The 72,089-nt window shown below is 42.3% G+C and overlaps 1 protein-coding gene across 1 annotated transcript; it reads left to right on the top strand.

Moving 5' to 3' along the window:
* Nucleotides 1-22,537: 22,537 nt before the first annotated feature.
* OLFM4 (olfactomedin 4) lies at nt 22,538-44,401 on the top strand (the record flags this gene model as incomplete). The annotated part of the gene is given in 8 exon segments (XM_082494946.1): nt 22,538-22,562; nt 23,078-23,132; nt 23,134-23,317; nt 25,532-25,603; nt 28,452-28,609; nt 34,591-34,798; nt 35,615-35,768; nt 43,608-44,401. Coding segments are annotated over 8 exon segments (1,650 nt in total).
* Between the last annotated feature and the right edge of the window lie 27,688 nt (nt 44,402-72,089).

Raw genomic sequence — 72,089 nt, 5'->3', positions numbered from 1 at the left:
TTGGATCTGTGACCTCACGTTTCATCCCTGCGCTCGCGTAGTGGCTGAACTGACCCCTGCAGCCAGGGATCAGATGGAAAGCCATTAGGGGTGATTCCTCACCAGCACAATGTCCAGACTCATGTCACTGCTGCTTCGAGTCATCCTGGGAGCAATCATCCATGAATTGATTTTATGGCAGTGCTGACACTTGCCTTCATTCTTTTGGAGCCGGAGAGAATTGCTCTTAACCATGCCCCCTGCTGCCTTGGGATATAATCTCAGGAGCATAGTTTAGGGGCACAGCCAGCTTCAAGGAGCATTACTTTGCTTCAGTGCATTTTTATGTGTTTTCTTTTCCCTGCAGGCCATTTTCTGCTAAGGGGGATATTCGGACCAGTGAATGCACTTTGGTTTTCTTTTTTTCCTTCTTCTTAGCGAAGCAATAGTCAAAACCTCTGTATCTGTGTGCTGTTGTCAAACATACAAACGTTTGCCCAGTTTGCTGCTGTTGTAGCACCCTGAGCTTATGTCTTAGCTTCCAGCTTGGTGATAAAATCCTCCCTTAACAAAGGATTTTACAAACAAATGCACATACCAAAATCAGTTCATCAATACAACTGCAGTCTGAAGCCTGTATTTGCCAAATCCACAATCCTGGGAATACGTTTTAAGGATAAAGCTTCAGTGAGATTATTTATGCAAAGAAAAAGGGTTTTTTTAGCATCAGGACCAAAATAAGATTTTTTTTCGTAGGTCAGAAATCCTTTGAAGTGTTTTCTTTTTTTTTTCCCTGTGATTCTCATTAGCTTAATTAATTGTTGCTCTCTTTTGAAATTAAGGAGAACAAATTGTTCTCCTGGTACTGAAGGGCACAAGAAAATAATTGCAAACAGTCTGTTTGTACCTGTGTTTTTATTATATTTCTCTTGAATGGAATCTCAGGAAAAAGGGAGGCAATTTGTTCACAGAAAAAACCTCCCAGTATATTAAAGCAAGAAATATATTTGTGTGGTGTTTTCTTGTGGATGCATATAGCATTGCAATATTCTGATAATGGAAACAATTTGTTTTAGAAACAATATAAAGGTTGCTAATTCCCAAATAATGAGAAATGGTCTGCTTGACAGGTTTTTCTTTTGGGTATTTATACTGCATATATAGTAGCAAAATAGCAGGAGCGGAGGTGAAGCCGGGCAGACAAGGCAGCCTCTCCGGCAGCTGCTGCGACCCCTGCTGTACTGCTGCCAAGGCCTGTGTCATGGGACAGCGATGGGACACAGGCTTTTGGGAGTCCCGTTATGTGATTAGCCCTTGCCCTTTGGGGTGGAAAGGGCAAGGAAAAATATTTTTTTTTTTTAAGAGGAAAATGAAGGCAACACCTACATGGGCTGAAGTGGGTGCGTTTTCCATATTTTTCTATTCCATGAACAAATATCTCTGAAAAACAAGCACGATTTGGAAAGGTAATCTGGCTGGGGAGCTTGCAGAGCTACATTTCTGCCAAACTGTTTTTCATTTTTCTATTACATTTCATGCATCTGAAACATGGGTAGGGAGCTTGTGCTTACTTTTTGCTGTTGTATAAGGCAAATGGGGATGGAGCTTTGTGGATTAATAGGATGGGAGGTGGCTTCCTGCCTTCTGTTGGTTGGAGATAAAGGTGCCTTCTCACCTCACAGGTCTTTTTGAAACAGTCCATCAAGTTCGGTATTAGAAAACAGAGTTGGTGAAGTGGGTGGAGAGAAGAGAGTTTCTGGAGCAGAGTGCACACATTATACTTACTGACTATTGATCTTATGAGTGTATTGGTCATATTGCTCTGGCAATATTTGGGGTGAAGAGCAATGGTGGACTATTTAGGCAGCAGGAGTTGATTTTTGGGAAGAGTGGTTAGCCTGGATCCTATTTAGCTGAAGAATGACCTAAAATTGGGAAGAGAAATCATGAAGACAACCACCCATGCGTAGCCTCTTTACAAGATACGAAGGCTGAATAAAGGCTGTTATATCTGCTGCCTTTGCCAGCTCATTTCTTCCCCTGTCTACATGGGAAAGCAGTTAGGAGGCAAAGAAGGACTGTTTCCCCATCGATACACAGAATATGTGATGCTTGGTACGTAGTAAGAATATGTGATGGCAGTGTAAGTTGCAGAAAAGCTTCACAGATTTTAATAGAAGATGAACCATCCTGTGACAGTCTGTAGAGATAAGGTCATGTTTTCAGTCTTTTGAGTTTTCTACTGAATTCCTTAGCAGTGACATGTTTTTCTAAAAACTTTTAGAAAGGTTATCGCAGTCCCTTAAGAATCCCATAGGCTTCTAGACTGATAACAACAGAAGAACTTCAAACAATGTCTTTTGGGATTTTGTACCCGCTAAATCCTAGAAGGCTTTACATGTGGCCAAAACTGCAACTATACAGAAAGTAAAGGGTGGGATTCTCAAGCCCAAAGAATGTGGATAGCAGAAACATGCAAAGCTTCCCTCAGTGGGGTAGTTGAATACCATCTACTCAAGGAAGGCTAGAAAGTTATATGGTCAAGGAAGTCTTAAAAGGATTGACAACAAAAAAAAAAAGTTAAAGGTGAGTTACAAAATGCCCATGAGAAAAGGAAGAGAACTGAGACTCCTATGAAGTGCTGCACAGCTTCCTTTCTCATTTGGTTTTTGCATCATGTCAAATGTGGGGTTTTAAGCTCTGTGGAGCAAGGGCCAGCCATCTTACATACTGTTCACAAGGAACGATATACTGCCTTGTACATGCAAATATTCATAATGAATCTTATTATCATTCCCAATCTGATTATTTTGATTATTGTGGGTGAGAATGAGTAATTAAAATAATATTTAAATGTAGATTTTATTTGCACAGATACTGAAAAACATCTCTTTTAGCAAAGCTTTTTGCTATTGCTCTTTGCACCCTGGGGAGACTTCAGATGCCTGATCATTTCCCTTGGCCCCCCAGCTCTGGGGAAATAATTTCTTTTTGTTGGCTCCCTTGGCTTCCCAGGCAATGCAAAGAGCTGGCTCAATGTGGGACCTAAATGACAATTCATTGCCAGGAGGGATGTAATTTTCAAGCCTCCTCCCCTTCTTCTTGCCATGAATATAATAATACACTTTGGAAACATTACTGGAGTAATCTGAAAACAGCAAGGCTGTCAGAAATCAGAAAATGCCTGATAAAACCGGTTGTTCACATCGCTTAGCTATGATGTTTAGAATCACTGTGCACCATATTTCACTCTTCACTGACATCCTGATGGATTTTTCCCCAGTGAGAAGTTGTCTTTCCACTAAACCACCATAAGAGCACTATAGGTTGGACATTGTTGTTATTTTCCTTCTCCTTCCTCCCTGTCTCCTCCCTGTCCTGTCCTGTCCTCCCACCCTCCTTTTTTTTTTTCCCCCCCAGAAAGCTACTTCATGTTGCAAAGATCATCAGATGAAATGAATGCAGCCCAGCTGGGATTTGCTGGAAATGTGTTCAGCTTGGCAACACCTCTCACAGAGTGGCTGGGTCCCTAAAAGCTTTGTTTAAAACGATGAAATGAAAACAAAGGAGACATAATTAGCTGATGTATAATAATAGACAAGGCTTGTATCCAGCTACTGTAAAAGTCATTTAATGAAGGGTAATCTGGACATAAGCCCGCACACTATAGCTGTAAAATATTTAAGCTTTTTAATGAGAGGGAAAATGGAGAGAAGGGTTTGCTAACATGATTAGGAAAAATGCCTTTCATAACCATTTTTACAGGGGCTTGCAATTCCTAAACTGAGGTTTGTAGCTTTCTTGAAGCCAAAGCAGCAATAAAACTTTTATACTGCACCAACACTTAAAAGCTACATACATCACACTGGTTTTATATGTCTGAGTGGGAACATCAGCGTACTGCTTTTTATGTCTGCAAAGGGCTACACTGACTATTGAGTAGTATCTCCAGTTTTTTCCACTTACCTTAGATTGTAGAGTGCTTGTGGATGAGCAATCATTAATCTTAAGATGCAGTAAAAGTTGCTTTCGTTGATGGTCTTTCTCATCTCTCCCTCATTGTTCTGTTTCTGTTCTCTGTGTTCCCCTTCCTCACTTTCTTTCTTCTTCCTAGAAAACTCCCTTTCCTCATACTCCTTTTATCCACCACTATTGGAACTGAAACAGGTGCTGCTTGGTCTGAGGTGGACCAGCTGCTCCAATGTGATGAATACATACCGTTATTTTTAGTCCTTTCACAGGTTACTGGGCAAAATGCAGGAATCAGCTGGGGAGTTTCCATGATGGGACAATCATAAATGATGTAATAAAACATTATTGTACCCCTATGAAACATTTAGAGGTGGGCTCCAGTATAATTATTGTGTTTACCTAACCTGAGTGCAGATATGTCTAAGTTTTTGTTACCTGTTCCTGGGTGAGAGGGGTAATCCTGTCCTCCTCCTTGCAGGAGACACCTTGCTTCTCTCTAATCAATGAAGAAAGATGGACACATGAGAAAGGTGGGCACTTCTGAAAACCTGCTGAGTTAGATACGTTCCTCTCTTCATTCAAGAACAGCGATATACCAGATTTCCCAGGTTTTTTCTAAGACACAGGAGCAGCTGAGAAGGGCCACGTGATGCTGAGACAACGTGTATGGTTATGCATGGCTGTCTGAGACCTAGAGAGAGGAATAATGGAGACAGACTGGTTTCCACCCTAAACCTCTCTGTGCAAAGTCCGATGCCTGTGGATAGCAGAATACCCACTGGTAGAGCCTTCCCTGCAATTCCCTGGGCTAATGACTGTGGGGAAGGAGGGCTTGTGATGGGGAAGAGCTGCTGGGCAGCGGTTGGGAGTTTTGCCACTCTGAAAGTTTTCAGGGTGATATGAAGAAGGTCCTGGGAGTTCATGTGTCCCCGTAGTGCCAAAACATGCTTGCCTGGCTTGGTCATGTGCTCTGCCCCTAGCTGCCTGTTTTCAAGGGCTCCATGGATTGCATGCATTGGCAGTACAGCCAATTAGAGTAATTGTTGCCATTATTTCAGTGATACCTCACAGAAATAACATGCTCGTATAGACGGCTTTCTCACTCCTTCAAAGTCATCACTGCACTATCAGAATTTTAGCTTAAAGGTTTTGCTTAAGCATATAAATAATGTTTGTAGGTATGCCCCTCACATTCTTGAAAATTCTTTGTTTAAACTTCTGTGTAAGGATGGAGATAATAAATAGTGACGTATTTCTTCCTACCTTGATATGCTAATTCTGGTGTAAATGGTAATCAAGACGCAGCTGAAAAAGATGACTTGATTCTGGTATTATTTATGAATCCTGCACTGAAGTATTGGATTGGGGGTGTGTGACAATGCCAGTTAAGAGTGATTTAACATGACTTGCTCTCTGGAGATATCTTCTTTGCTTTATTCATTGTATAAAATAATTTAAGATTACTGGATTCCCTATTTATTACCTCAGTGAGTTGTCTCAAATTAGGTGAAATTGGTTCTTTCTTTCCCACTTCTTTCCCAGCCTTTTAAATAAGGTGCTGAACTAAAGTGCTTCAAGTTGTGCACCTAATAGTCCGATTGACTTCAGTGAGTTAGTTAAACAAAGCCTAAATGTTTGTAAGAGTGGTGGATCTTTTATAGTTACCAGCTTTATAGCATAGACTGAAGAGTTCATTTCCAAGCAAGCTGTTCAAGTTGACTCATTTAGTGTTTGAAACAGAGTCACAAAAAGACTTTCATAATATCGGAGAATTAAAGATATGCCTAAAATGAATGTCAGACACTAAGAACCCCAGACTGTGTTTCAGAAAGGTTCATATTTGAAAAAGCTGGGACAGAAACCTGGATTTTGTCACTCATCTTGAGCAGAGATCCAAGCAGATGCACTGTACGTGATATCAGTGAAATTGGTGGAAGTTTGGATTTAAAATTTGCATTGGGATTCTGAGAGGTAGATCCGTCTCTACGCAGAATATTAGTGTGAAAATATAGTCACAACTGCTTCTCATCCAATTACTGGTACAGGCTGAAGATCTCAAGACTCTGCTATTGATTTCAGTGGCAACAGGGACCTGCTTTCATCAGCACCAGCACCTAATTGAGTTAGCAAAGTAGCAGTGGCTCAAACCAAACCAGTCACACCAACCTAACCTCCATGATAAATGCTTGAAGGAAAGACAAAAGACAGCTTGATCTACTCCCATCAGTGTGTGTAAACTCTGTCATGCACCATACCGCTTGTTTGCTAGAGGAGGTGTCATACAAATGGTCAAAATTAATTTATTGACCAAGAAGGCCAATAGCATTCTGGGGTGCATCAAGAAGAGTGTGGCCAGCAGGTTGAGGGAGGTTGTCCTCCCCCTCTACTCTGCCCTGGTGAGGCTGTATCTGGAGTATTGTGTCCAGTTCTGGGCTCCCCAGTTCAAGAAGGACAGGGATCTGCTGGAGAGGGTCCAGCAAAGGACTACAAAGATGATTAGGGGACTGGATCATCTTTCTTATGAGGAAAGGCTGAGGGACTTCAGTCTTCTTAGTCTAGAGAAAAGACGACCAAGGGGGGGATCTTATCAGTACTTATAAATACTTAAAGGGAGGGTGCCAGGAGGATGGGAACAGTCTTTTTTCAGTGGTGCCCAGTGATAGGACAAGAGGTAACAGGCAAAAACTTGAATATAGGAAGTTCTGTCTAAACATGAGGAGGGACTTCTTTACTTTGAGGGTGGCAGAACACTGGAACAGGCTGCCCAGGGAGGTTGTGGAATCTCCTTCTCTGGAGACATTCAAAACCTGCCCGGATGCTGTCCTGTGCAACCTGCTGTAGGTGACCCTGCTCTGGCAGGGGGATTGGACTAGATGACCTCCAGAGGTCCCTTCCAACCCTGACCATTCTGTGATTCTGTGTTTTTTTTTTTTATTTTATTTTTTATTTTTCGCATTTCAATTAAATTGTAAGTAACAGGAAGGATTGGAAAAACATACAACCCCACTATAGCCAATTTAACAACCTGGTCTCCATTCTTAATAAGTATGAAAAGATGTTTGTCATCTTGACAAATCTTGACTGCTGAAAGATCAAATGACCTTTGAATGTAAGGGGTTAAAAAGACCAGATGCTCAGAATTGAGTTAATTGTAGATTCAAAGTGCTTAAAGCTTAAAATCTGAAAGACTGAGCATTGTCTTTTCTCATTTGATGTTGCAGGTCACCGAGGTCACATGCTCTAACTATGTGAAGTCCCTATGAATATGAAGACTTCTTCCTTTTCATCTAGCTGCTTGGCAGCAGAGTAACCCATTATGGTTATAAATTACAATTTTCTTTTCAAATGGCTGGAAAGACAAGAAGGGCTAAATTTAAAACCCTGATTCAAATATGCCCAGTTTCAAGCTCTTTAACATGGGAACTGTGGGGATTGTGTTTAACCGGTGGTAGATGGCACTCAATTAAATAATATAAATTTGGCTCATGAGCTGCAGCATCACCAGATGTACCCATAAACTGCAAACACCCTCTTTATTCTGTTTCCTCATCAACACTGAGTGGGTTAAGGAAGAATATTTGCCTTCATAAGCGGTCAAAAATTGTTCAGTCCATAAAATGAGAAAAGTTAGTAAAAATGGGGTAAAACATATAATATAATTAAATACAAGTTCTCTATGCTCTCCCTAATAGGCTTACTGTAAACATGTCATTACAGTTTTCCAATAGTGTTTACTGTTTGTGAGATCAGTTGTTCACCTGATTGATTTTATCATGGGGAGGGGGTGGTTTGCCAAATTTGACACGATATTTGTTCTAGGCCTAGATTAGCTGGACCCAAATCATGAGTATGGTGGAGGCTGAAGGATACAAACCTATTTTTGTGCTTGCTCTTGAGCAGTCCTAAGGAAAGTGATATTCACTACATCAGAGATTTATTCAGTCTCATTATTGCTATTTCACCCTTCTACAAGAAGGGCCTGAGTGGGGAGGACTCTGAGAATGTGAGAGTTTAATATTTCTCGTTAAAGATGTGCAGAGACAATAGATGGAAGAGTGGGACCTCTGCCAGAGTTGTCAGGGGGAGAAAGCGGATCATTGATGCCTTCTATCAAAATGACAACTCCCAGTAGGAGTCCCTCATCAGGGACTGCTTGGGAGCAGTGGAAAGGTAGTCAATTTTGTTGGTGACAGGGGTGATCAGGAGCTGGCATTGTATGCATTGCACTCCCCCAACTGTACTGCGGTATGACCTGCTGGTGGGAAATGCACTGTACAAAGACAGAGGCACTGCTGGCATGGTAGGAGTCCTGCAGAAGTTGAGAGGTGTCAGGAAAGCGCTGACAGCCTGTGCTTTTCAGATTTGGTAACCAGCTGATGCATGGCTTGTTTAGCTGTGCTATGAGGGTAGCAGGGCTTTACATGCTATTTTGTGGTGGTGAAGCTAGTTAAACGTATACTTCTTATATATTGGTTTGCCTCGCTGCTGCCGAAGTTCGCATGTGTTTTTATTACTCTCGTTGTTTCAGGAAGCAGATTGCAGCAAAATCAGCAAAACTCACCTCTCTTAAACTTAAAGATGCTATTTTTACTCTGGCTGGCCCTCAGATCCGGGTGAAAATCACCTAAGTTCCTGGCTGACTGCCGCTTGGTGAACCTGCTCTGTTCTTGTGGACTATGGGTGAAGGGCTTAACACAGCAGGACCAAAAGAGGAACTCAGCAGATGAGGTAGCAAGGAGCTAAGTTACCTCCACATAGTCAACTTCATTTAACTTTTCAGTATACCTTTTAGGCCTCCATGCTTTAGGGCTATTCCCTGCTGTAGATAATTCCCTGCATTGGTCTTACCTAAATGTAACTGTCTAAAAGTTAGGTGTCTAGCCTAAACTAGTTAGACAACTTGCCTCTAGACTTTACTGCCCGTAGGGAGAGAGAGAAAGGTATTTTATATAGACAGACTTGATCCTCTCTGAACCATCTCATGGTCCTGTTCTTTATGAAAGGATTTGGTGGCTGCATCATTTGTAGTTACCAGAACCTAAGCTTCAGCTTTGCCATCTGTGTTGACCAGACTAAAAAGATGTACTGTCCAACATTGAAGCACTCCGCAAAGATTCAAATGTCACTGCTGAAGGTGGACTCAGAGGTGGTTTGCTGCCATTCTCATGTCAGGGAGTGGTAGCACATATGGAATTTAATCTGTAAACATTTTTTCTTAAATGTAATCCAAGCGTGCACATTTAAAGTGATTTCCAGATTCTGGCCTCATTGCTGTCTTCATGGGAAAATTTTACACTGCAACTGTTTGGTCTCTAGACAGGAAAGGAATGGGTTCTCTGTAACATATGATGACACATTTCGCTAGAGGGACAGAAATGAGTGTTTTACTGAAAAAAGACCCTGTTAAACAACATCCATCTTCCCCTTTGCAAAATGGGCGGTTATTATTAAGTTATTTCTATGAATGTCCCTGCTATAATGTATTTTCTTTTGCGTTTAAACTTGATCAGTAGCTCTTCATTAGTGCAGTTAGATCCTTAGGAAGAGCAATCCATTGTACTAACTGTCTGGGATGCCAGATACAGAAGCTGGCACAGAATGAAACTCAGATGGTCACTATCTGCTTACTACACAGCCTGCCAGGAGTTGGATTCACCAGGAATATATGAGTTGTTTAACACCTCTTTAAAAAGGAGCACATCTTTTCTCAGTGCTCATACCTGTTCCCCTCTGTTAAACGAGCACTTGTTTTTCATTTTGTCAAGAGTGTGACTGCTCCCTTCGCAAAAGTTTGTTGGCCCTTTTAAAGTCTCTGCTAAAATACCTTATCCTTGGTCATGAGCGGTCATGCATTTTTATACAAAGCCATGAATATTCCTAGATTTCAACATCTACCAATGCTGGAATTTTTGTGTGCTTCAATCCAAAGAAATATGGAAACACAACTTTGATGTAGGCACCAAGAAAAGGATTTATTTCACCTCTAAATGTCAGATGTCCAGTTGAAACTAGTTGTCTTTCTTCCTCTTTAATTAAGAGAAAGAGAGTCATATCACAAATCTTTGAAGACACTTACCTTAGTGTCATGTAAATCACTCTGGAATTACCTTTTTCTCAGCTGATTTTAGAGATGAATCCCACCCCTGCTTCCCATTGTTTTCCTCTTGATGTACGTGGGAATTTGGATATTGACATAGTAATTAGGCATCTAAATATCTTTATGGGTCTAGGCCTATGCTGGAAAATTTTGTTTGATGATGTTTCTGTCTGTATCTAAGTTCACAAGTATCATCTTACCTTTTATTTTCACAGAGCAGAAGGGAAAAATCTCTGCATAAATCCTTTCCTCAGAAAAATACTACAATCTGCTGAACACCAGTAATTGTGTTCTAAATCTTTATAGCCTCAGTTCTAGTCTTTAAAGTATATTTAGAATAGCATATTTAGCCGTATTTCTTCTCTTGCCTTTAGAATGCCAGGCACACCAATAGAACTATATGAATAATAAATTATAATACTGTTTATCATCTAAATTGTTATCGTTTAGAATTTCTCTCTCAAGTGTTTCTTCTAGAAATCTATTCAACCCTCCCTGATGACACATTTGGATGAACATTTTTCAACTGTGAATGCCTAAAGTTAGTCATCTAGATCTATTTTTAGGCACAAAAATGAATGACCTGATTTTCAGAGTTGCTGATTACTAATTTTGATGCATTAATATGAATTTAATAGCTTGGCTGTAGGTGCCAAAGTCTTAAGAATGTTATTTTTTTTCCTATGCACAACTTGTCTATCAAACTGCAGAATACATGCAGAATTAAATTACTAATGAGTGACGACATATGCCATATAAAAACAATGTTACATTGATTCATTTATTTGTTTACATGGTTGGGCAGGCTAATTTTATGCACAAAGTCCACGATGAAAGCTGATTTATAGCGATTTGAACAGAAAAGCTTATATTTCTCCCATTTCCTATCAAGACAATGGTGAATTCTCTGTGAAGAAAGCACATTCTCTGGTTGTTCTTTGTCATATGCCAAAGAGAAATACAATCTGAAGACATTTTGCTCATTCTATCAGAAAAGCAAACTTAGTTTTTCCTGATGACTTTCATTATGTTAAAAAATGAGAAAAACTGGATACTGCACAATGAATTGACGCACATTGTAAAACAAAAGCCTTTCAGGAAACGTTAAGAGCCATATGTTAATTTTAGAGATATATGGTGCCACTTTGAAATATGGCTTCCGTTGTTTGAAGACCCAATTCATCAAAGCACTTGGCTACTTACATTAACGGGTCAGAAGCATTTGCTTAAGGGCATTGCTGAATACGGGCCTAATAACCTGATTTGCTATACCTTATCTAGCTGAGTTTGCGACTCAGGACTACTTAGAGAATAAGGACTGTTGAACTGTAGTGTGAATGGTGGGATCTAGACTTTAAAGATAAGGGTAATAAATACCCTTTGTTTAGTGTGTTGTCCTTTTTTCTGTTTTTACATTGAATTATTCTTGATACACACAAGGGCTTTTTGCAAAGAAAGAGATGAAATGAGGATCAGCTGCTAGGTTTCCTCATCTTTAAGAGTTGGTCTCTGGGCCCTGATCCAACAGTGGGGAGATTCCTAGGAGCCACGGAGGCAGTGGGTGCAGGGTCCCACCTACTGCACTTAATTTGCTTGCAAAACCCTCAAGGAGAACAGCTTGAATAAAAGTAAGCTGAGTGAGAACTGCACAGGCTCCACCTGACATTATGTTGACAGCAGGTGGTAAATGTGGATGGAAGCGCCTGACTATCGCTGAATAAAGCACGCAGTCCCTTCAGCATCAGCAGCTGTGTGATCACTGGGGAGTTGTTTGGTTACATGTGTTTTTTTCACATCTGTCATTTTAACTAAATTGGTGGTCTAAATGAATAGTGTCATGCACAGGAACATTACGTGGATTTATGACAGCTGAAGTGTATAGCACCTAGAGGATTTGGGGTCTGTGAAGCAGTGAATGGATTTCAGAAAGCCATGATTTTCATCTGTGGTAGATATAAGCTTGATCCATTATTCATCATGCTATGCAAAAGAGAATCGCACATTGGGTTCACAGGGCAGTCTTCTGGCATTTCAGAAAGAAGAAAAAGGAATTTGAGAGAAAGATTTATATGTTTATGTTGCCTCTGTTTATGATGTGAGCAGAAGAAGTCCAATTTCCTCCTAATTAGATTATAACAGGTGCAGGCAAATCCGACAGAAGGGAAGCTGTTTGTATAATATCTATACAGCATTTGGTGTGAGTGTAGCAGGGAAATGGGAAGCATATCTCAGCCGTGCTTTTCCCCTCCTGTGGTCTGACACCTGCCATGTGCTCTGCAGTCGGACAGCAGCATTACTGGGCTGGGTGAGGTGGCTTCACCCCTGGGTAAGGTAGCGCAGCTGAGTTCAGCTGAACCAGCCGGGGAAGCAAGTGTGAGTCACCTTTTGAGACCCATTTCACTCTGTGCCTTATTCTTCTGAGAACTGTGTTGCCTTGGGTGTTCCTGTTCCTTCTCAAGCACACCCTGTTTCATGCAGGCTTGGGTTCATTGCTGTCACCTGTGTGGCTGGCATTGCAGTCCTCGCCACTTCTCCTACCTCACGTTCTACTTCACTGACCCCCTCAGCCAAAGGGGCAGCAAGCAAAGGGTAGCACATCCTACAGGCAGACATGACGTCCTCCAGCTGTTTAAGCTGAGATGCTGAGATGTGAGCAGAGAAGGCTTGGGAAGTGCCACACTTTCTGCTGTGTTACTGTGTGGTACTACCAGCAGAGTGATATGGTGGACAGTTGGAAGCAGAAATCTCTGAAAGTGTCATTCCAAGAACCGCCAGAACTTGCCTATCAGAAATTTCAGGTTGTCTTGGTATCTACAGATGGTGAGGGTTATTCTCCTTTCTCCTCATATTTGCATTGGTGAAGCTCTGTTGACATCCCTCTGATATACTTTTGATAATGAAAAGAGAGTCCAGGTGGGCAGATACTGAACAAGGGGTATAAGAAGATAGATGTTTCACTCCTGTTTTTAAGCAGCCCAGGGAGCAATGTTACTTCAATCAAAATAAAAACTAATGAGTTGAGAAACTTTCATTGCATTTTAAAGGAGGGGCATACTTTCTACTTTTGTTTTGAGTTTATAACCTAATATGTCATTTTAAGTTTATAAGTTAACCTGAAAGGAGATGGTAGAGAGGTGGAGGTCGATCTCTTCTCCCAAGTAACAAGTGATAGGACAAGAGAAAATGGCCTCAAGTTACGCCAGGGGAGGTTTAGATCGGATATTAGGAAAAATTTCTTCACATAAAGGGTTATCAAGCACTGGCACAGGCTGCCCAGGGAAGTGGTGGAATCACCATCCCTGGAGGTATTTAAAAGATAGGTATACATGGTGCTTAGGGACGTGGTTTAGTGGTGGTTTTGGCAGTGTTAGGCTGGTGGTTGGACTTGATCTTAAAGGTGCCTTCCAACCTAGACAATTCTATGATTCTATGCAAGAAAGGTGAAGATCTACTTTTTAATTAAACAACTGAAGAGATCAGAGCTGAGATCGGGTTTGACTAGGATGTTAATGCTGTTCTTTAAAAACTGCTACTGAAACAGAAAATCTAGAGGGTTAATTTATTACTATAAAGAAATGCACAGAATCATTCACGATGGTGGACAATAATTTTCTTGTGGGAAAATGAACTATTCTGATGTTATGTGGTATATTTGTGAGGAAACAAGGTCTATTTCTGTGTAAATACATTTTACCATTGTTTCAGACTCCTAGTGAGATCATAATGATAAAGCAGCACAAATTCTGTCACAAACTGGCAGAAACCAGCCTGACAGGAAATTCCAAACCCAATGGCACACTTCCACAGGCTATTGGAAATTAGCTGCTGTTCCTCTAAAACAGTGATTGGGGGTATGTCTTACGGGAAGAGGACTGAGTTTTTAATATGTAGACATGCAGATGGGTCCTTGTCAAGTTTATAGTGTGACACTTATTTACCTTCAGGGAGAAGCTGAAATACAAACTGTAAAGAAAAAACAGGTTCCACAGGCATAAAAAAGCATTTTTTTTTTCCAGATATTGCTCTTGACTATTCAGAAAGGCATGTGAAGAAGTACATTTACAGCAATTAATGGCTAGATAAGTGAACATTATAATTCTGGGGTTTTTTACAACTTGGATTTTTTCTCTGCTCCTCTTTCCTTTTTACCATCGTTTCCTCTGGTGCTACATTCTTACCTGGTTTTGATATGTGTTTTGAGAAATTGGTCCAGACTTGTCTACATACAGATCTATTAATAGCTATTCATTCTCTAGGCAGGTGCTCTAATTCCATAGACAGAGTGTCTTCTTTTGAATTAACTTAGCTCAAGTCAGAGTGGACTTAAACTAATTCAGACTAAGTCACACCTACTTTGAAATAAGAGAGCCTATCCAAAATTTGATTCAGGAAAGATTTATTTTTCTTTAAAGTCGACACTGTCTCAGTCTAAATACACTTTGTCGTGTAAACAAGCCCTCAGTAGCATGCCATGTGTTCTGAATTATATCTGCAAGCTTTTGTGAGTACTCCAACTCATGTTCATGTGCAATTCAACCTACAGCAATTCAAGATGTTATCACTTTCCCACCTTCTCTGCTATTTATCACAGCCATTCTGTCAGAAGTTCCTGCCAGGGTGGCAGATAGCAGACTGGAGCACGGGCTCATTCAAGTCTTACTGCTCCAGTTCAAAGGGTACCGTCTTAGCAGAAACCCAGTTTCACTCATGAGTTACACTGGACTGTGAACTGGAATGTAGTTGAGGATGCACGTTCTCTTCCTTTGACTCTGTTTTGTGAGTGCTAAAGCATTGCAGGGGGGCAGCTGGATGCAATACTATCTTCCAGTGCTGCAGCAGGATTAACCAGGCACACAAATTTGTCAGAAGATGCCTGAGAGGTAGTGTGGCTCAGTAGCTCACCCTGGGGTCTGGGCATTATAGACTCGTGTTCTTTCCCCTGTCTTTGTATGAGGGACTTTGATATTTTTCTATAAAAGGTGAATTTATAACTTGGCCAAATTAGATCAGATTTTTTTGAGATCAACAGGGAATATATTTCAGCCCCTGCACTAGGTTCATTTGAATGTCGGGTTCCTCTGAAAGCTGGTGAGGCTGTTCAGAATTCTGCCAAAAAATAGCATTCAGGAGAACTGTCTGTTCTCCTTTAACCTTGCTCTCAAAGCAACAGCAACAACAACAACAACAAAAAATTGTTCTGGTCCTCCTGAGTCTTAAAAAACATTAAGGCAAGCAATGAGCTCAGACACTTGAAATTTGGCTGTATTACAAAAGACTGAAAATGAGGCATTTGCCCTGGTAAATGCCTTAATAGAGGGGTCATTACCTGTGCTCTCTCTACAACTGGATTAAGCCCACTGCTGCTGAGGATGGATTGGACTAATAAACTCCGGAGCCCATAGAAAGCCTGCAGTAGCTAACAGCAGGGAAAGCAATCAGTGGGCATGTTATAGTGTAAGCATTATTGTAGGAAAGCTTTCCTTGCTCAAGGATCCCCAGGGCAGGGAGAGGGTGGGCTGCCTGGGTCACTCTATTTTCTTCAGACTCTCTTGCTTCAGTTGTCTCAAAAGTTGAAAGGGGGTATGTTAATTTGTTCTGAGAAGCAGGCTGAGCTGCATAATAGCAACTGCAGGTGACACAGAGCCTATCCCACCCCTAGATTTGCAAAAATCTGGCTTGCCACTATAGTTAGAGTTCAGGTCAATCAGCTGCAGAGAACATCTCTGAGCACGACTCTCCTTTTTCTGCCCAATATGCACATTCTCCTGTGGTCCATCTATTTATTTCTAGGAGAGCAGGACTGCTTTGGCATTGCTTGCAGTTACCTTTATGCAAAGTGTGTGTCTGGTCAGAATGGATTATTGTGTTCATTGCAAAGCCCAAAGCATACATGTCCATGTCTACAGGTACAGCAGAACAGAACATTTGAATAGTTTATAAAACCAAATGAGGACTTTCTTTTCTAGGGTCAAGTGTTATCGGGGTGTGAGCTTTCTTTTCACTGATTCCTGAGTGATGAATGTGGCTGAAGAGAAAGGACTACTCATGCAAATAGCTGCACATAGTCTGTTCGATCATAGTCAAGTTCCCATTCAGATGTGGGTTTATTGTGGGGGAGAAGATTTTTTCTTTCCTGTCCTGTAACTCTGCACAGCATGGTGTGTGTGCGTTTAGTCAAGTGGTCACTAAGTGCTTGCCACCTCCTGGCTGGGCTAGCCACATTTCTTGTTCATGGAGCAGCTGGGGCCGTCGGTGCAGGAGACTGGTGCTGTTGACAGAGGCAACAGTTTGCCTGGAACTTGCAGAGTCATAAAAGCAGCTGGGAGCCTTTTCCCTCTGGCCAAGTGGCTATATTTGTATTCACCAACCAGAGGCATATGCCATCATTAGAGAAATGGCTTTTGTTTTTTTAATAAAGGTCTTATTGTTGTTGGGACTTGTGATATGGTGGTATGTGGAGCAGATGTTTCAAGGACCTTTCTGTATTAAGTCTTTATTATATAAATGTCTGTAAGCGTTGGGATTAGTATTAATGACTCAGACTATGTCAAGACCATGTTCCTCTGTTCCCTGGGACAGGGGACATATGTATGAAGGACAAGTCTTTCTGAAGGAGTAGGTATTCTCACCATTGGATGCGCTTTAGGGGAAGGGACAGGAACTAAATGCAAGACTGAGAGTTACAACTGCAGTGTACTGAAGTGTTAAACAAATAGCTGCTTAGATGAAAAGACAACCCTTATTAGGTTGGGGTCTTTCCTAATCGTGTGTCAACTTCTACTTTTGAAAATTGATTTATCTGCAACATAATACCAAAGTAAATCATTCCTTTCAATGTCCTTCAGGCTCTGTTTCTGAGATGCCTTTTGAAGGAGCAACCTGTCTGTTGTCAGCAATAACATGCCCACTGCTTTGTCATTGCCTCAGGTTATTGTTGAGCAATTATTCTTCCTTCTTTAAAAATATATGCATGCAGGTTTCTTCTGCCTTTATACATGTGGCTAGCCATCCATGAAAATCTATCATAATCCCAATGCAATGGTACACCTCTTCCTAGCCTGACTGCCCTCTGACCCTCCTTCTCCCAGATGTTTTCTTCTGCCTTTCTTTGCCATGCTGTATGAATATACCCTCCTCTCTGGTATTGTTCCTGTTTCTTTTAATGAAGTAATTATTGCTTTTCCTTAAGAGTCCTTGCAATGGGATTTCATTCTTACTCACCAACAGAACATATTTTGATACTGCTGTCTGTGTTTCATATATACACACTTAAGCCTCTTCTACATTTTGCTTTTCATGCATTTTGATATTCTCTAACAAAATGTGCCAGCTTTCATCTATGGTCTCTCCTTTTTGCCATCCTTTCTCCTGTCTTCCTGTTGTCTTCCCCTTCTTACAGACCAGGACTATATTTCCTTGACTTCTTTTCGCTTTAAACTCACAGGAAGATTATGGCCAGACACAATTAATTTATCCGAGTTTCTAGGTTGCTTCGTTTCAGGGTAACAAGCTCTTCTGCCAAGCCACAGAATCTATGGCCAATCATTTCTAATCCTTCTGTCTGGCGTGTACCTCACCTGCTGTCTTCTTCCTCTTCGTCTTTCTTACTGAAGGTCTGTCTTTTTAGACATTACGGATAATTTTTTTTTTTCTTTCCATTTTGGCAGCTCAGTCAGCTCAGTTTGTGTCAGTGGCATTTTTAAAACTGTAAAGGAAATTTTGTCCTGTCTGCAAACAGTCATCAGCTTCTCATTCTGCTGCAGAAAGACACCCCTTTCCTATGGTCTCAGAAAACTGAGGCTCACACTTAACTAACACCATTTTTAAACTAGGTGTTAACATTTCTCGTGCGCTTTCTTATTTCAGACATAGCCCAGAGGGATGGTTTTTAAAACACTAACCTGACATTCTACTGATAAAGGGATTAAAGGAAAGTATTTGCATAATGTCTTCCAAAAAGATAGGCTTTATGATAGACGACACCAAAATATATTGCATAAGAATGTGAATCATTTGTAAGGGGAAAAAGTGCAAGTAATTTGTAAAGAGATTAACAGAGTAGAACAGGGCTACGCTGGACATTGATATTGTGAAATAGTAGGATTTCATGATGTCAGTTGTTACACAGCATCTTACTGAAGAGACCTGGTGTCCAGTTTTGGGCTCCCCAGTTCAAGAGGGACAGGGAACTGCTGGAGCGAGTCCAGCGAAGAGCAACTAAGATGATTAAGGGCTTGGAGCATCTGCCTTATGAGGAAAGGCTGAGAGAGTTGGGACTCTTTAGCCTGGAGAAGAGAAGGCTGAGGGGAGACCTTATTATGGCGTACAAGTATCTAAAGGGTGGGTTGAAGGAGGATGGAGCCAGGCTCGTTTCAATGGTTCCCAGTGACAGGACGAGGGGCAATGGGCACAAGTTAGAACATAGGAAGTTCTGTTCGAATACACGGAAACACTTCTTTACAGTGAGGGTGACAGAGCACTGGAACAGGCTGCCCAGGGAGGTTGTGGAGTCCCCTTCCCTGGAGATTTTCAAGACCCGCCTGGATGCAGTCCTGAGTAATGTGCTGTAGGCAATCCTGCTTTAGCAGGGGAGTTGGACTAGATGATCTCTAGAGGTCCCTTCCAACTCTGATAATTCTGTGATTCTGTGACCTGCCCACCCTAACTTCCTTGTTTCACTACAGGATGATCCTATAACCAAAGAAGCCCAGACTGTTTAGCTTCAGAAAGAACCATTTTGCAGCCACCTTCAGAAAAAAAAGGAATATAAGCTGTTATGTTCTTGTATCACGGGACGAATTTGAATTAATATTTTCTCCATCTTTTTGGCTTTATTTCAGAAATACATAGATTGGTGGGAGGGGGGATTTAACAAGCTTTAGGCAAGCTTTGCTAAATCCACAGTATACAGGGTACTGGACGACATGCACTGGAATGCTGATTCCATGAGGCTCAGAGTCTTATCATGTCTGCAGGCAAAAAGTAGAAATGCTTTTACATTAGACTTGCAAAATGTAATGTGCAGTGCAGTACTTTCTGTCTGAACTGTTTCGTCAAGTTAGCATGATTAGGTGCTACACCCCATTTTGAATTGTCTTCTTTTTATTTTTTGGTTTTGTTTTAAGAAAGTGTAAGTCATACACCTGTTCTAGGAATGCTCTGGAGAGTTCAGAGAGAATTTGAAGGTGTGACATCAGCTAGAATAAATATATCAGTTGATGATCTTTAAGGTCCATCCAACCCAAACCATTCTATGATTCCATGATTCTGTGATTATTTGATAGATAGAACCAAGATACATAACCTACATTCAATTCTTCATCCTGTCATCGGCCTACTAAGCTGAGAGAAGTTAAATCCTTTCTTTTGCCTTTATTTTTGCATGTTTAATGTGGTCCCTGTTCCTGTAATTGTTGACTGCCTCTTATTCTTGTTAATGCATATAATCTCAAAACATGCCTCTGAGGCAGGGAAATACTATCTTTCCAAATGTAGATGGAAAACTGAGACATGGAGGGTTATGTTCATACCACCAAACACAATCAAATAATATTTGACTCCAATGACTTTGGATAGAGCCAGCAGCTTTAGAGAGCAGATGATCTGAATCACCTATCTCTCTGTTGAGTAATAATCACAATAATCTCTGCTGTAATAAACACAACGGTTAAATTAGGCTGAATTTGAGAAGGGCTCTGCTGAACAGACCTCTGAGAGACAAAGGGGTCTTTTTGCAAAGACATTTTGATGTATAACTCTCACTGAAATCAAAGAGAAGGTCTGTGGCCCAGGGACTTTGCCCTGGATTGCCCACTAGGTCTATTGCACAACAAGGAAGTACTGGTGGGTGCAGCTCTACAAGGAGAAAATCTTTGTAGTTTTCTGTTTTCCTAAGCGGAAATTCCTAAATAAGTGCAACCTTCCTGTATGGCATATACATAAAGTTTCGCTCCTCTAAAATGCAGACAACGAGTCTAACTTATTTTTCAGATGAAGGGCTCTACATCAACCTGAAGAAGATTTTTTTTATTTAGTATTAATTATGCTTTGACTAGGAATAAAAATGTAGGTTCCCATTGTCTCTGTGAGGTCATGTGCAAACAGAAATACAGGAGAAATTGCCAAAGCAACTGATTAACTATCATTACTTAGCTAATATTTGCTTCCTATCTCGGAACTGGCTTTTAAGTATAAAAGAAAAACAGGTGAGAAAATACTGTGCTTTGTGGATGAATTGCAGTACCAGCCTCTGGAAGGAACAGAGACTCACTGTTATGCTCAGAAAACAGGTTTTTCCCCTGATTAGAGGTTCAGGCTCCAAGCTCACAGGCCGTCTATGCTGACTGCACAACGCTGCTTTCAAAACTGCGCTTGCTTGCTACTCACTTGCTACTGCACGTGTGGCCACATCTGCTGCAAAGTTGCCCTCTCTGTAGCTGGCAAGACTCCAGGTGCCCTAGCAAGGCCAGTGGGCTTGTACGTGCCATAGCCAGCTGCCTTCAGGCAGTTTGCAGGCTGCCAAGGCATTGCTACGTGGATGGGGCATGGAGCACGCAGTCTGCATACATACAGAGGTATCTGTACTGCCCGGTTGGTTTCCCTATTTCTCTGTGCTAGGCTTTCCCTTGAGTCCTTATCTAACTTGCTAAATGCATCTGCCCCTGGTCCACAAGAAACGTGGCTTGTTAGCACCCTGCTAAGAGCTGGTTCCTTCCCAGCAGCCTGGTGATTTCCCTTGTATCCACATTATGAAGCACTTGTCCTTTTGGGTCTCCTCTGGGCCCTTTGGCTCTAAGATGTGATCATTGCTTTTCTGTTTTTTTTTTTTTTCTTGTTGTTGCTTTTTTCTTTTTGTTTGGAGCATCATGAATAACCTGAGGTGTGGGTTGCAGCCCACCAGAGTGATATTTCCATAACAAGGGATGTGCCAGGGGGGCTTATGGCAGGTGTTTGTCCGTATGAGACCTGGTGAGATATTGTTGGAGGGCTGGTTAGGACCAGGCAGGGTTGATAAGGAACAAAACCTCATCCAGGCCACCTTTTGGGAGTGATCTGTTTCCAGGGCTTCCCTTGATTTTGTATGGAGAAGATCAGTTGGTTCACTCCAAGAAAGAGGCTGGAAAGGAAGTGACAATTCTGCAATATCAGGATATCACAGCCTGAGAGTAAACTGGGAGTTAACGTGGCGGGCAGTGTAGGCTTACCAGTTATCTTCAATATGCATGTGCTGGTTTGCACCTGAACTCTGGTCTGGAGTGGCCAAAGTGTTTTTCTTCCAGTGCAGAGGATAGTTCATAGCCTATGGCTGCTCTGATGTGGACCAGTCTGCTCTTCTTGGACTGGAGCTCAGGGCTTGAGCTCTTACAAAGACACTGTAATTACAACTTTAGTCTCTCCATTCCCTTGAAAGTCCTGTGATTTACCCCAGGAAAGCAGACCACTATAACCTGGGAGGAAGAAGCCTGGATTCATTTTCTTGCTTTACCACCACAGCTCTGGTTCTTTTTGCTTAAACATTAACACATGCCTTCCAGGTCTTGTCTATCTTACTTTGAATTATTAGCCATGAAATCCTCTAGTGGACATGCAGCTTCTGCTGTGAAAAAGTGTTTTTGCAAGAACATATTATATCCATTCCCTGCAAAATGAGCTACTCCTCAAAAAAGACGCTGCTGCCAGCCTTGTGAATCTGTCAGGAGGCTTATGCTTATGCTTATGCGAAACTGTGGTAAAAACGTGTTACCCCAACCAATGGACTTGAGTCGTCTGAAGAGTTTTCTAGCATGGATCTGCCCTAAGCCTCAGCTTTTCCGTTTGCCACCTGGAGCTGACAGTACTGTCGTAACACAAGAAAGCCTCCTGAGTTCCTGACCCAGGAGATGGGTTTCATTTGAGGCAGTACTGCTGCTCAGAAGTGCTGCTGCTCCTGCCCTTACCTCTGCCCTCTAACACTGGAAGGCAATAAGGGTCTCCTAATCATTTACTCCATTTACACACAACTGTAGCCATTTGTTGCTGATCCAGTATAAGAACTAAGTCTGACAAAATGAAGAAGGAAAGACCAAATGCCTCACTGACGATACAGGCGCAGGAATGGACAAGAGATGACATGTTTTGGTTTAGAGAATTCTTGACTTCTTGTACAAGTGCACAACATGGCCATCCCTTTAGTCCTGACCGGAACCTTCCTCCCAAACACCAAGCTCATTTTCCCAGTGATCCACAGAACTCTGGAGAGAAGTTTTAATTTCTCTTGCACCATGGGGAGGCTTGCAACTGACTCCACCAAGGTGGTAGCTTGTTGGAAGTGGGGAGTTCTAATGGTGGGCTGGATGCCTTGGGAACTGCAGGCAGTTCACTGCCTGTCATACGGTAGTGTGGTACAGCGGGGGAGTGTGGGGACCACAACAGACATTGCCTGTGGCCTTTTTTTATCTCTCTGGATCAGTGCTGTAGAGACAGGACAGTGAATCATCGTAGTAGGGTGGCATGCAGCTCTGTGAAAAGAGGGCAAGTGAGTAAGCATTGATGGATACACAGTGTTAATGCATGAGCAAGCATTAATGGGTACACAGTGTTAATGTACAAGACATACTGGGAAGGAAATCGGAGGAGATAATCTTTTTGTGCCGCACCTGTGCTATGTGAGAATTGAGGGAACTGAAAAGCTGCAGAGACCCCGATGCATTTTACTTATTGTCGAAGGTCTGTTGACCTTTGAAAAAAGGAGAGGATATTTCTGGTGTGTGAACAGTCTAACCTAACCTGCTCTTCTCTGTACCTATAAGAAGTAAAAAATACCACCCAGACCTGTGTTGTCTGCATAACTTAGGAATCTATAAGAATTTTTGTGACTGAGTCACAGTAAGAGGAAATGTCTAGCTACCTGTTCTAGAAAATAAGCACCCGATGTTCTGCATAACCAAGGTTAAGATTAGATACTGCACCATATGGGAAAGCTTTCCTGTTAGGAAATTGGATGCAGTTAATTTCTGATGGTGAGTAACTCATATGTTCTTTGTACGTTAGTAATTTGGCACCTATTATTATATGACTTCGTGACATCACTTCTCCAAAAACTTAGAAAAATATCATGCAAGTTCCTTAAGGTTTGGTTGGGGAAATCCCCGGACTCTGCTATATAAGACCTCCTTTGTCCCTTTGCTGTCACATCTGCTGGCTGAGAAGATGAAGCACACACAGGTCGCTGTGCTGCTCCTCATGCAAAGCGTGATTGCTCTGGCTGCAACAATGGCAACAACAGACCTGGTAAGATGGGGGTCTCATAACCTGAGCTTTAGTGCCTCCTTGTTTTCCCATGTAATTTAGACTGCTGAAAATTCTTTTAAGGTTACTGGAAAATTATTAGGCAAATGTTGAGATCTCTGCATGGAGAAAGTTTAAAGTATTCCTTCATCCTTCCCCCAACTCATGTATAGGGACTGGGGAATAAATGTAAAAGTGAGGCACAGGTTTAAAATCAGAGTCAAATTCTGCCTTTGGTTAGATGAGTGCAACTCCCAGAGAGGATTTGAGTGGATATTAAATGCTCTGTGTAGCTTCTAATTAATTAGCAAGGGCTTATAGCAGGAAAGGATCTACATCTTTGATGTAGAAGTAGTTGGGAAGTGGGGGCTTTCCCACTTGCATGATTGCTGTCATACTCTGCGGCCACATACTCTGTGACATGAAAGCCATGGTGTGTGGTTTTTGTGGGGTGCTCTCTTTCTTCCCCATAAAACTGTATCTGGTTGGGCAAGAAAGAAGTTCAAGTCAAAGCCATCAATCAGACAAAAAAATCCACAAAACCAACAACAAATCTGGCAAGGAAGGGAGAAGAGAAAACTTTGAAGAAAAATTTTAAATGTAAAAAATTACATTAGTGAAAGATTTGCTTTGGTTTTGTACTGCCTCTTTTTATTTTTTTTTTTTTTATGTTTTAATTTAAAACTGGGCTTAAATTGTGAGAAGAAAAAGTTTGCAAATAGTTTAAAAGCTCTTCCAAATAAAACAAAATATTTTGGGTTTGTTTTTTTTTTTTTTTTGACCCAAAGTGACTGCTTTTCGGTATTTTTTCATGAAAATTTGGAAAAAAACCCCATTTTGGTTCCAAATGACTCTTTCTGATTTTTTCTGGTCTAGTTACCAATCAAAAAAATCCTGTGTGCCCCTAGTTATATTTTTTGAAGTTTTGGAGCACTGTGGATGCAGACAGTGAAGTCAGCGTCTCCCAGGAAGGTGCTTTTATCTGCTCAAGGAACAGAAAGTTGCAAAAGTTGAGATAGAGGTGTAAATACATGTTGATAAAATGAGGGTAGAAAGTTTAATATGGGAGACATTTCTCCTCAGTCTGCTTAGCTTTAAGCTAGTCCCTAATTTGTGTAATTTACACAATTTGTGGTGCTCTCTGCCCTACCACTGTTAATTGCTACTAGCTCCCCCCCGCCCAGTATAATCATCTGAGCACACAAATACTTGTTCAAATGGGTTATTTGACAAACTGTTCCACAAAAGGTTGCTTACGCTGTGTCCTTTAATAGACCTGCCCTTTGCCGGCCATTTGGATTTCCCCACCATTCCCTGGCTCAGGAATGGGGCTCTGGCTGGGATTTGGGAAATGCAGAAAGACGCAGGGGTAGGTGTGCCATTGCAGGTGAAGACCATTTGTTGCTCCATCTGTCACACCATTTGACATTGAGGGTGTCTTGCTGCAGTTCCCAGTTTGCCACAGATTTTGGTGAGACCCCACTACGGGTGCCAGTGTGCTGCATCACAGCCACACACTGCGCTCCACGCACTGTGTGGGGAAGAAGCAGAACTTTAGGGACACACGTTACAGTGCCAGGGTGACAGCCGCTCTCCTTGCTGTGACAGGAAGGCAGCCGCCAGCCACAGATGAAAGTTTAAGGGGATGTTTATAGCCTTACGACATAAAAGACTCCCAAGGTGGACTTGGCTGTATCCTTAGCAGTGTGGTGGTTCCCCCCAGCACTCCCTTCCCTCCGTGGTGCTAGTAGCTGAGAAGGATACATGGCCCAGCCACCACAGCTTGCAGCCTGACAGCTTGGTGTGAAAGTGGCAGCGAGTCCCACACCAAGAGGAGTGGTGAGGAGCAGACATCCCTGCCCAGAGGACAGTAGTCACTGGATTTAGGGCAGGGGGGCAACGGTACTGTTGTTTTAGACTGCCACGCAATCTGCCAAGGCTGACTGTCAGAGCCCCAGCTCACACCTCCCGGGCAGGCTGAGCGTCCCCTGACTTGAACTGGTGACACAGAGCCTTTCTTCAAGAAGAGGTGTCTATGAAGTGACACTGTGCCTGGGGAAACGTTAGTCGCCTCAGCAGCAGATCAGAAAAGCTGGGGATGGCTCCCATAATAAAATCAAAGTACTTTGGAGCTGCAGGATGGAGGCTAGCTGGTGGGGAAGGGACGGTGCCATATGCAAGAATTCACACTGAAAAAGGCTTTCCTTTGCTTTTTAGATCCCTCATAACACCCTTGCATATCTGACTCAGCCTAGCAAGACGACTGGTGGCCTGCACACTCCCCCAAAGGTATGACCATTACTGTTCTTCAATGAAGTCCAGAAAAATACAAAATTAGGAACGTGTGTCCCATTTTTTAAATGCCATACAGTCACTTAGAGATTTAACCTTGATACACGTTCATCATTTAGGCTGCCCAGGAAAAGGCATTTAGGTATTGTGTACCCAGGATTTTAGGCAGTAGTGAATTCCCAAAATCATCTGTGGTGATGCCATGTCATTCAACGCCTTAAGTCACATCCAAAGCTCTGGCATTGCCCTTGTGACCACTGAACTGCACTGCAGACTTGAAACAGCTGGGGCCATGGGGGTTTGATGGTAATGTACCAAACAGTTTGGTGGTTACAGCCTCCCTAGAGCAGGGGGGGGGACTTCTTTTCAATTCTGTCTTCCCATTGAAACCAGAGCAGAGCCTTGAAACTCTCTTCTGAGAAATGCCCAATTGTAGGTGCTGGGGGTGAGAAAATCTTGATTCTTCCTGTTCTACATAGCTCAACATTTATTCCACTATTTTCAGATAGAGGGACCTGAATCTGATTTCTGTGCCTTCCAGTACAGTGCTCAAGTCCACGGTCTGCAGATTTCAGGATTTGGTTTCTTTACCTCTCTCTATCAGTGACTCCTCAATAACGTGTTTCCTTTGGAGCAGATTCAATGGGACACACTTGGTCTGAATGGCTCTGCAACCTAGTACCAAGAACAAGGTTTGTCCAAAGCACAGCTCCAGATCAGGTCAAAGATGGTAGACAGCTCCACATCAGGTCTTTGTTGTCCAGGATAGCCCAGTGTGGCACCTGGGATGTATGGAGGGACCTCTTCTGACAGAGAGTTAAATCTGTGGCTTCAGCAGATGGTTTAGAAAGTTAAATGGAGTCAGGAGTCTCTCTCTGAGTCTTTGTAGCAGGACCCAAATCTCATCCATCTCCTTGCCCAGCTGAGGTGGCCTCTGTCTTGACCGTGTGATTGCTGTGGACCCCGTCTTAGGAAGAGCAACTAGCTAATTCAGAGCTCTGAACGCCACTGGGCTACAGTGTAGATGGAAATTAAGCACTGAAATAGCTAGGCTGTAACTTTAAGTCCACATTTAAGCAGCTGAATGCATTTCCTGGTTTTGAGAAAATCAAGTACCTACCGGCTCCTACTCCCTTTCTTATATTGAAAGGATGTGGAAAAGGAACATTTCATGCCCGTATGCAGAGGACTCAGAGGTGAGAAACATCTAAGTGACTTAGGAACCTATTCTTCATAGTAATTTAGGTACTAATAGCCGTATCTTCAAAAGTACTTGGAAACTTAGAAATAGTTTGCAGTGTCTTCCCAGTGGCATTTTCAGAAGTGCTTTGGTAACCTACCTGTCAGGGAAATCAATGAAAGTTATGTGCTGGGACATCCTGGAATGCCATGAGATACTTCTCTGCTTCCTTTCATGTTAAATGTCTTCAGCGGTCTGTTTATGAGTGAAGTTTTAAGGCCCATGGTACTTCAGTAACACAGATAAAACATCTTTTCATGCTTTCTTTCAAAATGAGATGCATGCTGTTTGTTATGGCTGCGGTAAATAGGTTGCCAGAAGTGTGAACTGGGATCATTCCTGCTTACTGCTGTTGTCTTCTTGGATTCACAGATCAGGCCAGCTTTGCTGCTGGCCATCACTGCATGTCCTGGGCTGGTTTGGCAGTGAGGAAGTTAGTTGAAATCACTGTGAAAAAGCAAGGGAAGATGTGCTGAAATGTCAGCTTTTCAGTAGATAGTTTTGTTGTTTGCTTGTTTATCTTTAAGAGGGAGAGAGAAAGAGAAAACACATGAATAACACTGGGATTTCTGCAAGGCAGTAGGAGGGATTATACAAAGAATTGTATTTAAAGACCAAGTGTGTAGCTTTAAAGTATGCAACTGCATTGAAGTGTGTGCCAGAATATTTTAAAGTAACATCAAATATCTTTATTAATAAATTTGTGATAGGTTTATGAACCAGGAAACATTTTGTGTACAAACAAAAAAGAACTGCTCCAAACACACTCAGTATTCAGACCAGCATTTATAGGAAATTATGTCCTTTGGCTATAAAATATGGCAAGATCATGAATTGTCAGCCCTGACCTTTCCATACACCATACACATTGCTCCAATGGTGATGCTTTGAGCATGCAGACTACCAGGACAAGGTGATTCATGCTAATGGCATGTGGTATAGCTTTGCAAACTACCTACACATGTGGATGGGTATGCTGTGATGCGTGGGTGTTGCGTGCAATATTTTATAGCAAAATAAGTATCTCTACCTTAGGCTGAGCCTGCATATTTAATTCATCACCTTTCAGTGGTGCATAATTACATGCATATGTCTGTTTGCTGGGGCTGACTGAGAAACTTCAAATGAAGCATTTTTCTTTTCAAAACTTTCACTGTTACTAGTTCTATTTTGGTGCTTTTATCTCTATGGATGGAAATGACTAGATTCAGATTAATTCAGATTAACAGAACAGTAACTATAAGACCTACCTTACTAAGTTATTATTTTCCTGCTGTTTTGTGGTTTTGCATCTGCTAGAAAAGTTACTCCAGTATCTTTAGGAACGTTGTCCACAAGATTGGGAAAGTAAGAACTATTATATGCTTCTGTTTTTCCAGTGGTAAAATCTTTACAGTAATATTTAACTATTTTCAGAAAGATTTGCAAGGCTGAGTCATAAAAATTGCTAGATATTTTGAATTCCTTGGAAGAAAAAGGTGAAAGATGTCCAGTAACAAGTTTGTTGATCTCATGATTGCCACAGCTCATATTATTGTCAGACATTATCTCCTGATTCCAGAGAAGAATATTAACACTTTTTTCCTTACCTATTTGTTATTGCAGCTCTTTGCCAATGTGTCCGGCTCCGTGGATGACAAGGGAACTTGTCAATGCTCTGTGTACTTGCCGGATACCACCTTCCCAGTGCAGAAGGCCGAGCAATTGGAAATTATAGCCGCAACGCTCTCGGAGAAATTTGAGTTAGAGCTTTCTCAAGTAAGGTGTTCTTTTCTCATAAATATAACAATTGTATCTTTGCTGAAAAATGGTTGCCTGTGAAAAAGTGCAGCAGTCAGCGCTTTTCTGTGACATGTCTTTCAAACAGCGGGAAAGAGGGCTCTGTAAGAACAAGGAGAAGGGTGATTAAACCTCAAATCTTTGACATTGCAGCATGTCACACATTTGAATATCCTTAGGCCTCTTTTCTAGGCCTTTGTAGCTAGAGGCATATGGTATTTTTGGAAGAATGGTTATGTTTTTCCTCTTTTGGCTTAGTTTTATTGGTTTGTGATCACTACACAGAGCTATAGGAAGCCAAGCCTCCTGCTCTTTCATGTGTTATTATTTGTATCAAGCCAGCCAGATTGTAAGGGGGAAATGAAGGGAAAGAGGAGAAAGGTCACCACAGCCCAGAGTGAAGAAGTAGGTGAATATTTGTCCCTTCGCTTCTTCTCTCTGAGATTAAAAAAAATATAAAAAAAAATCAGATATCTTCCTTGTCAACATCTGAAGCTGTGGCAGTGAGACTGCTGAATTATGCATTGTTGTTGAAGTCAAACACACCTTACACTACTTTGGCTGCTTGTTGCATGAATTCAGATCCATTTTTTGAGGAACTCGAGCAAACCCACACATGCTGCAGTGCACTGGGTGAAGCTGCCTGTGAAGACAGAAATCTGTCTTTGACTTTTGATAGTGGATAAATATTCAGGATTCAGATTAGGTGTCCAGCAGAAAGTGTTTTCTTCAGGAACCAAGCATCTTAAGAAATGAAGTGTCCTTGAATTAATCAGCAGAAAAGGCACAGCATTAAATTATAAATTCTAACCATAAATATTCATAACCCTCCTCTGGTATAATCAAGAACAGATAAGAAGTTGTGCATAAAAAACAGAACAACAAGCGGAGGATCCTGTGGTAAGATCTTTCAGTTCAAATCATTTGTTTTGAAAGAACTGGAGCTAACAATGAAACACATTCAGCTGTCAGCGGGGATATGAAGGGCAAGCTGACAGAAGTCCCACTGCCTCCAAGCACAGGAGTTACCTTGCAGGATGGAGGTGTAACTCAGAGTTAATGATCCATGAAAATCACTGAGAGTTCAGGTCCCCATACTGTTCCCACTGTGGTCAGTGCCAGCATTTTAAGTCAATTGCACTGGGACAGAATCAGAGGCATGATTCCCAGCCAGAAAGTTGCCATGATTCTTCCAGGTGTTTGTGTACTCCCTTTCCCAGTCACTTGCCCTGGTGTAACCAGTCTCTTACCAGTACTTTCCTCAGAATGGTGCGTTTTGTCTTTAGGATGTGCGAGTTACCTGCTAGTCCCATGCAGATCTGCAGAGCATCTCAAGTGCTGCTTGACCTCTCTGTGTGGACAACCTCAGCGCTCTGTTGAATACAGATGTCTTGTTCATATAAAGACACAGGTTACTATAGATATCTAAAATTAGGATGGCACCTGTGCCGTCATCGTTAGGTGCCCAGCAATGTCCCACAGTGTAGGCACTGACCTTGGCTTTCAATTCTTGCTGCTGACAGTGAAAATTCTTGACCTAACTCAGACTTCACTGAATTTCATCCTGTCGAGACCAATCAGCCAAGCAGTGTTACAATGCATCTAGTTAGATAAAGTATGACATATACTTTGGTGTGATCCAGACAAAGTGATACTTTGGGTCAGAAATGCATTTTGGTGTAAACCCGTATGTAAGATTTTTCAGTTATGACATTGTTCTTCTGTAGAAAGAAGAAAGCTGTCAAGCATTGCCTTATTGTTATCTGAACTTAAGTAATCTCAGATGTTGTGATGCATGAATCTCCATGCATAAAAATTCTTCACCTTTCCACTTGTGGAAAAAAACCTCCTTATACAGTCCTGTACACTAATTTAGTCTTGATAATACTCATAGAAAGAAGGAAATAATGAAATGGAGGAAAGCCCAGTTCTCATTATTGATCATTACTAGAAATGATCCTGAGGAAAATCCTGGAGAATTATGCTCAAACATAACCTAGTCTCACCACAGGGGTGGGAATTTCTACCGAGTGCATGCTTTTTTGACTCTGAGAACCCATGCTTTTTTTGCTCTCCTAAAGCACCCTTTGAAACTCATGGGAGTTTTTCCTGGGTAAGAGCTGCAGGATTGGACCCTCTTAAGGATGCTTTCCATGTGCTAGAAGTCCCAGATAAACAACCTGATTGAATCGTTAACCTTTTGCCTGATTGTAGGCTAATTCAAAAAGCAAGGGGGTCCTTTTATAGAATCAGCAGGCAAGGAAGCTCACAGATAAAGAGATGCTCTCATGTGCCAAATGAGTACAAACCGTAGGCTGAAAATACCAGACTAATTTTTCCTCTGTCACATCAACCTTTGCCAGCATAATTATGATTACAGAAGAAAATTAACCTTTCAAAGCAAAGCTGGAATTGGCTGCTCCTCTTAATAAGAAAGGATAGAGGACACCTCTGTAACAGGGAAGGATTAGCACTTCATCCCAAGGAGAGAAAGTGCCTTTCAGAACTTGGCTCACACAACATCCTCACGTAACAAAAACTGGAGAAAAAAGCATGCCTGCCCTCCACCAGGAACAGCTGTTTTCAAGATAGGTTAACCTGCAGCAGAATTCTTCTCAGGGTCAGCTTGCAGACTGCTTGCCAACCATGCTTCTTATGGGTCTGTAGAGGTCAGGCCTGCTTGAAGCCAGTGTCCTGGGCTGAGTGGCTTTATAGAGTGGCTGGTTTTGTCTCTTCTTCCTCAGTCCTCCCACTTTTTTTTCTTTTACATCATCATCTTGCACCTTTGTTCCCCCTTCTGTACTCTCCAAATGCATGCTGGAGAAGTGTCTGTTTGCATGCTGCAAAACCTGTGTTGATAAATACCAATTGCAGGTAAATGACACAGTAAATAAACGTTGCAGATTTTTTCCTGCCCTTTTCATTTCATGAGGCTGACAATGCTTGGAAAGGAGGAAAAACTGAAACTGAGGAATATTTTTCCTACATATGCCTCACATGGCTCCATTCTCTTCCTATAAAGAGCTAATACAGGCCCTATGCACTCATCATACCCTACTTTAGGCTTTTATGACAAATGTGGCAGCAATCAGTACCAGTTATTGTTCTGTATGCCTAAATATGGGATATGCACAGAATTTCTGTGCCAGTCTGTCAAGAGACCACAGTCAGTCCCTAGCAGGTAGCTACAGTAGAAGACCCAGGGATTACAAGCTGCTTAAATCTATCTGCCAAGCAACAGAGTAACATCACGTTCCTTTTTTAACTGATATTTCTAAACTACAGAAACTCCTGAGCCAGATCTGAGCAGGTGGGAATGTCCAGACAGGGCATTGCAATGCTTGACATATGTGCTGGATTTGTCTGCAAAAGCGGTGTAGACCTGTTAGAGCAATACTGCTGAGAAAATTATATTTGTCCAATAATTCGCCAGGGGAGCTATTAGCTTGAGTTCATTGCGACGCTGGCGTGGCTGTATAGAGCACTGTAGACTGCTGGGGCTAGTTCAGGCTCAACTTGTATGGATATCTCTCAGCTATATTCCACTGGATGGTGTTGACATGTCCTTAAATGACCTAGATGGTCGACTGAGTGAAAACTCTCTGATGTGGGAAGAGAACTTCAGGTCTGTGCCCTGCAGCACTCTGCAATCAGGGCTGAAATAACAATGTATCCCTTGTTCCAGCCCTCAGCATTTTGACCAGACTCTCAGGACCCTGGAGAAAACTCCAAATTCACAGGTTTCTCACTAATGAGTAGCCATCACTAATTCCAGCAGTCTGTTCATTTCAGTGGTTTGTAGATTTGGTCTATACTGCAGCATTATTATTAGTAGTAGTATTAGGGTTAGTGTTAGTACTACTGTGAGAAAGTTTATTAATACCTAGATAGATTTCCAAATACCTCTATGATATATAGTTTCACACAGTAGTGCAGTTTTGTTCAGACATGGTCTTGCTTTGTATTTCTCAGGTTGTAATCGTATATGTTTGCTTTTTTGTTGTGCAAACTCTAGGCACGCAGTTTAAACACTGGCCTTTGAAGAATTTTTTCAGAAGACTTTTTTGAGGATACCTTTCAACTCCAAACTGATTTTGGTGATCAGTGAAAGTGTGAAGTCCAACTGTATCTGGCCTTTCCAAGAACATAGTCCATTTCTTCCTTCTGTTCTCTCCTGAACAGATGATCATGTCAGATAGGACAAGGGATCGTAGCTGTTTTGTTTTGTTTTGTTTTGTTTTTGTCAGCCAGATACAAGGAGCTAGGTCTAAGTCTTTATATGCTATTATTTTTTTATTCTTAATTGCAATAAATAGCCTAGTTATTCCTAAGCTTGAAGTTACTCAGGCTTGACCTGGAAGATCTAGAGCATCCAGTGTTATGAGTCAGGGTGCTTCTGCTGCAGCTTATAGAGACACGCCAGTTTATATCAGAGCAGCTCAGAGTCTGGCTGCACACATTTAGAACAGAAGGTCTGTTTCAAACCTGGATTTAAGTGTGCGGGATTGAGCAGCCTGTTTTTGGTGTATGTTATGTATGTGCAGGCAGAAGGGTTTCTTCAGATTTATAGTGTAGTTGCGCCACTATTGAAAATTATACTTTTGATAAGAGGGTCTTCTCAGTCATGGTTCTCCTTCTTAAACCACACCATCATCTTATCATGTGAAAGGATCCTTTCTGCCCTTCATGAATTTCCGTGTCGTGAGCTCCTTTGCCTCCTCTTTGGTACACAAGAGGTTCAGTCAAAATTGAAAGGAATTCTTTGATAAGTATGTTTATTAGGGTCCCAATCCCAGGGGCTGCTGCCTGAAGAGGAGAACAGGGAGTCATGCAATGACAGGATTTTAGAGGCCATTCCAGCGCCAATGGGGAAAAATACTGACTTTCGGTTTATGTTAAGATAATGCAAGTATGCATATGATGCGGGCTAAAAATCTTCCAGTCAAAGATGTAATAGTTCTGGAAATCATAGTGCTGTAGAGAGAGGGACTTATACTACAAACACCATCTGAGAGTATAAATATGGAGTTACTGCTGTAACAAAATAATTATATTTATTTCTGCTTCTTACCTTTTGTGATACAAATATATTGATTTAAGGGAAAACAGACATGAATTTTATGAAGCACATAGGAGAGAAATTATATATGTTTCCCAAAGTGTTAAATTTCAAGGAACTAACATTTTCCAATGAATGTTCTGAATCCATATAATATTCTTAATATTCTGCATCACAATGCTTGTGCTGTGACCTTTACCTCAGCAGATACATGTGTGAAAATATATTTATGAGGACAACTGTTTAATGGTTCAAAGGCTGAAAAGGCTGCTATGTAAATTACTTTAGCTAAAGCCTGCAATAAATTTTACACTTTCATTTAAACCAGATTTGATTTTTAACACTGTGTTTAAACATTCCCCACCTGCCCAAAGACAAACCCCAAACCAGTTCTGCCAACTTTTGGCACAATTCAAATGTAGGCAGGGTGAAATCCTATTTGGATTCAGAGTTAATAAGAGATGAAGTTGAAAAACTTGGGAATCCTTTATTGCATTTTCAGCCTCCTTGGGTTGCTTTTGTGAGATAATACACTGCAGATTTCCTAATAAAATTTTCACCACTGTAAGTTCTTGGCATACTGAGGATAAAATTAGCTCACAAAGACAATATTGGCAAAGAATTAAAAAAATGGAAGACTGCGAGTAAAATTCTGCCTTCAGTTATCCCCAGGCATTCCTGAGGGGACTTTGTGGAACTGCCAACAATAAATGAGGGTTAAATTTCACATTTTTTGTGTATGTGATGAGAATTTAATTTGTGTGGTTTATGTGAAGAATATATATGTCAAGTATATGGAAGTTATGCATGGGGTACTCAGATATCTAATAAAGATATCAAACAGGCTTGTTTTATTTGCTAACCTGGACTTGAATTTGTGTCTTTTTTTTTTTTCTTTAAGGTTAGAGAGTACTCAAAAATGATTGAACTGTATCAGCAGCAAATCCTTAATCTAACCATCAAAGTGGAGCATATGGAGAAGAGCAGTGTATCTTACACAGAACTGGACTTCCAGTTACTGAAAGTGGAAATCAGTGACCTAGAGAGACTGGTCACTCAACTGAAATCCAGCCTTGTTGGGAGCAATGTCATCGTTGAGCAAATATATTTGGAGGTATTGCTGGAGTCTTAATAAGCGACAGAGGGTTCAAATATACAGATAGTCTACTATCTCTTTAATGGTTAGGTTGAGGAAATGTAGCCTGTCTCTACTGCAGCCAGTTTTGCATTCCATCAGCATAAATTAAAAGAAAGCTTGACCTTAAATGTATTAACATCTTTTTTCTTGATATAGAGCATAGAAAAGCAAAGAAACCCCAAAACAAATGGGAACCTCTTTATTTTTGCTAACTCTCTGCCTGAAAGTTAACAGTTTTGCATAGTATTAAGCACATGAGTTGATTAAATTATTATAATAAATATTAATTTTTAGACCCCCATGCTTGAAAGCCTCCATGCTTTAACTTAGATAATTATAAAATTAGCTTCTGGTTGCTAGGGCAGTGGCCCAATCAATATGAAATCAAGAAGTGGGAAAGAATATCACCTTCCCAGGAGAGTATAAATCATATTTTCAAAATTGTAATTAATCACTCACCTAGAGAGAATAATTACTTCAGATGGAAAATGAAATATCATTTTCTCCATTGTCCTCTACATCATCAAGTAGGTGATTGAGAACATTATTTATCTTTGCAAATAAAATTTCCAGATAATTTTGTAAGGCTGGAATAAGAAGTTTTTATATATAATAGCTAGTACTTACCTAAGACTTACTGGATATTTTTATACTGTTTATAACACTATATTTTTGCTTTATTGTATACAACTGAGTGTTAAAGCATTTCCTTGTGGTCACATACCTCTGTATGTATATCTGTAAAATAAAGTTGACAGAACTTTAAACTTTTCCTCTTCTTTTTGTCCCTAGATCACAAACCTGACTATACTGGTAAATGAACTAGAATCACTGGACAAAAACAATGTCCTTGCAATTCGTCGACAAATTGTGTCTCTGCAGAATCGATTGAAAGAGTGTGAAGAGAGCGCAAACAAAACTACAGTACCCCCTTATTTCCCACCAGGTAAGCATTTCACTTGTATATCAGATAAGAAACAACATAATACAGGGGTAGAACAGTAAATGCAAAGATTTATTTGTTAATATTAAATACAATTGTAGTAATAATTCTTAGCTCTTGAAAAATTGAGAAGACAGCTCCTAATGTTTCATCAATGAGTTCAAAAGGAAAATGAGGGCAGGAAACAAACTCTTCCAGACACAGTAGCTGCTTTCAACTGGAAAAAGTTGTAATATTCCTCTCAGCTGCAGTGTGAAAAGTGAATCTCTACCCCCCTTCTTTTCTTCAAAGCAATTACCTTTTTTCTGTGGTAAATTATGCTTTTTCTCTGACCATCTTTGGTTTTTAATAGTTCCTGTGAAAGTGACCTGTGTCATGGCAATTTTTCTCTAATGCTGCTTGGGAAATGTAGGAGCAACAGTTGATGTACTAAAGCTGTGGTATGCAAGGTCTGGAAGGTAGATTTGCATAAAGATTACTTTTGCTTCACACACAAAAGATTCTTCTAAATCAGAAGGTCAAGAACCTTGGGGGGAAATTCTGGTCTCAGGGAAAAAAGTGGGAGCTTTATTACTGGTTTCAACGGAACTAGGATTTTACCACTTTCTGTACTAGGAAAGGTTATATTCTGGGGCTTGGATCAGTGGTTCCCAGAGTGCAGTTCATAAAAAAGTAGCAACAGTCACAGGGCATGCAGTAATTACTTTACAACTAGAATAATTTTTGTCTTGACGGTGTGTTCAGTTTGAAAAATCCCGTTGCAATTGAATCGTAGTCTGAGAAATTTTGAGAGTCAGATATGATACACTGGAGCAAACCGTTTAGGAAACAGCAGTTTAGGTATGCCAGGTCAAGCATCCCACTTGCTCACAGAAAGGAGGATTTATCAAACTGTGTTGATCCCCTAGTGTTTTGTACACAGGGGGTTCCTTTTGACAGAGTATTGTAAGAAAGTGCGCTGTTGTATACAATACCCGGGGGAAGGATCCTGCTTTTTCACATAAGCTGGTTAGCAATCAGCTAGAGGAGCCCATAACAAAGGAGGAGTGGTGTCCTGCTTGCAAGGAGCACAGATTTGCACCTACCAGCAGTTACCTCTCATCACCTTGGGGTCAGCTATTTCAAACATCTTGTTGGAAAGGTGAGAGGCAGAAATACAAGCCTCCCTTAGGGTCAGCAGCCTTTCTTATTGTGATCTCCTTAGGGCTTCATGGCAGTGCGGGCAGCTGCTGCACTTCTCTGACAGGATGCACAAGTAACACCTTGTCTGGGGGATCAGGCAGGAGAGAAAGCTGAGATGAAAACCTACATTGCAAAATCTCAAGGCCCTTCTCTGCTCCTTGAGGAAGGGCTTAAAATGCTTCAATGAAAAAAAAAATGCAAGCAATGTTGTAAAAGTATTTGAAGGGCATCTCATTGATTTATTGAGGGTGACGGTGTGTGGAAAGAAACAGCCTCTTTCTCTTCAAGCCTACAGCAAGCCTTTGTTTCAGTAAGAAAGTAGTGAAACAAGAATACTGTGTCCTTCCATGAATGATGGAGGAAGGTGCTGCTTTTATGCCTGGGTGGTTGGCGTGAGCGTCTGTGGAATGTAGGAGCCTTCAGAGCGGGAAAGGGAGGTCTGTGCTTCACAGTGCAGCTCCATGCAGGGATAGGCAAGTCATGCCCAGAGCAGGATGATGGCTCTGGGATGGGTAAATGTGACTGCATAGGATTGTGACCGTAATAGAATTATCTAACATTGCTTCTTAGGGCACGATGGGGAGGTGGATAGGGTTTATCTGGGACCCAGGTGGTATTGCTTGAGCGCTGCCTTATTCCTAACTGGTGTGCCAGCTAGCTCAGGTGCCTTTGCATGTCACAGCATTGTGTGGGAACCATGTAGCAGAAAATAACCTAGAAGGCTAAAACCCCAGGTGATATGAATGATAGCTCCACTGACTTCCAGAGAATTGCCACCACTGACATCAGCTGAGGACATCCTCTGGTGTTGTCTGTGAGTTTATATCCTGCCCACAGGAACCGGAACCCTGGAGGGGTTGGAGGATGTGTGTGGGCTTATTGTCATGGCCACCTTTAGGGTGAGGGTGGTCTCTGAGGCTGGCACAAAGGGCTATTGGCTGAGCAACTGTGGAGGGCTGGCAAATTTCCTACCTGTTGGGAGATGCCAGCTATACAGATAACCCAGGTGTTGTGTAGGCTCAGATCTCTGCTAATCCACGCAGGACAGATGTATCTTGACTTTGTGTGCCTGGCAGGGAGCAAATATTCTCTGGGCAGAGAACTTTGTAGAACAATTACACGTCCTGCAGACTGTATATGAAAACAAGTAGTAGTAGTGAGATGTTATTGCCTGGGGAGATGGAGTAAGTATGTGAGAAAGCTGCATTTTCTAGACGGTCATTTTGAAGGCTTTGCATGGATGCTCACACCTAGGCCTCTGAAGCTCTCTAGCACTCATTTACGCATTTGAACACAATTTCCATACGTTTTCTCTGCAAGCTTGAATGCCTTGAATTCCTGCCAAGCCATTTGGCCTTGCCCTGCTTTTAGTTCATATTATATTTATAATGTTTGTATTAAACTGACTCTTTGTCCTGTTTTCAGATTGCGTTTTCTTTCCCCCTTCATCCTCTATCCTGCATATTTTGGGTAGGCAACATGAACTAGAGAGAGCTTGGCTAATCCCCAAGCTGTCTAAGACCATGAGTCTAAAGGCAAGTTTAATTAAAGCTTCTTGCTTCTCCATGCTGTAGTATACAGCCTCTCTGACTCTGTCCCTCAAGGCTTTTGCTGCTGTATTTCTCAGAGTGAGCAGGCCCGTTCTCAAAAGAAATAGCAGAAAGAAATCACTGGTCTCCATTTGCCGCCTTCTCTCACTGGAGAGGCGGGTGTCTGAGTGTCTAAGGTGGGGCTCAGTAAATATATGGTTAATCACCCTCATCATCATCACTTAATTTCCTATCTGCAGCAGTTCCTGCAGCAGCTTTCTCTTCACCACTCCAGTGGGAAGAAATATTTATCCACTTGTTCTTCTTTTGCGCTGATCTCATCTGGCTGCATCAGGGAAGGTATAGAAAGAAAAGACCCCAGGATGGTTCTTTGAGGACTCTGCAGCAAATTCTTTGTCACGTCTCACTGAAATGATCTGAGAGGCAGCAGGGAGAAGTGAGTCAGATGAAACTCTCAAAGGCAAAAAAAGAAGGAAAGCAAAAAAAGAGCAAAGCTGATTTTTCTGGCTTTTATATACTTAGAAATTAAGGATTTCAAGTTACTGGTGAATAGGTCTCAGCAGGAGGAAGACCTGGTGTAGCCTAATGCTGAAACTCAGACAATCCTATTGGAGTCTTATAGTGATTTCACTTTTACCTTATATTTTACCTCTTATGTACCTGAGATGTCTGTGTTTTTTCAGTGATTTGGGTTGTGTTTGGAAATGAATATGTCCACACACAAAGAGAGAGACATGCCTACAGGCACCTGAAAAGAGCTGGCCAGTGCCTCCTCTCCAAGACTGCCCAAACTGCCCCCGGAGACATGCATTTCTCCATTGGCAATGGAGGGACCTTAGCTGAGGCATCTCAATTTTTAGTTGCCTGAAGGTAGATCAGATGAACTCCAGCCCTCCACCTAATCCCCTGTTAGATGCTGACAACGTAAGTCTTCTCTGATGCAGCTGTCACCCTGTGTCTGTGCCCCGTGATACTGGTGAATACTGAGGTGTCTGTATGGGTCTTCCTATGTCAGTGAGACACTAGGAGCAAAGATGAGCCATTCCCTGAGCACCTCTGTCTCCTATGTCTCAAGGCATAGTAAAGCCGGTTATTCATCTGATGGGAGAGGAGGATGCACATCCAGCGCTTGGGAGCACCAGAGTAAGAATTGTAGCACCAGCCTGCTCCTGGTCTTTGTGACCCTCATGGGAGTTCCTTTAAACGTTGGTCCCACCTTGTGTGGTCCCTTCTCTTCTGTGATCAGATGCAGCTGCTTGCTGGGGGGGAGGCTGCTAGAGTTTTTTTGGCACTTGTGTTGTTGGAGTGAGAAGCTGGTATGCTCTAAGAGTACTTCACAGTGAAGTGGGTGAAGCAAGACCCAGCGGGATGCGTTTCATGGTCAGTTCCACAGCCCATCAGCCAAGCAAGTCGGGCTCCCTCCAGTCCTGACAACTAAGTGCCAGCTCCTTTTCTTATGAATCAGAAGGATTAGTAAACAACGGAGCTGAGATACTGGTTCTTTATGTAGCGAGAAGAAGTAGTACGTATGTATGTACCTATGTTAGTCCTCCTCTCGCCTATTTACTACATAAGCGTGAAACAAAGCAAGGTAAAAATACCAGGACAACATTTATCAGTGGCCCAAAACAGTGGAGAAAGGAGTTAAAAACTTGAAAGTCTGAGTAATGCATATGGATTTATTTCAAGTACCTTCTAATATTTACAAAATTACATGACACTTTGTTTCCTTTGTGCATTTTTTTCCCCACAAGATCCAGACAGGGAGGCAAGTTTAGATTAAATAAACAACAATGAATTCTTCTGAACCTGTGCAGAAGACAGATCACCCCCTGACTACCACAGAGTTTTTTTTTGGTAAAAATATAATAATTCTGGGAGAGTTTTCAAGGAAATCAAAATCAAGCACATACTCTATAGAAACCTCAGACAATTTTTGATGTCATTAAAACAGAACACGCTTCTAACTTTATTTTAATAATTCATTGTTTCATAAATAAAAACCAAACAAGTGTTCAGCAGAGAGATCTCTTTAAGGGAAGAAATAATAATTTATTATTTCTTTTGTAAAAAAAGGTCTCTCTGCTGAACACACGTTTGTTTTTTATTTATGAAACAATGTATGAATTATTAAAATAAATCTGAAATTGTGTTCTGCTTAATGACATGAAAAATTATTTGAGGTCGCATATAGATGAGCTTAGCAGTGCTTCACTACCTGCAAGCTTCGGTGCCATATTTTTCTAAACAAATCAAGAATTTTAGAGCATTTAATAGCCATTTAATTCTGAGTTAAGTTTATTGTGATTTAGGCACAGTAATATATTCAATATGTCACCAGCTTGAAAGAAGCCCTCATGCCGGAGGTAACAATACATAATAGAGATATAAGAAAAAAACAGTTTGAATTGATTTATGGAGTTGGCAGACTGTGAGCCATTTTGCACTGCCTGAGCTTTCTTCCTTTGCGTGAGCTGAGGTACAAGCACCTCCAAACGTTGGCATCTGTGCCAAGTGCTGAGGCCATGTTAGTAGCCATGCTATGTGCTCTTTCCAGAGATGCAGCCTGGCCAGCCATACAGCAGTGCCTTCCTTGTGTGCTATATTTGGAAATGAGGTTTCTGCTCCAGGGCCTCATCCTTTGTAAAGCACTTAAGTGCACGCTTAAATGCTCATCTGCTCCGAGCTAGGAATGCTGATTGGCTGTGATTCTTAGTGGCATGGAGGGAAGCAGCGTTCAACCAGGGTCATCCCGTGTTTCAGTCACCAGAATCCCAGGACTCAAAAGGGACTGGAGGAGGAGATGGGGTTGTTCACAACTCGTGTCATCCTCTCTACCATAAGCTGGGCACTCAGTGGTGCAGAGCTGCTCCCATGGGCAATACTGACCCCAAGGAAGTTGCCAACATGGCCTGGGGAAACAGGGATTTAGCTCAGCATAGTGGTTTATGTTTAATATAAAGTTTCTCCCCACCTTCCTCAAAAATGTTGAGAGGAGGCTGCAGGTGAACCACGTCCCTCAAGTCACTAGCGCAAGACAGCACAAAACTGTGAAGGGTGAAGGTGTTATGCAGTGGAATGAGAGAAATACTACATTTTGAGAAAGGAGGAGACCAGGAGACCTTCAGTGCCCAAATCAACTTTACACATTGGCACAAACGTTGCCCTCTTGCTTGGACATTTCTAACATTCAGGGGACAGGTTTCCTTGTCACAGAGGCAGAGCACCTTCCCCCTTGGTGAAGCAGATTTCTCTGCGTTTGCAACAGCTCATTTTTCACCAAATATCTTGTTTCCCAGTCTTTTTCAAAGTAGAGTACTACAAATTAGCCTGTCTCTGCATTTCCTTCTATCTGTGGGATAGACTAGGATGTCATGGAATCACAGAATCACAGAATCGCAGAATCACAGAATGGTAGGGGTTGGAAGGGACCTCCGGAGACCATCTAGTCCAACCCCCCTGCCATAGCAGGGTCACTTAAGCAGGTTGCACAGGATGGCATCCAGGCAGGTTTTGAATGTCTCCAGTGTGGGAGACTCCACAACCTCTCTGGGCAGGCTGTATCTTGTCTTTGAGGACAAGATACCTCCTGGGCTTTTTCTGTCAGTGGCTTTAGGAGTTTTCAGTTGAGCTGTGTAGGTATTGTCTGGCCTTGCTTAGGGATGGCCAGCTTTGAGGGCAAAAGGTAGATACTCTCTCGGTTATTTCTCTGTTTTCTTTGTGCTAAGACATAAGTTATTTATATGCTAGACATCCCTTCATATGACTGAGTTTATGAACAGCCATTTCTTTTCATACAGTCTGTAAGCAATTGTGACATGGTACCCATGCAAAGTATTAAAACCTCAAAAGCTAAGTTTGACTTTGATCATTGATGCCATAGTTGGTGGTGCATGGAGTTCCTGTGCTGAGGTATTATTAACATCAAACTGTTATGGCTGTTAATTTACCCATTAATTGACATGTGAGACTTGGGTTTATTCATATTATACTCCATCTTTAATAAAGAAGGCTGTCTAGTGGTTCAAGCACCCCACTGAACAGGGAAACATTGGAGTACCACTAAGCTTGTGAGCTGGTGCCAGTCACTTGGCATCTCTGTCTGCGTTATCTCAGGTGAACATATCCTTACAATGAAAAATCTGGGACACTTTTGTGGCAGTAATACAAAAAGCTAATGTTAACACTTGGAAAAAAGCATACTGGCTTTTGCCAGTGGCAGCTTCGGACTCATCAGAGGCACACAGAGATTTCTGAGTGGAGGATTTTTTTCCACCAGTGACTTCTTACAATATTGAGAATTTATCAGGAAACGGGAATGTCACTGCCATTCACCATGAGTAAAAGGAAAGTATTTCTTGTATCTAAATTCATTTTTCCGTGGTCCTGAAAATGGCTTCATAGTTGATATATGGAAAAAGGAGCTGTTCTGGTTCAGCTTGAAGTCATATTCTCTTTAGAGTTGCCTCACATGAAAACTTGGAGTAATATCTGTCTACATTTCCTGGGCTGTGATTGTTACTGTCTGCAGATTTCTTTGAGGGCCTGAGGTGGAAGGCATCATGCGGCTGTGACGCGCTGTTGTAAAGCTGTGATTCTGACAGCAGAATGCTAATCTGAAATGTGACTCTGGAATTACTGCTGCTGCTGCTCTTTCCTTCCTCTCCTCACTGAAATACACAGAAATCAGATGCTCCTCTTTCTTTGTTTTCCCATCTCCCATACTCTCAGTTCCACTGAGGTAGAAAATAACCTAAAATGCTTCTGAAATTGTATTTTCCAAGGGATTTCCTAGTGCATCAGGCTGGCATGCATCAAATGGGTAGAAACAGATATCTGTCCCTTGTCTGGAACAGCACAGTGAGCACTTATTTTCTTGTGAATTAATCCTGACTGAGGATGGATGTCCCTACCTTTTCTACCCTGCACCCCCCCCCCCAGCCAAAAAAGAGCCTTTTGCACACGAAGCTTTGCATTTATGCCTGTGCTTTGCCACACAGCTAATCCCTAGTAAGCATGCTCTAGAGGCTACAGTATGCAAAACCTCTCTCCTAATGATGACATTTGGAAAACCTGTTTGTTTTTTTTTTTTTTTTCTCTTTAATTGCAGGTAGCTGCATTCACCGTGGACTGCTGAATGTTAGCCAGCCCTATATTGTAAAGCTGAACTGGAGAGGATTTTCCTACAAATATGGTTCCTGGGGTAGAGATTACTCTCCCTCTGATCCAGAGAAGGAAGTCTATTGGGTTGCACCATTGAACACAGATGGGAGATACTTGGAATACTACAGAATTTATAGTTCCTTTGATAATTTGCTGCTGTTTAAACCCATGTATGAAAGTAGAATAACATATGGGGAAGGAAGTGGTGCTGCCCTTTATAATAATTTTTTGTACTATCATGCTTATAGTTCAAGACATATGGTGAAGCATAATTTAAAAACAAACACCATGGTTTTGAGAAAGGAGCTTCCAAATGCTGTTACTGGTAACCGTTTCTCTTATGCAGGTGTATCATGGCAAGACATAGATTTTGCTGTGGATGAAAGTGGGTTATGGGTAATATATTCAACAGAAAATAGCATGGGCAACATTGTGATTAGCAAACTCAATGAGACCACACTTGATGTGCTAAATACTTGGCAGACAAGACAGTACAAGCCATCTGTTTCCAACGCTTTCATGTTATGTGGTGTTCTGTATGCCACAAGGCCAATGAACACTAGGAAAGAGGAAATCTTCTACATGTATGACACGAGTACTGGCCAAGAAGGGAGAATAAGTGTCATTATGGATAAAAAGTTAGATACAATCCAGAGCATTGATTATAACCCCACAGATCAGAAACTGTATGTTTACAATGACGGTTACCTTCTAAGATATGATGTGACCTTTCAGCCTTAGTATCTCAGTGACATAAGCATGCGATAAAACTGGCAGCAACTAAAATGGGAAATCCAATTAGACAATGCTGTTGCCAGTTTAGGGTTCATCTGGTCTGATGTACTCTGTCTGGGGGTGCTATATAAATTACTTACACTCTTTAAAGGAATTGTCCACTCTGGTCAGTAATAATGCTGGCAGCAGTGTCTGGCAGTACTGGGTTCTTTAGGTTTTGATTGGTGTTTATTGGTGCTCAGTGCTTTACAATTGTCCTGCCTCTAAGGGTAGATTTACTGCATAGATTTAGTGCATTTTATTCACAGAAATTGATGGGCACAGCCTATCTACTGACTGAGAAGCTAATTACCCACTGATGTGCATTTGTCAGTGTAACACCGGCAAGGCACCCAGAAACCGAGAATGAATTTCCACTGATCTTCATCAGAGTGAATTGAGGCCTCAGAGAGACTAATCAAAGGATTAAAATAGTATAGGAAATAGACATGGTTGGAAGACAGCAACCCATATTTTAGGTAGAAGCAGTAGTAGCTGGCTCAAGGCTTCAGGGGAGAAGGCAGAAATACATTTTGCTGTCCGAAGCCCTATCACAGGTAGGGGAGAGAGAGGGCATTGGGGCAGAGACAGAGCTCACTGCCCTTGCCATCACCAAGGCATGGGGACAGCTGTCCCTGGGTCCCCACCTGTAGCTGCCTCCCCTCGGTTCAGCCCTCTCCCAACCTGCCACAGCACTGGGGTGGCTTCCCAGAGTGACCGTGGGGGCAAAACTGGCAGCAGGGCTTTCACCAACTTTCTTTCTGTCCCACTCTGCTGCCCTTAGCAATTCCTTGTGCCAAGACCTGGCTTTATGGATCGTCTTATTGCAGTCTAGCTGTGCTTTGTGGTCACCATGGCTCCATTTGCCTGGCACTACAGTGCAAGAAACACTGTTTTCCTTTCCTTTATGCTCTTGTAAGCTGATGCAAATACTCCTGTTGACTTTATTGGCCACGAGTGGCTTTTAGGTATATATCATGCATTGCCATAGAATGACAGCCATGTTATTTAATGTGCCTCTATTCAGCATTTTTGCCATTCTGTAATTAGATTCCTGAAAGCCTTGTTAGTCTAGGGTCCAATTTTTTTCCCTGGGTGATTCTGTCTTACAGCAAGGTAAGAGGTCTTGTGGAAAACAGAAGTCTGGTCTAACTAGTTGGATAAGTGTTTTTTTTTTTTTTAAATGGGTATTGTGTAAAAATTTTTCAGTATGTGCGCTGTATCAATGTCTTACCTTCATCATGTCAGCAGGTTGAAATACTGAAATTCAGAGCCCTACAATGATGAAGAAAGCAGTTCATGTGGTTCATTTCCTTCTGTTACCTATGCAGTCATGTCTGTGCCCTCTGATGATCAAAATCAACACACATACAAATGATTGCTTTTGTTTTAATAAAAACAATATTTCAAAGAATCTCAGCTGTGCTATAGAGCCGTGTAAAGCAGCTTGTGACAAACAGGTAACTTCTGGGATGCAATGGGAAGCCAGGGCACCAAATGTTTGAAACAGGATCATTGCGCTCACTTGGGCTCCGTGTGCTTAAACAGCTCTGGGAACAACTCAAAGGTGTGAATCAGTATGTCAACAAGTATGTAAGAGGAGCTTTATTTCCCCACACAGAAATCCGTTAGCTGGTTAGGGTAACATTTCTCCACCAAGCTGAGATGTTACTCGAGACATCGGAGGCTGATGAACTGGTGACATGTTTTGAAGCCAGGTGCTGCCACTTATCGGGTATCAGCATCTGTTTTTTGGAAACCTGTGAAATGAATTTGAAAGCCACGGAGGCATTGGTGTAGTAATCTGATCAATCAGCATAGGCAGGGCTGCTGTGTGAATAATCCGTAACAGCCCAAATAAGGATTTGGCTGAGAAAGGAAGAAGAAAATACTGCAAAAAATATTTTTTCCCTCTACATTTGTGTGTGTGTCATAGAAGGTGAGCAGCTCTCCACTTGCTATCATGAAATGCTGTCAGCATGGGCCTTGAGGCTCCTCAGCTCACCACGGTTTAGGGAAGGAGTTGATGTTAACGTGTATGTGACCAATTGTGGTGAATTGACTGTGATTCTCAAGTCCTTCCTGGGGGCGGGTCCTTGTGGTCTAGCTTTCCCCCCTTTAGAAACAGCAGTCAGCCTGGACTGGAGGCTTCCATGGTGGCAGCGGTGGTGGGGACGTCATGGCTACCCACCACACTTGGTTGCAGTGTGGCCCAGACCCTCTGTGAGCTGGAACCAAGTTCCAGCTGGACCTCACTGAGGTGACTTAGAGGTTGGAAGAGAGTGGCAGTGGCCATCTTGTCAGGGTATCACGCAATGTTGTTGCAGAGAAGATAAAACACAATTGGGTTAGACCTCAGTAGCTCAGTACCAGAATGAAAGCAGCAACATCCCTGCACTTATAAAACCTTAAAATATCTTGTGTGGAGGGGCAGGGTCTGGATGTTTTGGTCCTGGCAAGGCTGAGCTTGTCTTTTGATTTTTCTTCTGCGCTAATATTTCTCAAGCAGCAGGTGCCAGGGTGCATCAGGGGCTCCCGTGGGGTCTACCAGGGCAGGGCCTGGCAGACAGTTCCCGTCCCATTGCCCCAGCCAGGAGCAGGGCAGCTGGGAGGCACTGGGACAGCCCCAGCCTGGGGCATGAGACACCTCCATGGGGATGGGAACAGGCTGAGGTCGAGCTGGGACGTGGGCCCGTGGGTGAACCTGGCTCAGTGGCACCCGTGGCCGGGCAGGGCAGGGCTGTGGGGAGCTGGAGACCGGCCCTGCTGCGGCCCCGCTGGGGCAGGGCTTGATGGCCCTGGGGGGTTGATGTGGGGTCCTGGGCCATGGGCAGGGTGGGGGGGAGCCCCGGTGGGGTGGGCAGGGTGGGCAGTGAGGTACATAAGTGCCCCATGTGCCCTGGCAGCTGGCAGTGCTTCTGTTAATGTTATAAGAGGCTTTGTGGAGTTGTAGAAAGACTGTTGTCCTTTTAAAACCAGAAAAATAAAAGGTAGGGAATGACTATATTTCAGCTCTTGGCCTATTGATTTGGCATCTCCCCGTGGAGGTTTTGGGGTATATAAACAATATTGAACATAAATAGTACCTGCCACAGAGCCTGGAGGAGAGGACATCTGTCTACGCGGTGACACGGGGAACTGCAGTACAGGGACTTCGATGCAATTTTGTTGATGAGTGGTTTTCACACCACCTAACTCGAGGCACCTAAGGCGGGAGACTCAGCTCTGATCTGTGCAATGATTGCAAGTGGGGAGAGAGGGACCTTCTGCAAAGGAGCACTTCAAGATGAGGGTGTAATACGTCTTTTCAATTCTTCCCTTAGACTTGTCCTTTCAGGCCTTGGATGAAGGTGATTCAGTACAGCCGGCTGTTAAAACTAAAGTGTGTTCTTGAGCTGTCCACGGCACACAACCTTGGGCGGGTTGCACTCGCTGTCCCTGTTGCCCCCTCTCCTGTAGCTGGTGCTACCTCTGCTTTGTTTGGGGGGCGTTTCCTCCTCTTCTTCCTCCTTGGACATGGAGAAGACCTCAATCCCATGCTTCCCAGCATGGGCTCTTACTGGTTTGGTGACTCCACACCATTTCTTGACATGGCTTTTGCCTGCAGTGACATAAGTTTTGCTCTGATCCTTTTCACCCAGACTTTCCTGACACCCACTGACCTCATTCCCCCTGGTCTGTTCAAAGTGCAATGACAAATTAATTCTCTTTTGCCTTTTGCAGTCCTTCTTGGTCCCACCCACTCTTTAACAAGTTAGATACAAGCTCTTTATTCTTCGGTCCAGGACCGTTGCCTCCTTCCCTCTCAGCAACCGTGAGCCTCCCTGCTTTGCTGCCCAAGTTATGCCAACTTCCTTCACCCTCCTGTTCGCTTGTCACACATCCTTCCCTTTATCTCACACTGGCACTTTTCTCTGGGATGCCCTCTCCAAACATATCTATCAGCTTCCCTGGGTTCCTCCAAATTTCTCACGAATTTCTCTGTGAAGCTCCTGGTAAATTGCCAGCTGACTACAGCTAACCTGTTGCCTTCAGTAGGAGACTGGTCTTTATTTGCATCATGTATTCTATTAGCTGGCACACGAGAACATAAAGCTGGCACACATAAACTCTCTTATTCATTCCTGTATGTCACTCCCTCACTCTCTGTTACATTCACTTCTTGTATCTTGTCTTAAACGGAGATCGTACGTTCCTCAAGGGAAATACCTGTATTTTAGTTTGGGGTAGTACAGCGCCTAGCAGAGTGGGCTGCTACCTTCCTCCTCTCTCCTAGGTACTTCTGAGCAACAAACAATAAAGAGCAGCAAGAGCTGGCCAGGGATTGTTGCATGCATCTGTGTTTTTGTCTGAATTTTCATGCATGCTGCTACGTGTGCTGCATATAAATTGACTTTGAAAAGTAGGCAAACAATATGCTTCCAGACAACTGTGTAAACATTCTGTTGGAAACTGTTTCAGTAGCTATGTGCACATAATGTAGCTACAATGCATCCCTAAATTTGTACCATGTGGGGTAGGATCACTTTTCCTCCTGTAAATATTTGATTTCTTTCCTTTCTTTCTTTGCGTTTTTTGTGACAGCACAACAGTTGCTCCCTGAAAGCCAGAGACCAATGGCACAAGTGAGCACCACACACACACAGCCTGCAGCCATGATGTTTTTCGTACTGCCAAGCAACCTGTGATTTTGCAGGAGTAGGAGTTCTCCTTCTAATAGGACAAAATGCTCGCTCTGTAGCTGAGCTGGGTTTGGAAAGAAGAGAATGAAGGAATTGCAATATTAGGGTTTGTAAAAGTGAGCACGTGTGAGGGCAAATGTGCGTGTCTAGCAGGAATCCTGTCTTCCCCTCTGCTTGCTGGGTTGCTGCCAGTTTGCAAGCTGCTAGCCGCGTACAGGGAAGCAAATGAAGTGAGGGAAGCTGCATGGGCAACTGTTCTTTTGAGTCTGCAGGGAATGGCTCCTGCCGCTGGCCTACATTCTCCAGGCCAGTTGGGCTGTACTTGGCCTTGGGCCATGGGCGAGGGCAAATCTGGCTTTAAACCATTGCTGTTCCTCAGCAATGAGGCTGGAAAGTGGTGGCCCAGTCCCCAACTCAGCAGCTCCCAAACTTCTTTATCTTCTGCCTGCTATGTGTGGTTCCTAGGGACTAGTGGGACACAGCCACACCCCACATACATCTTTCAGTCTCTGGTACAAGTAATATGCTGGAGAGGGAAAGAGATGGACAATACTGCTATACAGCTAGCACATCCACTGATGGCAGAAAGTATCACTGGAAGAAGACATCTGAGTGTGCTGGTTTTGGCTGGAGCTGTGCAGAAGAGGGGCAGAACCCTAGACAGAGATCCCAGGAGGTCTCCTTGTCCACCCCTCTGCTTGAAGGCAGGATCACACATGTCTGAGCTGCCCTTGACAGCTATTTGTATAATCTGTTCTTTAAAACCTCTAATGATGGAGATTTCACAGTCTCCTGAGGTGGCCTCTTTGGGCACTTAACTACCCTCAAAACTAGGAAATTTTTCATAAGCATTCTCTGCTGCAAATTAAGCAGATTTAAGAAGATAAGCATGACTATGTTGCTGAGACCAAGGGCACAGCTGTCCCAGTGTCCTCTGCATAACAGTGGCCAATAGCAGAGGCTTCAGAAAAGTGTATAGGAACAGGACAAGGATGTAGTGATAATCGTGCCACTGGACTTTCTTAGCCTGAAGTTTGGGAATGTTTTCTTGGTCTGCCTGCAACAGGTTCAGAGTGCAGTTAACTCTCATCTGTATAAGAACCATTTACATAGTGGAAAATGCTTTTCATCTATCTACAATGTCTTCTCTTTCCTAGATAAAGATAGCCCAGATTCCCACCCCTTCCTCCTAAGTCATGTTTTCTAAAGCTTGTAAAATTTATGTTGATCTCTCTTTTCAGTTAACCTACAACTCTTTTCATCGTCATTGAGGAGAATGGACTGGTTACCTGTAAATCTCATGTATAACACTTTGAACTGGCACTATCTTTTCAATTGCTGATGGGTTTGGGCCCCACCTCTTTTGAAAGGAAAGCACTACGGAGCCAGGAAGAGATGGAACAAGGAGGCTAACACCCATGCCCAAGCAAGTTCCCTGAACATGGAGACTCCCACGGTCTGCCTCCTGCACCTAATGTTCGTGAATGGTGTGCATAAGACATACATAAGATGACTAAGATATAAGAGTCAGCGCTGGGATTTCTTCTTCATCAGAGAGGCACAGAAGAACTGGGCTGTCATTATCCCTCAGGCTCCAGGGATATTGTATTCCTGCCTGCATAGCAATAGAGTTTTCAGAGGAGGGATGGAGAATTTGCACCCAAACCCCACATCCCAACCCCTGTATTATTCCCTGCTGGTGCTGTAATGAGAACTGAGGGCTATATGGATTTGTACAGGGTTTGGCTCTGACTCCTAGTGTTGCAATGGCAACTAACTAGGAGATTTCAGTTTTTGGCATTTCCTTCTGGCTGGCTCAGTGTGTCGGTTGTTTTGCATCCTTCTCTTAGAAGCTCAGGTCTCTCATGGGCTTGCATGGGGAACCGAGGATACGTCTGTGCCCTGTGGTACGACTCCTTTACAGTGCCACTTAAGTGCTGGCCTTAAGCCGAGACGATGTAAAGCTGCCTCTTGGACCAAGGACAGAAGTCTCTTTGCCATCCTCCATTTGGCAGTATAGACAGCTTCTTTAAAGTGAAAAACAGGATAGCTGTTTTAGCGCGACGCTAAACATGAGCACTTGGCTAGGAGGCTATGCTAATGTGACTAACTTGCTTCCAGAGTGCAAGCACTGTGCCGCAGAAATGACCCAGCTTGTTTACAAATACCTGACAAACCCTTCTGTGCAGTGTGGTGTGGGTACATTGACAGGCACGTTCCTCGGTGCTGGGCACTCTGCAACTGAATGTGGGAATGCCTATTGGGGCTCTACCTCGTGAGCCATGGCTTTCTTTACCTACTGGGTTCTTGGCTAATTCTATCTGCATCTGTGTGACTCAATTAATTAGTTTTTGATCTGTAATCAGGGTGGGCCAAAGAAGACTCTGGAATGACTGAGGTGATGGAGGATTGCTGCTGCCCATTCGGTGGAAGATCAGTGTTCGAAAGATGGGCATAAAACAACTCAGATTCTTGATGTCTATGTGGGAAGCACATACATAAGCTGCACAAATCGTTACCATCTGTATTATGAACAGACCCCAGAGCATTAACCTGTTCTATTAGTTGCCTGTGCTGGAAATACTGTTTATGTTAGCAAAGCTGAGGTACAAATCTTTCTTATGCATAATGCAGGACATTTTATATATTTGACAGGAAAGCAATTTGAAACATTTTGAATGGAAACATTCTCTGCTGAATCGTTTTATTGTGATGAAAAATGCCCTTAAGAAACGGTGATGTTAAAGATGCTGGGTCTTTGGAACTCAGGAAAGTTTGGAGTGATCAAATGCACCTTGATTTAACATTTTCTGCCTCTCCCTTTTTGGTGTGTTTTAAAGGGGGAAGAGATTCGTTTGGCTTTTTAAATGGGAATAATAATGGTTAGCTCATCATAGGGTGTCTTTTATCTGTGGGCCATCGAGTCTTTCACTAACAGTAATTTAGCATGGAAACCTCAATGTGAAGAAGGGGATGATATAATAATACTCCTCATATTCACGCCGAATTCCATGCCTTTATAAATGGGTAAGGAGAAAAAGTCAGCTGGAAGTTGTGAAAGGTCTCTTTATCTGCAAAGCATTCCTTTTATAGCTTCCCTCCCCTTAAGGAGTGTGTAGCTTTGCAGGGTGGGGGACAGTCAGGTTTCTGTAGGTCAAACGAAGGGTGTACATCTGGGCTTTGAGGTGCAGTCTGTGCAGCTTCAACCCTACGTCCTGCCATGCAGGACAGGGACTGGGAAGAGGACTGGTACTGCTTCTGGCATTGCCAGCTCCTGCAGGGATTTCTTAGTGCAAATCTTTGGGAACCGGATTATGTTTTGGAAGTGATTCTTTGATGTCTTCTTATTGAGGGCCTGGGGGCTTTAACTGTGTGTCTGTTCTCTGTGGGAGATGGGAAGTATTTTCTCTTTTCCCTAGCTCAGTCTAATTTCTGCTTTTCCCTTTGTGTTGGCAGTAAGAGAAGTGGCCCAGAGAGATTCAGAGGTGTGTCTGCAGGCACACAATCAGACTCAAGGAGGATGACAATAATTTTTCTTATTCTGATCTTTTGGAGTGATGTCCAGAATATGGGGTGAGAGTCAGAGCATAAGAACCTCAAGAGGCAAGAATGATCTGTTGATTTTTAGTTTTATCTGATGTTAACCCTTCATGTTTCCATATGGAGAAATATGAGCAAGGAACTTCTTTCTGTCACAAAGCAGCTTTTCTAAGAGCATTTTAATATATTTAGAGTCATAAATCAATGGCTTTTTAAGTGAATCTATTCACCTCCTGGAAATGGAAATGTGGATTCATAAGCAGATCACAAAACCGCATCTTTGCAACCCCCAGAAAAATAACTGGCACTGTCTGTACTGTAAGGGAAATAGTTCTGAGTCCAAGTGGTCCAGACTGACACTAGTCCATGCTGGTGAGAATTCCCAGTTCTTTTATAGCGAAGTCTTGAAGAAATCCAATTAAGAGACGTTCCGAGCAGAGCCAGGGAGTGAGGAAACACCATCAGCAGTCCAGCATGGTTCCTCATCCTCCATTATTTAGGAGTATAGATCTTCTCTTAGTGCATACCTTCAGCTTCCAGCTCGGGAATTTCTATGACTCACAGGCAAGTCATGGATATACTTCTTTGCAACTCGAGAAACTGAGTTCCATATAAAATATATCTGGAAAACATGAGCTAGAAGTTTTTCCACTGCCAGCCTATAGTGGGGTTTTGGACAGGATGTCCTAAGTAGTGTGTCTAAGGTAGTCTGAAGGTGATATTAACAGGATAAAAGTGAAAGCTGTAGAGATGTTACCAAAAGAGAAAGAAGGGTTTTGAATAGCTCGGCTTTGAAAGGATTTTGGGATAAACAAATTACAAGGACAGACCATAAGGTTCCTGGACTCAGTCTCTTCAGGAGAAATAGCACTTGAGCAAAATTTCCTGGCACTTAAATACTTTATTAAGCAAGATTTTAGCCCATTTTCTTTAAAAAAAAAAAAAAGTGTGTTTATAGCTTGTAAAATATGTTCACAATGTACCTTTGGCTAAGAATTATTTTGTACCCATACATCACACCAGTTTATTTCATACAGTGAAAAATGATGTTAATCAAACAATGTACTGAACAGGATTTAGTGGTAGCACCTGTGGAGCATTCCCAGGAGTTATTCCTTCATGTATCTTGGTGGGGAATTAGTAGTAGTCTGCAACAGGGTGAAAACAAGCCTGCATTAGCCCGCGTTGTAAAAGAACTTCTACTTTTGGGAACAAAACACAAGATAAATGTTACCATAGGTACTAGTGGCTGTATTGACAAGGTCTCAGTTTTACTGCTGAAATAGGCTGCTCCAAAGAGCACCGCTTAATTTTAGGCATTGCAGACATGATCAGCAGAAAAGTGGTTAATGTGCTGAGAGCTGAAAAAGAGATGATGGTTAAATGGAGCAAAAATTGCCATTTTGTACCTGACTCTTCACAATCCTGCCTTCGTTTGCAGCTGTATTGTGTCATCAAACCATGTGCAATCCATGGGGTTTCAGCTGCATGACTCCCATTAACTTTAATCAGAGTCAGGAGAATAAACTGCTGAGCAAAGCGCTCTGAAAATGTACCCCTCCATTCTTAACAATTATATTACTCTGCTTTGTGCGGTGGGGAATCTTTAGGAGGCAGAGCTGAATGCTCCATCATTTCAATACCTGCTCTTTGTGCATAATGAAATCAGCACTGTTTGCAGCCTGCTCCCTACCATGGTCGACGACTGATTTCACTACACAAATGACCAAATGATTGACTTCAGGATTTGTCTACATGAAACAAATAAAAATCGTTCAGGGAGATACCAGTCATGTTCTGTGCGTGTGAGTGAGGTTATACAGGATGGAAAGGCTGTTTAGGAAAACTCAGTGTTGTCGTCCTTTAATGAAAATTGTTGCCAGGATACTGTCAAGTCATATGGGATAACTGCGACTGTGGCAGTTCTAGTGTTAAAGAGATGAACAAATATCAGCAGTCAGAACCAGTACCACATACTTAAGGCTAGAGCAGAGGTCCGGGTGCAAGGTGACGTATCTGCACTGCCATATTTCCATGAACAAGCAAGCGTGCAAACCCCAGGATGCTCCATGCAAACAGCCCTACAGCAGTCATGCCTGTGAGGTGCTGAAAATCCTCATCCCTCGTTAGTGTCAGTGACCGAGAGATACGGCTGCTCAGAAAACCACATAGGCAGCAAGCGTGTAGAGCTGGCATCTAGCCCTCTCGCTGTATATGTGCTTCCTGGCTTTTATGCCCAGGCTCAATTGTTCTGAGTAAATAATCGCTCTCGTTTACAAATCTGCATTCTGAATAATTTCTTCAGCGTTCAAACACGCCCCAACCTTTTACATGACCCTCAAAGTGCAGATAAAACCGCTGAGATTTCCTGTGGGAACTTTAAAAAAACAATAACCGCAAACTCCTCTGAAGGACAGATAAAAATGTGGTGAAAGTTTCATTAGCAACAAACTCTAGCCCTTTTAGTTGCACTAGCAGCCATATTTTTTGTTCAGCGGGACAGTTTTTGCACAGATGTCAAGTTTTGCTACTTGAGGAATGTGAAAATGAGAACAGAGTTTTCAATGCATTCGGATCAGTAGGCATAATCAGGTCTCAAGACTACCCTTCCTTATCCAGATAAACAGTAATTCTTTACAATGATTTCTGAAGTGTACCATGTTCCCATTTACTTAGACACGCAGTGCTTATAGTGGGAACCATTGAAAAGCGTTGTCCTGCATTATCTGAGGGATTTTGAAGGAAATGAAGCAAATCTGCTTTACAATACATTGTTCCTGCAAGGAAGGATCTCACAGAATCTAATCTTTTTTTCATTCATTTTTTAGTGTAGCCTGCACAACAGAGGCAGCTCTTCAGCATCATTTGTATGATAATAGCATTATTTTGTCCCAAATATGGTGCACATCTCAAGGACCTCCACAGTCACATCAGGGGGATTGTTCAGTCCAGACAAGGGGGAGGCAATTGTAGGGGGAACAAGTCCAAACACAGTCAAGTGAAGTGAATTTCAAATATTACCGTTAAATCGTTACATTACCTTTTTCGGCTGCCACCAAAAAGCCTTTTCAGCAATAGGGACGTTTGGCTTCCCATGGAATTTCTGCCAGACCAGAATAAACGGAGCTTTTCCAAGCGACTTAGTCTCCTGAACGTCACCTGTCTGCCTAATCCTGGATTGTAATAGAGCTTTAGGCAGTCCATAAATGCTTAGCCCCAAAACAGAGGTCCTTTTCAGTGTGCATGGGTAATTAAAGATAAACTTCTGGGAATTTTGAGGTGAAGTAGGAAGTCTCTTAGACCCTAATGTAGTTTAGGTCTACAGCTCTCTGAGCTGCTGTGCCTGTCCCCCACAGCCATTCCAGAGGGGTCTGTGCTTCTTATCTGATAGCCTTGATACCCCAGGGTATCTTGCATGGTCCTAAATACCATGTGAGAGCAACCAAAACCTGATTTATTAATGATATTAAGCATCTATAGGGCTGGGAGGGCTCTAAAGTCTGCAGAACGGATTGCTGTTTCAGATTTAGGTGGCATTTGGGGAGGTGGTTGGTTCCTTTTGTTCTTTCTCTGTGGATTATGCAGGGAGCCCAGGGAAATTGGCCTCCCAATTGAGGCACTTCATTGGGAAGCCTAAAGCTGGCCATATGAATGCCCCAAGTGCCAGTTAGAACACTGCCTGGGCTTCCACAAGTGAAACTAAGTGCTGTCTATGACACCATAACGAGTAGTTTTATTTTAACAGAGCAAATGATTGGGCATGGGTGCTTTAATTATAGAACTGAACCCACTTTTCCTTTTTTTTTTTTTCAAAATCTTAGCAAATAGCTCATGAAGTGCTTGTGACTGGCTGTGTTTCATTCATGGTCCTCTCAGTGTGATGAGTTTGCTGTGAATATTTGAAGTTCACACTTGCTTTTATACTGCAAAGACACATGGAATGAAATGTATTTTATGCGTCTTTATCAATCTACAAGATGTATTTATTCTAATGTAGTTGTATAAGCACTATCCATAGACAGAGTTAGACACTCTCCACCTGTGATTCACCTGCTCCTTAAGGAAAAACACGAAATAATGAAACAGGTACGCTGGATAACACTCTGGATTATTGTTGCATGTTAAATGGATCATATTAAACATATGGGGTTTAATTCTGTGACCCATCCTGATATTTTTAGGGCCATTTGAAGTGCTTTAGAGTATACTGTCTTGCCTCTACCTAGTGTAGTAAGGCACGTTTCCTATAGCCCCTGCATCATATGTATCTCTTCTAGGGCATCCCAAATGGCCCTAGGTCCTTATGGTGTATGCAACTGAATCCCTGAACGTGTTCCTCAGTCATCGTGGTCAATGAAACTAGACATTTTTTTTATCTGATAAGATGTACATGTTTCCTCTAGGTTGTGCTCAGTACCATTCTAGACTCTGTTTCCTGTATTCACTTTGTCTCTTGCATGAAGTCCACCTCACGTGTAGAGACCTGCACCCTGGACACCTACATGGAAGTATCTGGATTCCACTGTTGCATTTGGGGGGAATTAAGATGGATTAGATAAATGTGACCCAAGGGTTTTGTTTCTACTGAGAAAACAACAAGTAATAGAGTTTACAGTTTGAGGGCTGAGACAAAAAATTGTGAGAAGAAAACCTAGCTCAACTCGTATCAAACGGGAGCGTCCCTCCTTTTTAGGGGGGAGATGCAGGGACCCATAAATAATATGATTTGCTCCATACTGGCATAACTAAAATGTGTAGTCAACTAAAACCACATGTTCCATATACGGTTGAATCCCCTTATTTTTAAACGAGGTCAATTTTGATATGAAAAAGCCATTTCAAAATAAAAAATGCAAAAGATTCCTTTTGAAAATGTTGAAATGAAATGTTGTGCCATTTTGAAAGTTTCATTCCTGTTTTTTCAGATGAAACGTCAAATAAATGCAAATCAAATTTACGCAGTTTCTATCCCGTGAAAAAAAACATATTTTATCAAATCTATTATTCACCTATATTTTCAGGATAGCTCTATTTCTGATGTGTGAGCAGACAACTTATAAAACTAGCACAGTGTGAATTCAGTTATTAGAAGAAGAAGACAATTCATTCTCTGCAACCCTCAACATTGTAAAAGAATGACTGAAAATTCAGGTCCCACTATATTTGTGTTAAAAAGATTGGCTATATAATGATTTTTACTAAATAGACTATGAACGAAAACTAATTTTGACTTCTAAAGAAATAATTTTGGGCTGTGTTTTTGCTTGGATTATAAACAAAAAGAAACTGAACTTGGCATATAAGATAGATAAAGATAAGGTCTAGTCTTTCTACTTTATGTATTTAACTTTAGCTTAAGTTTTAAATTGCTTGTTAAATGATCCTTCTATAGTAATTACCTAAGTTTTTACATGGGTGCCCTCTGTGCAGACATTTGGGAATGATAAGTGCTACGGAAAAATCTCTGAAAAATTATGTAGCCCACCTACATTTGGTCACCTGAGCTGGACACATAATCTCCCTGTCAAAGACTTCACTTTTCCATATTTTCTGTCTAGGGACTAAAACACTTAATTTAGGAGTACTGCCTCATCGTAAGCCTAGTATTTAAAGCTTAATGTAGGGGCCAAGATCAGCAAGCTGGATTCTATTCTAATAGCCAAATGACATTGCTTCCAGCCAACTGGTGAGCATTAGGGGTAGAAGGACCTGTATCATGCATGTTTCTATAATGGTAGCTAAGTCTTCCATGCTTTGTGTAGTCCTTTTTTTCTCCTTGCTCTAAAAAAAACCCCAAACCAGTGGAAGTGCAGCATTCATTTATGGGATCTTTTTTATGAGAGCATTAGTAGCTTTGCAGGGTGCAGGTGGCTTGTTTGAATCACGTGATGTTGCTGAGATCAGGAGGAAAAGAAACTGAAATGAAAAGTTCCTGTTGATGCGTACACTGCTTTCTTAACTGTGTCCTAAAGCTTCTGCAGGTGGGGACCTGCGCGGGAATCGGGTTCCTATTTTTGACAGCACCGTCTTAAATTCTGGCCCCATAACGCTCAGATTCTGGGCCCTTCCTTCAAAAGCAGCCCTGCAGCCAAAAAGGTCAGACTTTCTGGGCAGTGGCTCTGCAAGTCTGGAGACTCAGATGGAGTGACTCCGCACCACTTACTCAGGACCTGGTTTTACCACATGTACAGAGAGTGTCTCTGCTGCACATGCTCACAGTACCCATGGCCTGCAGCATCCTTGAGACACCACTGATTTCTGGAGTGAGTTTCCTGTATGACTTTGGACAAGTCACGCTTTAGTTTCCTCATCTGTAGGCTGGGGATTATATTGCTGGAATGAATGGAGGCTAAAATCACTGATGTTTGTAATTTGTGTTGATATTCTCTGAGGGGAGGCAGGCACAATAGAAGTGCAAATAAATTGTTGTGACTGTTTAGTATTTCAGTAAATGGAAAAGCTCTTCAAAGCGGAGTTCAGAGCAAGTACAATAGAGTGGAAAATTACATGTGCAGAGCTAAGAAAGACGATGGAAAGACGCGAGGAAGCAATTTCATTGCAGTCATTCTAGTAATCAATGAGATGTGTACATTTATTTACCAGTGTGGATTATAATATTAGCAATAAGTCTCTCAAGAAGAACAATACTGGATTTGGGCAGGCAAGGCAAATTTGAAACATCAGAAAAGTGCATGTCCAAGCTTGATCACAGAAGTCCAAACTGGTTTCCACTTCCCCCTTCATGCATGTTGTTTATAGTCAGGAAGTGGAGCCACACATTTCTCTGGGGGGGGACAGCTAAGCAGGTTCATGGCTTTAAGATGGACCCATGCTTTTCTCATGGATCTGCCTACAGTGGGACCAGGCATTTGACAGCTCAGAGCAACAGGGGACGGTTGGACTTGGGTGCTGGCTAAGCACAGGGTGGACAAACTGAGCTGAGACCACCTCTATGAATGTGGGAGAAGCGGACGCGGATCGTGGAGCTTGTCACGACTGTGTAAGGTCTGCCCACCTCAGGGGCCTAAGCATGAGCTTTGTAGACACTGGAGGGGTGAGCATACCTCTGCTGAGTGGGAAGGGGGAGGCAGCTCTTTCTTGGGCCATGATGTAGGAAGTCATTGACACTTGGTGAGGAGGGACTGCTCTAGTGACAACGCAGGAGTCATGTCCTGAAAGCGAATTGTGAGAACCAATTCCTTGTGGGCAGGTTATTCACATCCGTTGTCATTGTTATTCCTCTCCTTAAAACAGGGACAGTATTTATCATTTCCTAACAGGGATGAGCAGGGTGTTTGTTAAGTGCATTTTGAATATGAAGGCCTCCATGTACACGCCATGGGGTCTGACAGTGGAAATGGCCATTTGGCAGCTTATGGGACATGCATTCTTTTTTAGCCTGGCTCTTAGAGGAACAGTTATCCCCATGTCAACATTTTCGCCATAGTACTCTGCACTGTTGTTCACATCAGCAAAGATGCCAGGGTAGAATGAACGTATATCATTCCTATGGGCATGTTCCCTCAAACTCAGCACTGATGCACACCACGAACTGAAGTCCTTGTCATGTTCCTACTTATGCTACATCATTTCTGTCCCTGAGCAAGTCTCCTAAATTCCCAGATTGTCATTCTCACACTTCTGACAAGCAGTTAATTCCCTTACAGAGAGAGATGGCATTGAACCAGACCCCAGACATCCCTCCATTCTGGAAGGCGGATAGAAGTGTAAGCGAACATGAACTTAGAGGTTGCAGCCGGGTCTATACAACTAGCAAGCTCTCCTTCCTCAGTTCAAATGCTCCTGAAATTTGATCTGCTAGGAGTATTGCTTAGAAGCAATAACTGAAAGCTTAAGTCTCTCCTACCTAAAATGCATCCATATAGGACAATATTTTGAACTGGGGTAGGTTATTTAATTTCTAGTGCAGCGGGAGAATGATGGTACACAGCAAGTCATGATATGCACTAATTTTTAATATCTATATATCACACAAATGATAGGAGAGAGAGAAGTCCTGGGAGGAGAAAAGATGCAAAGAGGTGAAGAATGAAAAGGATAAAGTGAATCCTAAAACCCTAAAAGGCTCATACCTGAAAGCTACATGAAATGGGAGAGGAGGTTAGCTGTCCTAAAGAATGAGCACAGAAATAATCTGAGCTGTGATAATACCATATTACTTTATTTAAATAATCTGTTTAATTCTTTTTACTTTGTGTGATCTTTTTCTTGGAAACTGGGGTCCTTTTGACACTGAAGGAGTGTTAGCCCTCCTTAAAAAGCTGACTCTGCTACAAAAGGGACTGCTAAGAAAAAATGAGAACAGCCCCTTAACAATGGATGCTTCAGTTATACTGCGCAAGTGTTGGAAAAGCATGTCTCAGGACTTCCAGAGGGCTGCTGCATAGAGCTGAAAAGCGATTAAGGCTGGCAAATCACTGTATAGTTTTGCACTGCCAGTCTTGAGACTGCCTCAGTAATGGTGTGACTTACTCAATTCAATATAGCCTTGAAAAGGGACCTCTTGAGCTCAGAAATGCTGTTGTGTAGACCACTCATTTGCCTCGAGGGGATTGTCACAACATTTCCATGGCAATTGCTGTTGTAAGCTGAGAAACGTCCAGGAGGCTGCCATAATATAGACACTGGGTAGTATGTACTGATTTGTGCGTGTATATGTGTGTGTGTGAGAGAAAGTCTGTCTAATGGAAGATCTATCTGACCTACTAATGTAGCTGAACTAGCTAAGGTGTTTCTTTCAGTGCTGTAAAGATCTGGTTTTAGACCAATTTCTGAGCTTCAAGTGGATACATTTCCAGAAATCAGGATTGTTTTGTGAATTATTTGTCAGCAGAAAAAGAGGGCTAAATGCATGAGATAATGTATTCATAATGCATAATTTGACTATTTTAGAAGCAATTTCACTTTTGAAACCATCAGCATAAGCTTAATGCAGACAAAATGGAGCTTTTAGTACCACTCTCCCCATCCCCCGCCCCGCCCTGAAGCCCTCTTCCTTTCCTCTGCCAATGTGCATCGTATAACCTTTTTTTTTCTCACCTGAATCCTTTCTCCAAATCCCAATATACAGGGCATGTTAAAATCTTTCTGTTTCTTCCTATACGATATCAATAATATTGGTCCTTTCCCCTTCCACTCGCCCCCAGTTATTTCCCATCTAGGCCCACTGCTCATTTCACAAACCATCACTGTGTTTAGCCACTTCAGGAAGATTTCTGAAAATTTAGTGTAAAAGAGGTACTGCGTTGGAATTTGGGGTCAAATTTTCAGCAAAACCTTAGCCACGCTTCCAGTTTGCAGCTGTGTGGGTCAAATAGCAGCATTACTGAAATGTTGTAGGATTCAGCTTCTGCCCACCAATTGACCTTAACTGGAACCACCAACAGCATGTGGCTGGAGAGAGGGGAAGCAACATGGACATTGCTTCATCGTGGTTAGTTTGTGGCTGTGGCTTAGCTAAAAAGGCAGGGAAAAGAATTAAGCTTTGTCTGGTGGTGCTATCTGTATGGTGCTCCATATGTACAATATATTTGTCACCTTGTGGATGCCATTTGCCATGTGCAAAGGCTATTGTCACCCAGCTAGGGTTTGTGGCATATCACCTGCCTTTTCTTTAGGTCTGGTGACCTGTTGTATGGCAAGAAACAAATAGCTGGGGTGTTTGGCTATCTTTGAGAAACTTCTCTGCTCTTATTTTCTTATCTCTATGCTGGGTGTTTCTTTCCACTTCACTATGCACAACTGTTACTTACTATGGCCAGTTTCAACATGTCTTAACGGTTAAAGTGGGTGAAAAAACTCCAATCCTATCAGTGGTTTTTCCTTTCTGATGATGGATGATGCTGAAGAGAGAAGACGGAGGGGAGAAGTAAATAGGCAAAGGGCTCTGTCAGCTGGGAAAGGAATGTCTGCAAGACATAGGACAAGGAGTGACAGGCTTAAGATACAGCAAGAGAGCAGTATGATCAAGATTTGAAAAAGTTTTCAAGCTGGAAAGACAGTCGAGCATGGAAGAGACTGACTGGGGATGTTAAAGTGTCTTGAAGGATTTTAAGGCTGGACAAACATTTGTGAAGAACAACACAAAGTTGGTTGATCATGCTGTGGTGCTGGGACTAGTCTGAATAGCCTCTTGTGATGTCAGAGGTCCTGTTCAGGTGCTGTTTGTGAGTCCATCTCCTGTCTGGTAGCTCAGCAATAAGTTTATCTTATTCTGACTTGCAGTCATGACTTTAAATTCTGGAATTCGACTTGACGCTGATATCCATCTTCACTCCTGAATTTGCTTGTGGCCACTTAGACTCTTGTTATGGATGTTCAGGAGGCATCTTGCTTTGGTTTTTTTTTTTTTTTTTTTTTTATCAGTTTATACCTCTCAAGGGTATAAACAGTAGCAGACTGACTAGTTATGATGCTTTTTACAGTGACCTAGCTTAGTTTTCTGTATTTCTAGTCTTGAATCTTTAACCTGACCCAATTAGCATTACATATAGTTTCCCAGGGCTTTGGAGAATATTTCAGAATTGACCCGAGCAATCAGATGTGTTAAGATCAGATTGTTAAGAGCACATTGACAATTGAAAAGTATTTCATGTCTCCTTGATGACTGGAAAGAAAATTCTTCATAAAAGGAGTCCTGAAGTATTTGTAAAACTCTTTAGGAAAGCAGTATGTTCTTGTTATTTAACCAATCGCTGGCAGATGACCTCTTGTCCCAGATCAGACAGAAGGACAGAATTTCTGCTTCCTCTGCTGAGATTTGCAGATGCTCATCAAACGTAGTTCATCTGCTTTCTTTGCTCTGATTAGAAGAAACTAATCTCTCAGTCCAACCAGTCTGGACTCACATGGTGTTTCAGGGTGTATTGTCTCTTCACTCTAACACCCAAAACACCTTCTGAGTCAACAGCTGATTTATTTTATTCTAGTGGCTCAGACAGAGTCCTCCTATTTGAACCCCGAATCTCACTGTAACATACAGAGTATTTTCAGTTAAAATGTCTTGAACTTTCTGATGGAAAAACGCAACCTGACAATCCTGATGCTTCTTAACAGTTTTCCTGAGATTTGTTATCTTGTCCTTTTTATATTCTTTGTGGGGACTACAGTTACTGTGACCACTGAAAGAATAATTTCAAATTCTTTCTGTATTTCGCTACAGCTTTGAAAAGTGTGCACATCTTTTGTATGTGTTTGCATCTGTGCATGAATACATATGTATATTTATTTCTGACTGGAATCAAGACAGTATAAGAAATGAAAACCTTATATGACTATCCCCCAATTGCCAGTAATGAACACAAAATCAAATTCAAATTAAAAACTTCTGTCCTAGAATATAGTATTAGGAACAATTTGACATTTATTGAACAACAGATGGTGATTAAAAGCATAAAACCTTGATTGTCTTGCTAAAAGCCAAACCTCATAGTTCTGTCTAAGGAATGTCTAACATTTCAAAGAAAAGACTAGAGGCGTCAATGAAATCATAGGAAGATCAATCTCAAAGGGTTTCTTATATATGTTCTTATCAGAAGTGCAGTTAAAATCGCACCTTAAAAAGTATCACATTTTTAGCTTGACAGTTTTCTGGAAATGAATCTTCTCCTCCAGGAGAAGGTCACAGATAGTAAACAGTTAACAGAGAGAGGATGTACACTGAACTAATTTTATTAAGTGAGGAGGGAACTGAGTACTCTCTTTCCCTTCTACCCTGTTCTTTCAATGTAGCCCAGCTTTCAGTGAGTTGTATAAGGACGCAGTATCCAGTCCCATCCTTCAGAGTGTGAACCCCATGGCAGTGGGGACATGCCCTTGTCTATCACACTGGAGTGAATCTGGGGGAAAAGACAGACTCCAAAATTAATCAGTACCTCTGTTTCGTCCTCTTTCTGTTGCACCGTGCAATTAGATACTGCTCTCCATGGGGTGCCCATGAGCCACCTAATATAGGTGTTCTCTCTAACCGGTAGCTTTGAGTCACAGATCCCTAAAGGCCCCTAGGCTGCATGTAAAGGAATTTATGAAAGATGAGTAAAAGAAGCAGTCTATTGTCAGCAGATTTATATTCACTTTCTTGTGGAAAGAAGGTGGAGGTATGTCATACCAGCTAGCAGTATGGACAGGTGGTCCCATTTTTACCTCCAACCAGTGCATCTTGCCTGGCTGACTGCACTCAGAGGTCGTCTGCTCTGCACATTCTGGCTGAGACTGTTGGTGGACACAGATTGAGATACACTGAATTTATAGGAACACTGAATATGTACAGGATCAGTTATGAACAGTTTTGTCTCATGTCTTTCCCTTTATGCTAAATATTTTGTCACATCTTTGTGTGTAATCACAGTGATGCCCTTAAGAGTGACATAATGATAATAAGCAATAATTGATAGATTCAGCTTAATTGTTTCATTGTTCTGACTACCCATTCTTCTCTCCTTGTGTCATTGTCATGTCATCCTTTGATGGATGAGCTTTGTTTTATTCTCTGTATCTAAAGCTACTCTGCACACCTCAGATATGTTTGCTATCATGTCCTTCTTTGCTCAGACCATGCTTCTCTTCTGCATCTTCCATACTTTTTTTTCTCCTTCAGCATTTTCACCCTTCCTTTCCCTTCTGTCTTGGCCTTGCTTCTGTCTTCTCTGTGTTTCACTGACTGCGCATAATGAATTTTCAGTCTTCATTCACACATATTTGCTCTGCCAAGCTTGTTTCACAGATTGCATTTGCTGTGTCTAAGAACAATAGCCAACAGCATGGTCCTAGAGACTTGTTGATACCAGATATGTTTTGTCAGAAATATCCTTTAAAGCTCTTTGGAAGTCAATAGCTATAAAACTCAAAGTACAGAGGCAGACAGTAGGGTCTTAAAGAGGATGGAGATTCCCATGTCTGGAGACAGGGAGAAAGAAGCATATGCAGTAGGTAGTTCCTCCCATCTTGGAACGGGCATCATGGTAAGATGGCTGAATCTCTATCTAAGACAATTATACCTTTCTACTAACTACCAATGTTGGATAAATGGCTGCCTTAGAGTAGACATTTAGCTAATGGAAAGTAGATTATGGTCATGAACTGCAGACATCTGAATTTGAACTTCTGTATGCCAGCATCTCTGTGTCTCATCAAAATATTTACTTTTTTCGTTAACATTATTCAGATTTTGGTTTTTTGGCCAGAGGGTCAGTGTTTGTTTCCCCCCCCCCCCCCCCCCCCCCCCCCCCCAGCATTGCAGGCATTTAAAGTCAAGACCTAAATACAAATTTCAATGAATAAGAAAGGTTAACATAAAAATGTGGTAGTTTAAAACCAGAAGAGAACTCTAATGAAAAACCCAAATGAGGCATTAGACAGTTAAAGTACAGGTATTCTGACCTTGATCTCAATGATGTGAAAGATGCCAGAAAACCATTACTTCTAGTTAAGGAAATTGCAGTCAGTATCTACTTATTAGTGATACGGAAAGCAAGAGACATCACTGAAATTTAGAGAGGTACTACCAAGGACTGCGATGAAAGAAATATGAGCTGGAAGGCATAAGCAGAAGTTTTGGTGAAAGGAACACCTGAAGAGTTTGGACACTGAATACAAGAGCTCTGGGTCTGCTTCAGCAGGTGCAAGGATGGCTGGTGAAAGCCATCAAAGGAAGACAGAGAGAATACATGGAGAAAGATGGAGAAGATGATGTTCTTGCAATGCTCCATGGGAACTTGAGGACTGTCTGTCTTGGAGATGTTGAAATCTCAAGTAGATAAGCCCTGAGCAACCTGAGCTAAGCTGACCCTGTTTTTAACAGGGTGTCAGACAGGAAGAAGTGCCTTCCATCCTCAGCTACTCCATCATTTTGTGCCTCTTTTCCAAACTTCAGTCATAGAAACATGATATTTTTCTTTAGGTTGCACATCAATAAATGGCATAATTTCTTTTCATTGTTATTGAGTGCACGAAGACCTTCTGCTGGTGTCCTATAAAATTTCATACTGAAGACATGGACTAAGGAAATCCTCTTCCTTACACATTATCGCATTGGTAGAAAGGAGTAAAAGAAAGTAGAGAGCAAAAAAAAAGGAAAACATTTTGTTTTGCTGAGGCTTGCAATAGGTAATGACACTATCAGCAGTAAGAACTTATTAAGCTACTTCAAATTAGTATCTCATCTGCTTTAAAAAGACCCTCATTATCAGTTAATTCATTAAGGGTATTTATTGAGGTTTAAGACATATGAAACAAAAATACCTCATTTGCAAGTAATTAATACAGAATTACTTAAGCAATACAGTTTCACAAATGAAATACTTATATTTGAATTCCTTTTAATCCACTTGAAAGAGATACTTAGATCTTTAATCATCAGATAAATTAGATATGTTTTGTTAATTACCTATCAATCAATATTGCAGTTCAGCATCTACATTGCTCAAGAGAAGAGCACAGAGTTGGGGCAGGAGTTTTTTTCATTAAACATTCTTCCTTATTTTTTTCTTTGTGCATTTGGCATTGAGGGTATTAACAAATTCAATTGTTCAATAATTCAAGGGAGAATTACTGTGTTTATTATTATTTCTTTTTTTCTGTGTTGTAAGTAAAGGTCCCAGGAGATTTGGTCATGTATTCCTATGTGGTCAAAACACATGCTTGAGTTAAATAGTTTGCCTTTTCTCTTTTTTCTTTCAAGACTTCAAGAGTAAGTGCATTTCTATTTAAAAACTTTATCAGAAAGACACCATTGCCTTTAATCTCTGATATCAAGCCTGAATTGACTGGACTGTGCTGGCAATTTTGTGGATTTATTGATTTTGTAGAGCCAACTCCCTGTCCAAGGAAGGTACACTCTGGTGTTTGGTCCACTAGGTCCTCAGGTTGTGTAAGGTGGAAGGACTCAGCACCTGCAAAGGTCAGACGCTATCATTCATTAGTCTTCTGGCACATTTTGGAGGAGGATGGGAAGAAGACATTCTGTGATAAGAAGGTTATATCACCAGGAGAAATAGCCTAGGTTGCAGTTTAAGCCCCAGCACCCAGTAGAAATCCTGCTATGTCTCCCTGTTCAGGAGCAAAAATGGATCTTCACATAAAAAGTGGGCCAAACTGTTTCTTTAAAAAATATTCCATATGTTTCACACCTATGTTGAAAATATCTACCAGTCTAAAGCCAGAGATGAGAATTGTTTTAATGTCAGATTTGAAAAACACTGAAAAACCACTGTTAAGAATGAAATGCTGACACAACTGTATCTAGAGCCCTTCTAGCAGAGTGGTTATAATATGAAAAAAGTAAGGTTCAATAAAAAGCAAGGCAGAAATAGCAAATTATATTAGATGTGACATATTAGCCATAAGGCCTTTTCTAAACTACAGTGAAAAAATTAGGACAAGGGTACGGTAGTATATTTCTCCCCACAGCGTGAGAAAGCCCTAGCCCCCGGAGCATTCCCTCTGAACTTGTATTCTATTTCTAGCATGTGTTTTATTAACTTTTATTTTTGTTTTGCAGGCTAGACACACAGCACCAACCTTAATGTCAAATTAGATAATGAAAAGCAATAGTCATCTTAAGAAAAATCATTCAAATAACTGTCAAGTTGCATTATAGTTTTTGCTGCTAGCAAAAGCCTTAATTAAGTCTGCAGAATGGTTTCGTTTCTCATCTTCTGATTTCAGATGCTCTGAACTTCCTAAGCAATTTTTCTGTTAGAGCTGCATCTTTATGTTCTTATAAAAATCATCCGATGTATAGAGTAGAGCAATATCTAAAAAAAAAAAAAAATGTAGGAGGGGAGAGTTTCACATAGAGTTGTGCCATCTATCACGTTGTAGGAAAAAAGTGAAAGCTAGAACTTTGAGTATTGCCAGATTTCATCTGGGATGATGAATACAGGCTTAATGACTGCTGCTAATGTATAGTGATTAACAAATCAGAACAACAGCAAGTAACATATTAGTATGATAAGCTAGAAATATGCTATGGAACAGATCCTGTCCTCCTCATGCTGCAGTGAGATTACCCAAGATGTGAATAATCTCTGGCTGGTAAAGAACCAAGTTTACCTCAAAATAAATTTTCCTGAAGAAAAGAACACTAATGATCATTGCTCCTTTAAGAAATCTCTGACCGAAGCAGTAACTCCCAACAGGGAATCTAATTATGCCAAGGGCTGAAATTATACGTACAGGGAGCAGAAAGTGCAAGGAAAATTCATAGAATCATAGAATGGTTTAGGTTGGAAAGGACCTTGAAGATCATTGAGTTCCAAACCCCCTGCCATAGGCAGGGACACCTCTCACTAGACCACGTTGCCCAAGGCCATGTCCAGCCTGGCCTTGAACACCTCCAGGGATGGGGTCTCAACAACCTCTCTGGGTAACCTGTTCCAGTGCCTTACCACCCTCACAGTGAAAAACTTCTTCCTAATGTTCAATCTGAACCTGCCCTCTTCTAGTTTAAAGCCATTCCCCCTCGTCCTATCGCTACATGCCCTAGTAAAAAGTCCTTCCCCAGCTCTCCTGTAGGCTCCCTTCAGGTACTGGAAGGCCACAATAAGATCTCCCCAGAGCCTTCTCTTCTGCAGGCTGAACAGCCCCAACTCTTTCAACCTCTCCTCATAGGAGAGGTGCTACAGCCCTCGCATCATCCTCGTGGCTCTCCTCTGGACATGCTCCAGCAGGTCCATGTCCTTCTTATGTTGGGGACTCCAGAGCTGGATGCAGTACTCCAGGTGGGGTCTCATGAGAGTGGAGTAGAGGGGCAGAATCACCTCCTTTGACCTGCTGGCCACACTTCTGATGCAGCCTAGAATGCAGTTGGCCTTCTGGGCTGCAATCGCACACTGCTGGCTCATGTTGAGCTTCTCATCAATCAACACACCCAGGTCCTTCTCCTCAGGGCTGCTCTCCAGCCATTCCCCGCTGAGCCTGTATTTGTGCTTGGGATTGCCCCGACCCAGATGTAGGACCTTGCACTTGGCCTTGTTGAAGTGCATGAGGTTGGCTTGGGCCCACCTCTCCAGCCTGTCCAGGCCCCTCTGGATGGCATCCCTCCCCTCCAGCGTGTCTACCTTGCCAAAGAGCTTGGTATCATTGTCAAACTTGCTGAGGGTGCACTTGACCCCACTGTCCATGTCGCTGACAAAGATGTTGAACAGTACAGGTGCCAGTACCCACCCCTGAGGAACGCCACTTGTCAGTTCTCTCCCCTTGGACATCGAGCTGTTGACCGCAACTCTTTGAGTGCGACCGTCCTGCCAGTTCTTTATCCACCGAGTGGTCCATTTGTCGAATCCATGTCTTCAATTTAGAGACCAGGATATCGTGTGGGACAGTGTCAAATGCTTTGCACAAATCCAAGTAGATGACATCAGTTGGTCTTCTGTTGTCCACTGCCACTGTAACCCCTTCGTAGAAGGCCACCAAATTTGTCAGGCATGACTTGCCCTTGGTGAAGCCATGTTGGCTGTCACCAATCACCTCCTTGTTTTCAGTGTGCCTCAGCAGAGTTTCCAGGAGGATCTGCTCCATGATCTTGCCAGGCACAAAGTAAGACTGACTGGCCTTATTTCCCTGAGTCTGCCTCGTTTCCCTTTTTGAAAATAGGGGTTATGTTTCCCCTTTTCCAATCGGCAGGAACCTTGCCAGAAAATTGAGCCATCCTTGAGTGTTGAATCACAGAATCACAGAATAGTCAGGGTTGGAAGGGACCTCTGGAGATCATCTAGTCCAACCCCCCTGCCAGAGCAGGGTCACCTATAACAGGTTGCACAGGACAGCGTCCAGGCGGGTTTGAACGTCTCCAGAGTGGGAGACTCCACAACCTCTCTGGGCAGCCTGTTCCAGTGCTCCACTACCCTCAAAGTGAAGAAGTTCCTCCTCATGTTAAGATGGAACTTCCTATGTTCAAACTTGTGCCCATTACCCCTCGCCCTATCAATGGGCACCACTGAAAAAAGACTCCTCCCATCCCTCTGGCATCCTCCCTTTAAGTATTTGAAAGCATTAATAAGATCCCCCCTCATTCTTCTTTTCTCTAGACTAAAGAGACCCAAGTTCCTCAGCCTTTCCTCATATGAAAGATGTTCTAATCCCCTAGTCATCTTCGTAGCCCTTTGCCGGACCCTCTCCAGCAGATCCCTGTCTTTCTTGAACTGGGGAGCCCAGAACTGGACGCAGTACTCCATATGCAGCCTCACCAGGGCAGAGTAGAGGGGGAGGATGACCTCCCTCGACCTGCTGGCCACACTCTTTTTGATGCACCCCAGGATGCCATTGGCCCTCTTGGCCACCAGGGCACATTGCTGGCTCATCGTCATCCTGTTGTCCACCAGGACTCCCAGGTCCCTTTCCACAGAGCTGCTCTCCAGGAGGTCAGCCCCCAACCTGTACTGATGCGTGGGGTCATTCCTCCACAGATGCAGTACCCTACATTTACCCTTGTTGAATTTCATTAGGTTCCTCCCTGCCCAACTCTCCAGCCTGTCCAGGTCACGCTGTAAAGCAGCACAGCCTTCTGGCGTGTCAGCCACTCCTCCCAGTTTAGTGTCATCAGCAAACTTGCTGATGGTACACTCTATCCCTTCATCCAGATCATCGATGAATATATTGAACAGGACTGGACCCAGTACTGACCCTTGAGGGACACCACTTGTTACTGACCTCCAACTAGACTCTGCACCACTAACCACAACCCTCTGAGCTCTATCTGTCAGCCAGTTCTCAATCCACCCCACTGTCCATTCATCTAGCCCGCACTTCCTAAGCTTGCATGTGAGGATGATGTGGGAGACAGTGTCGAAAGCCTTGCCAAAGTCAAGGTAGACAACATCCACTGCCCTCCCCTCATCCACCCATCTAGCCACTTCATCATAGAATGCTAACAGATTAGTCAGACACGACTTCCCCTTAGTGAATCCATGTTGACTACTTCTGATAACCTTCTTTTCATCCAGGTGCTTTGAGATGATACCCAGCACAAGCTGTTCCATCATCTTTCCAGGGATGGAGGTGAGGCTGACCGGCCTGCAGTTTCCTGGGTCATCCTTCTTGCCCTTTTTGAAGACTGGAGTGTCATTAGCTATCCTCCAGTCCTCAGGCACCTCACCTGTCCTCCAGGACCTTTCAAAGATGATGGAGAGCGGCCCAGCAATGACTCCCCCAGCTCCCTCAGCACTCGAGGGTGCATCCCATCAGGCCGCATGGATTTGTGGATATTCAGTTTATCTAACTGATCTTTAACTTGCTCCTCGTCAACCAAAGGAAAGTCTTGCTCCCTCCAGACTTTCTCTGTTACCTGCAAAGTCTGGGTTTCCCGAGGACTGGCCCGAACAGTGAAGACAGAAACGAAGAATGCATTTAGCAACTCCGCCTTCTCTGCATCATCTGTCACCACGGCACCTGTCTCGTTCAACAGCGGGCCCACA

This window comes from Vanellus vanellus, assembly GCF_965231255.1.
Source record: "Vanellus vanellus genome assembly, chromosome: 1".
Lineage (NCBI taxonomy): Eukaryota > Metazoa > Chordata > Aves > Charadriiformes > Charadriidae > Vanellus > Vanellus vanellus.
Note: the sequence above shows the minus strand (reverse complement) of the source record. Positions and strands in the feature narration are given on the sequence as shown.